A 72089-nucleotide genomic window follows, 5' to 3' on the forward strand; every position below is an offset into this window, starting at 1 on the left:
ATGTACAGTATTAAGTGTTGCAATGGATATGATTGCCAGAAAATTGAGGCTGAGAGGCATTTTAATGTATCACAGTACCTTACATCTTTTTCCTTCCATGTGTTTGTGATAGGATCTGTGGGAGTGGTTTTAGGCAGTCCCTTGTTTAACTAATTTATTACATTTACAGCAGATGCAAGATGCAGTGGAAAAAAAATTTGTGCTGTGTTTCTAGTTACACATTATAATCCCATAGTATTTATCATAATACATTGGTCACTTAATTGTGCATACAATATGATGCTCTCCTATAAGGTTATATCTCACTATAAGGGAGAAGGAGTGGCTCAGTGAGTAAAGACACTGAGATTGTTGCAGGGGAACCTGGTTCAATTCCCGGCGTCAGCTCCCTGTGACAAGTCAACGTATCTCTCTGTGCCTCAGGCACCAAAAACTTAGATTGTAAGCTCCACGGGGCAGGGATTGTGCCTGCAAAAAGTCTCTGTAAAGTGCTACGTAAAAACTTAAAGCGCTATACTGGAACATGCTATTATAATTAGATTAACATTTGCACTTGTTAGCTCCAATTCATTATTTACACCAATTAACTTTTCTCCCTTGTGTGAAAATTTAAGTTAACCCGTTTCAGAGGAAAGGGGTTTCCCAGAGGCAAAGTAAAAGGGTCTTCTAAGAAACAACTGGATTGTTGCTTTGATATAATTTGGTGGGGTTTTTTTTTTCTCTCCACTTTTGCAGCCAGGAGACTTTGTTACATGGGCCACTTCATGTGCACATTTTTTTCCGTTTTGTGTACACAATTCTATTTGCTAGAAGGAAAATAATGTTTCTCTGTACTGTGCAGCACTGATTCCAATCAGCGTAATGACATCTCCACAAAACAGGTCTATTTTTAGAGCTAGAGTAGGATGTGGGGGTTACATTAGTTAATTCCGCAATTTGCATTAGTAGCTTTCTAATTCAAATATTTTCAGCTCCCAGAAAGTTGCAGATATTCTGTAATCCTAGATTGCCAGTGATTTATTGCAAAGAAATTAACTTTCCTTATGAAAACATCAGAAGCATGGGCAAAGGAATAAATGAATGCGAGATTCCCAAAACACTGTTTGACTTCCAATTCCCAATTAAAAAAATGAAAGTATTTTTTTTTTTTTAAATAAAGCTGATCTTAAATGCGATGAGTACAGCATGTGGAAACGCTTAATTCCCAACGTTTTGGAAAATAGTGTCACTGTTCAGTAAAGTTATCCCTCTCCTTTTCATTAAATCCTAAATGATTTATCAGAGGATCCATGGAAAGTGTGTAACTAAGTTTACAGTGACAAATAGTAATCCTACGCACCACACTTAATATGGCACATGGGTAAATATCATATAATTGGTGTAGTGATGGCTGGCCTGAGATATTTTTCATTCAATGAGTGTAATAAGTGACAAGTGCAAATAAATTACTTGTTAAATCAATATAGAGGACCGAATAATACAAGATACTAAATAATATAAATTGTGGTATATACACACATACAATGAAAAGTGACTAAAAAATAAATATTCAAAGCCTCTAATGGAACTGCAGCTCTGAAAAAATAGGTGCACACTTAATATGTTTAATAAGCTTGAAAAAAAAATTGTTTTCAAACCACGCAGAGAAAATGCAGAAGGATGACAACGCGCAAGACCACAGCAGGGTGTGTAATAAAAACAAATATTGCACAACAAAAAAATAGTGATAAACATGAAGTGAAAAAATTAGATCTCCAACTCACATGGCTGTAAGCAGATCCAAATTTAGCCAGGTACCCCCTGGGCTACTAATTCCCTGCCTAACACGTAAGCCCTGGTACCAGCGCAGGCAGTGTTAGAGTTAAATCTACACCCTGCTACAGTAAACAGCTCCATTGCGTGATGGGGGGGGGGAGGGGGTTAGGGTGGTCTAAGGCCTAGGTACTGCCCTCAAATTCGGTTGTTCTATCTTTTTTTTCCCTCTCCCCTCATGGGAGTGGGGTGTGTGTTCTATCCTCTTCACTCAGGGGAAGTGGGATGTTATTCTATCCTGGACCAGGGACCTGGTGTCAAGCCTTCCCTCCCTCAAGGGAGTGGGAGCAGCTACCCCGTACTCCACCAGGGAGTGTGGGAGACAAGGATAAACTCCTGAGGCCTCAAGCCCCTGGGGTTGATTCCAGGGACACAGAGAAGAGAATATGCTGTAAGAAATGCTGTGATGAAGTGTGTCCAATAAATATCAAGTTCTGTTTTTACTCCTGCCTGAGGCTGAAGTCTTTCAGGGGAAGGGAAAGAGGGTTTTCCGCAGGGATTGCACCTATCTGAGATAGGCCCTGTAGGAATGGAGGCGCTGTACTAGAGGAGATGAGAGCTACTGATCCGAAAAGCCTGTCCTGTTCATCCCCAAATAACATCGGCGGAAGCTCAGGCCCTTCTATAAACCTGCAGGTTAGCAGGGAGCAGAATCTCCCTTAGGGTGGGGGAACACCGGTTACACAAATATATATGGGAAAAAGAAGGAGGTAAAAATAGTGCAATACAATTTTATACAGAAAGGAAAGAGAAAAATGCATTTACACAGAGTGGGTGAAACACAGATAGACATGTGTAGAGCTGCAGGGGAACGCTGGATCCTCGTAGTGCTCTGTCAGCCCAGTTTCTTGTCACGTGCCAGCGCAGTCCAGTGACGTCACGGATGTAGATGGAGGTACTATAAGTGAGGAGAGGTCCCCTTTGCCGAGACACAAATACACAGAGAAACTCAGCTGCTGCTCACTCAGAACAACTCTTTAAGTGATTGAAATACCCTACGCGTTTTACTCATTGAAGAGCTTCATCAGGGGTACTGTTTTCCCTCTTTTAGTCAATCTAATGACGTCACGACGCAAACAAGTCCAATCAAAAAATGGAGAGAAATATAGACACTAGTGATAGAATCACTCATGACAAACTGAAGCAGCTGAATATTGCTGCAAAACATATTTAAAGTAATATGCAAGACTAAACAATAAGAGATGTGTTAGTAATCACAATTTAAAAAACAATTTAAAAAAAGGGATAAAAGAATGAGAACACTCATTTTTAATATAGGGCTAATAAAACATGGACATACAATAATAATTCCCCCCCCCAAAAAAAAAAGACATGTCAGTTTTGATTTCAAAAGGACCAGAGCTACCAATTGTGACTGTTAGATCCTGTGTGGGGTGCTACTATCAGTATGGAGGACATAGCAAAGGCCCTGCTACACAGCACCGCTATTCAGCAAGAATTAACCGACGTTCGATTTTGCTCCTGTAGTCTGTAAGAGCTGCACAGAGAGAAGCTGCATCTCCCTGCACTATGACAAGGAAAGATCCAGCGCTCCACGGATTTTGCAAAAAGTTCAAATTTATTGCACCATACACAACGACCGTTTCGACCTTAGTAGGTCTTTTTCAAGTGAAAAGGCTTAATGCCTAAGACAAAAACCAGGATATTTATACCCCCACAATCAATAGTAAAGTGATAGACACCAAACACCTGCTCATTAGCAAACAACACAATGTCCACATTAACAATCTTATCTTTGGCTGTATCTCCTGTTGTTTCTTTTAATCCCAACTGCTGCTCCTGATCATAGCCGGTTCTCGATGCTTCCGGAAGTGCGTCATGCGCATTCATGCGTTCCACACCATCGTTTCCGCATCTCCCTGCACAGCACTTGCAGACGATCTTGCTGTTTTTATTTAAATAACAGTATCTCCTGCAAGTTTAAACGTCCCACATCAAAGCCCACATGACCGAGACATTTAAACGTGCAGAAGATACCGGTACCCCCAATTGATGCTGTACCTTCGGAAGCAGGGGGTCCCTGGACTTGAAATTAATGCGTTTCAGCTACGGAGACCCCCTGCTTCAACACTATGTTATTAAAATGAATATTAAAAAACACCTTCATTACCTCAGTGGCTAACCGCTAAGGTAATGAAGGTGTCAAATAGCTTAACCCGGCTTGTTGGAGAGTGAGTGGGTGAAGCTTGTAGTTGTCCCAGGGTAGGATAACTCCTACATTACCTTATCGGTTACAACCCCAACCCTCTCTCATAGCATACCTGAGATCAGATGCATTGTAAGGAACGCCAACCCTCTCTAATAGCGTGTCTGAGATCAGATATATTGTACGGAACCCCAACCCTCTCTAATAGCGTGTCTGAGATCAGATATATTGTACGGAACCCCAATCCTCTCTAATAGCGCGTCTGAGATAAGATGTATTGCAAATTCTTCTGTAATGGTACAATTTTCAAATGACCTAAAAATTGCACGGAAGCCTTTATAGAGGCCTGCGGAACCCAAGGGTTCCTAGGAACCCCAGTAGAAAAACACTGATCTGTGAGCAGTATGTTAAAGGCTCAAATACATCCTAAGTGATGTACAGTATACAGTGTACAGTACTGGCTGGTTCAATGTGAGTATACAATCAAAATATAACAGTTCCATGCTTCTGGAAGATTGCCTACCATCCAGATAGATAAGTGGTGAAGAGAATTGGGATATTTAGGAACTAGTGTAACTGGGAGGAAGAGGAAGTAACTACCTGCTGAAAAGTCGTGAAGAAGCTAGAACCCAGCCAACAATATACACTATGTCCCTGAGGAACTGAGCAAGGCAGGTAGAGAAAGAGACCATGTGGAAAGCAAACAGTTTCCTACCGCACCGCCGCTGAAATTTCCTCTCTATAGACAGATCACGGGACATCAAATGTCAAAGTGACGCAAGACGTCTGATGACGCACCTATGACATCACACAGCTAGACATCTAAAATATAGAAAGAGGGAGCATATAAGACATATAGAACAGGGGGATATGACTTGCCCTGTGTCAAGACAGTTTTCTACACTACATAATTCAGCTTTGTCATGCTTTCATGGTATAGAGAGGATTATTCCCAGCATAAGAGGTGGAGATACTTTTAATAATCTTTGTAAAAGAGAAGTGTTTTGGATTTCACTCAAGCGAGTGAGGTCATTGGAGGTGGAGACACTGTTGCCATTATCCTCAATGTCACCCAGTTTAATAAATAGTTTTTAACCCATTATTGATGTGCTGTGCCCAACCATTATTGCTCTTGTGCACAGCCTTTTTTCATATTTTGGGATTTTAATCTAAATTAGCATATGTTGGTGCCACCATAATGTCCATGGCAGTTCCTTGTATTTGATGATAAAACGTATTACCAAAAATCGTCATTGGGGATTAAAATAAACCGCAAAAGTTCACACATGAAAGCATTGTGCTTATGGTGTTGTAGACTCCTTGTAGAGAGGGAGTGTGTTATAGGCTGCAAACCAACATTGTGTTCTATGCTGGTGTATCCAGGCTTGCTAACAGAACATCTGTCGAGCACAATGCAGCCCAAACATCTAAGCACATCTGTCCTGGAACAGGATTGTGTTTTTCTGTCTTTCTCTGCTTTGGCAACCCCCCTGCCTTTTTACCATGATGGACTGCTCCCCCTCCCAGGTGGTATTGTCCCAGTTAATTCCCCATCAGCCCAGACCAGCATGCTGTCTTTTAGGTTCAGCAGCTATCTTGAGCAGTCATCTCTCCTATCCTGGTAAAGTTACTGATTTTTACCTATCCCTATATCCTGCATTTATCCCACTGCCCTAATAGCTCTCCTTCCCCTCCATTGCTGTCATGTCCCAGTGTTCCCTCAGTACTTTCCCCTCCTTTTTATTTGTATGTTGTTGCCCCAAATAAACACTTCAGCAAGTAAGAGGGTTACCTTGCTTGATATATGGGATCGAGTTAACCTGTCTGTCCCTGCTCATCTATCAGGGTGTACATGGGCCAAAACAGTAAAAATATCAACTGTACAGGAGACAGGCTGAGACAGCTACACAGAGCAAGCAGCTTTACACAGCTATACAGAGCCTGCAGCTTTAAACAGCTATACAGAGCGAGTTGCTTTACACAACTATACAGAGCCTGCAGCTTTAAAAACAGTTTCACAGACACAGAAGCTGCAGCACTGCTTCACAGATCCGTGCATTAAACACAACACTGTCACGCTCCTATCCTACACAGCTACACAGGGTATGCAGGCCCTCACAGCTTCACAGTGAAGTACAACCATCACACCTACCCCTGCGCTACGTCCCCACGACTAGGGCTACCAAGGACCACGCTAAGGACATCCACATGGACACGGGTCAGAGCCACGGACACCTGTAAGTACAGCTATCACTACGCTGATCAGTGCAGGACACCAACCAGCGCCATCTGAGACAGTCGTCCATCCTGATGCAGGTATCAGACCGCACGCCACATGCACTGGCTCAAGGCCTACATACACCTGCAGCATGGCAGAACCCAGACCCTCACCAGATACCACGCACGAGAGTGACAACTCAGACGCTGAGGCCGCTTCATAACTGCAACAGATGCAAGGTGTCTGGCCTAAGCGGACAGTTACACTTACACAAAAGGCCCACGAAAAGTATGAAACTGACATTGATGCATTAGAGAAGGCCTGGGAATATAATGAACTTGAAATGTGTAATGCCACAAATATAAGCAAGCAAGAAATACAGATTAAGCAAGCTATAGCGCAACTGAGGTCATGCTATAGGCGTTACCAAATGCTATCATGGGCCTTTCTCTCCTACCTGGTAAAAACAAATAGTGAAGATAGCCTGCAAGAACGTGACCTGCAAAGGACATCTGGTCACCCTATATATGAACCATTTAAATCCCAACCAAACGGATATATTCTTATTTTTTGCAACAGACTCATGATGTAGTCAATTGAACTGTAGTTACTGTTCATTTAAAAGTCATACAGAAAAGACCTTCATTCATAAATCTTTAATTAATATACTAGTGAAGACTCAAATTACACAGTACCATTCCCCGGTAACATTTCTTCAAGTTACTGTCACACACTTTTCAGATGTCGTCAGTTCTTTCAATACAGGGCTAGGCCGTCCAGTAATGAATGTGAAACCTTGTACAAACACGTGGATGTTAGAAAAACACATATTTTTCTTAAGATGCATACCGTCTAGGACATGCTGTCGTTTATTTTCTCCGTGCACTTTCCAACTTAAACCGTGCACAATGTAATATAAAGAAACTCTCAGTAAGATTATAAACCTGGATATAGCTAAACAAGACAGAAACAAAACATTATTGGTGTTCTGCCATGGTTTAAGCTGCTGAATGCCAATGTCTCCTTTACAAACACTAATATGGAAAGCACTGTAAAGAAGGACTTTTTTTCTGTCGGTAGGTAAGATGATTATGTGGAAAGAACACAAACATGTGGTGCTGATGGTGTAACTACTTTCAATTATAATTTCTCTAGAGTAGGAGCTAGAAAGTGTTGGAAATATGTAGAAATATCGGGAGTATGATTTTCATTTTCAGGAGTAGAGCAAGTTCCCAAATATGCTTAAAACGTCCTGATTAGTGATGTCGCTCTTATTTGCCATTTTAGTTTAGCAAACGCATTGCCCGACTTCCTTTCTGAAAGATGAGGTACAGTATGCAATTCCCAAATGAATATAAATGTGCAGTTATCGCAGCTGTGAGTATTTGAGGAGAGTCCTTTCACAGTTTCGGTTGACCAACTATTTCTGTAATATGGTTTGCATTTGTCAGCTTCAAATATTATTTACACATGAGATACTTACAGGAAAAAAAACCACAACTACCGGTAGTTGCATTTCCAGATTTTTCTTTAACAAGATGTAGACAGCACTTTAACAAATGTAAGATATGGAATAGAAAACAAAACACTGATGGCAAACATTTTGGATGGCAAATTGACATTTTTCATACCACAAACTTCAAAGATATTTTTGTTAAAATATAAAAAGCATATTGTGTTCACCAGTAAGCTCTCTCTGGGGAATTGTTAGGATACCGAAACAGACGGGTAGTACAAACAGGTTTCGCTCTAGTTTCATGTAGCATTAAAACAATTGTGTGGCAGCTCTAGTAACGGTTGTGACTGATTTTCTAGAATCTCTAGAGCAGGGGTGGCCAACTCCAGCCCTATAGGCCATCAGCAGATCAGGTTTAAAGGATATCCCTGCTTCAGCACAGGTGATACAGTCATTGACTTCGAGCCACTGATTGAGCTACTTGTGCTGAAGCAGGGATATCCTGAAAACCTGACCTGTTGCTGGCACTTGAGGATTGGAGTTGGCCACCCCTGATCTAATGGGTTGCTCTTCAACTGATGTTTTTGCTTGCGAAGAAAGCCATAAAAATGAGGAACCTCAACTGTCCTACAAAGATTCTAGTTTATGAAACCACAGCTATGTTTAACCATATCAATTTCTCCGGTAATATGCAGACGCCAAAATATCCGTAGACAGAAATTTTCTTAATAGTGAAGAAAAAAAAGCTAGGTTATTCTTTAAGGAAAAAAAAAAACACATTTGTAAGGAAAATGGTTAAAAACACACTGGAGATTAAAAGTAATTAAGGCAGCAAAGATACTCTTGTTCAGGGGTGGCCACCTCCACTCCTCAAGGGCCACCAAAAGGTCAGGTATTGGGGATATCCCTGCTTCAGCACAGGTGGCTCAGTCATTCTGACTGTCACCTGTGCTGAAGCAGGGATATCCCTAAAACCTGACCTGCTGGTGGCCCTTGAGAACTGGAGTTGGGCCCACACCATCTCTAGTTACTCTATTTTTAAAAATCACGTACAAATAAGAACATAAATGTACATGTGTGGTAGTAAGGCAGCCAACATGTCCCTCTTCAGTACCCAGTCATTGCTCACCGGTTATTCGTAGCAGAGGAGTAAAGAGGAGCAGCAAATAACAAGAACTCATTCATTGAAACGGAGAAAGTAGTCATTTTGCGATAGTGAATTGACTTTTGTGCGCTTCACTAAAATGCGTTAAAAGCGGATATTTCACGGAAGCCGCTTTGATATTTTAACCCCTTGCATCCTGATGGGACCAGTATAGAAGTGCCCACATATACGGTACATTGCCGCCTACGTTAGCACCAGAAGGGGATAATGGACGACCCTTTCACCCAAGTGAATGGTTTTGATACTGATGAATATTTACAGCAGCAACCAACAATACCTTACTTAAAAGCAATTGAGTATTTAGTGCAGCTGTTGAATTTAGATCGGTACAACTTTCTTTTCACAAATGTTGTGAAAATGACTTGCAAATACTTCCACTGATTAGCAGGAATAAAAGGAATTAGTGAAGTGCTTCGTTAATATTAGTCACTTGCTTTCTTATTTAAGATACAAATGCAGAACAGAATGTTTATCCTTGGAAATATGAATTGCTGTTTTAATTAGGAAATTGTTACAACAAATCACCATGAATTTACTCATTAGGTGAAGCATTACGTTTTGACACAAAAAAATGATCTGTAGCCCTGAGTGAAAAAAAGGACATTTTGATACAGATACAAGACCTGATGACAACAGGAGTTACTGAATCCAGTTCAAAACATAAACCTCTTTAATAGACTCTTTAAAAAAAAAGTTAAAAAAAATACTCCACAGTTTTCCTTTTTCCCGTTCTCATTGCCATCCATTAATAAACCAGAGTTCATTTTGTTTCACAGAAATTCAATAATTTAATCTAATGAAGCCTTTTCGTTCTAAGAAGTCCCACATGTATAAACGTGCCGATCGCTGTGTGCGTACGCGAAGTACACAAACAATAAGACAGGTCATCAAAAGAACTTTTTAGCCGCTGCTTCCTGTTGGCTTCTGAAAAAAAAAAAAAAAAAAAATATTTAGAAAGCGATGAGCGCTCACACAGCATTTCACATCCTCATATTACACTTCTATTTCACAGTGCAGAATGCCATTTTGAAGTGATAATATGCCAATCTGTTTAGTGATATGGTTAGAATTGGGAAACAAATATGATATTCTTTCATCAGTATTATTCAACCTAAGCCAAACCAGGCTAATCCTCTTAAATTAAAGTTGCTCTTTTTGCCGTCTACGTAGAAACAAGACGGTAAAGCGGTTTTATTTTGAGTATAGTTCTAGGAAATCCTCTAGCACTTTGAAATTCAGCCATAAACGTCCTTGAAATGTGTATCTTGGTGATATGAAAAGGAAAATCATAAGACGAACCTGTACATAATATAACCGATGAATAACACTGTCTGTACAGCTACAAATACAAAGAAGTGTGTTGAAGATAAACAGGAGGGATACTGAGGCAAGTCTGGACATTTCGGTTTTTCTTGTGGCTGTGTAAAAAAAAAAAAAAAAAAAAAAAAAAATTATGATATTTTTACATGCAACCTATAAAAAGGGATGACAGTAGATGCCATAATACATTCTTATAATTATAACAATGTTTTTTGACGTCTTGAATAATTAACAAATATTGTAGGTAAAATAATCCTATAAAAAGCATACAGAAAACAGACAAAGCAGCCAACTGACCTAAACGAAAATGTAGGTAGAACAAAGTAACGATATTGCTGCTACCTTGCGTTTAAAGCCCAAGAAAGTTCTATGGCACCAAATGCAGGGTTGCTATACAGCAGCTGGCTAAAAACTTATCGATCCTGAAGAAATTCTGTGCTATTTACAGTAACGCTCCTCAGCCAAGCACTTCCCTGCTTGCATTAAAGCCTGTGACCTAAACTTTGAAATGTTTTTTATAGGGTACATTTAAAAAAAAATTTTTTTAATGCAGATTCTCAATTAGCCCGGGAGAGTCATCAAAGCTTGATGGTCTATTGCGCCCGATCTGCAGATAGCTGCCATCGACTTGAATGGAAGTGATCGCGAGATCTGGCGCAGTATACCGCATCGCGCTATAACTCCCACTATGAGCTTATTGGAGGGACTTGTGTATGTATTACTGCTGATACACTACTAAGCGATAGACAGTAGATTTAAAACGTGGTAAGACTTGAGCTAGTGGTTAAAGAGCTACATTCCTATAATCCATATCTAGCAACTAGTTAGTGATTGTGCAGTTTAGTAGATGCCATCTTTTTAAAATGTACTTAGAAATAACAGGAAAGAAACACGGAAACGTACATTTTGTTCTGAAGTTCATCTTGGGCTATGTCCCTTTAGGTATAACGGTGACAGCAATTGGTTAATCAGAATCAAATCGCCTGACTACTGAATATTATCAACTACAGATCAATAATAATAATGTGAAACTTTACCATATTCCTTTGCACTAAATGCTCGATGTCCCTTTTTACTACGTGAAGATGTTCTTTGATATCATTGAAGTGTTGGGTATTTTCATAGCCTGTAGACCCAAGGTGTTGGTTTCCAGAGACAAGTCGCAAAGTTTCACTCATGGAGCCTCTAAAAAACAGAGAAAGTTGGTTAATGAATCAACAAAAGCAAAAGGGAGAGACCACGATGGACCAATCGACAACTGGCATTTTATGTATATTGAATACAGAATTACAAAACCTGATTTTGGCAGTTTGCTACACCACGGTTTTGTATAAAAATATTTGATCTGATAAATAAGTTTTAGAGCACACACGCTCGCATTAGCGTTTTATTAATGCTAACAGAGGTATTTTCAACCTGCGGCTCTTTGGGACAAAGTTGTACAATTGACTTTCCAGTTACGCAGTCTGTGGCAACTGGCAGCTAAGGAGGAATTATGTGGCATTTCTTCCTGGTTTTTGTAAAGGGATGTAAAAGGTCTGTCCAATAGGAAACCGCAACTGATGACGTTGCTGCTATTGGATTGCAGTATTTGGCAGCCATTTTGATTTCCCTGGAGGCAGCACAGACACCTGTATCTCAGGAACCATACGGTCCCTAGTGATGAAAATAACGCGATTCAGCTCCGGTAGAACACATACTGTACACACACACACACACACACACACACACACACACACACACTTTCTTTTTTTAAATAAATCCATCTGTCTGGAATGCTGCTTTAACATTAAAAAAAACTCTGGGAGAGAAAGTCGTCTGTGTAGCTCCAAGGTAAACAGCCCAGTAGCTGTGAGCCAATAATGTCTTGATGGAGAGTATAGGAGTGGATGAAGGGGAGAGAGAGTTGGTGAGGTACACTGCTAGCAATTGTAGTGCGTAGAAATGCCCAGTTGCAAGAAACACAGTGTGTTGGGATCGGTGTTTGGAGTAGCCTGTTACTCACGATCAGTACCGTCCCTCACGCCTCTCTCTCTCGTGTCCACGAAAGGATGGTGACGTCACTCCCCGGTGCCTGAGAAAGGGCAGTCTATGCCCGAAACGCTGGGGAAGAGGTTTCCCCATTTTCGTTTGTCCCGAGTGCTCCCTTTATGTAGTTTAATAAATATCTCCTGTTTTTAATCCATTCTGGTGAGTGCTAGTCCCTTTTGAGTGGTTACCGCATCGATCTAACCTTTCTTCTATAAAAAAAAAAAAAAAAAACTCTACCTGGTTTGGAGGTAAAGCAGCCAGTACTTGTATCAAATGTATAATATTAAAAAAAACAAAAAACATTGTGTGCCAAAGACCACTTTTCTTTGAATTGCTACATAGAATTAATCAGAGATGTTTCAATCATTTCATGAGCAACACTAATGGGGCAAATTGCACAGTTTTGCGATAACAAAATAAACACACTGACAAAAATAGGCACCAAAAACGCACACGTTTCAGACCAGGTTTTGATTAGACAGGTGCTACAACAACATTATCTTGGTCTAAAATGTTTTTTTTTTAAAGGTATTAAAACAAGCAGCACTGTTTTCTACTGGTAAGATAGGACAACCAGAAATCTACTTCTACATCTACTAACAAATGCTCTTATAAGATATGCTTACGGTTCAAGAGATTGAGAATATGCAATCATTGCCCTAACATAAGCAACACACTTTTATGTTCAAGTGCATCCTAAGTACTAAAAGCTCCAGGTAACTGACAAAACCAAAACCAGGATAACACCGTAGCAAAGGGAGAACACAACAAAACAAACTAAAGTGGCAGATATTTGGGTTCTGGGCATATCAACTTGTATGCTTTGTCCTTCCACAAGCCTTGATTAAAAATGGGCAAGCAACAAAAATGAGGCTTTGATAGTCCATTTTGTTGTTGCTAAATGTTGCACTATTACACCCTTTCTACATTATCAAAACACTTAGAAGATTTTATCATTTGTTTTCTTTGATTCATTTAGAACAAATGTGCTTTTCACATCATATGAAATAAACATGATAAGAGTCAGATCCTTTGAAGAAATGCAAAGCTTCAAAAAGAAATTAATGCAGTTGGGAAAGAAATGAAGAGGCTTAGGGATAAGGAAAGATTTAGGGCTAAGGTCCAAGATTACAATTTACCTTAAGAAAAACTCATTTTCAGTACGCGCTGTTGTGGTGCAGCAATATTTTATCTGCATGTTTTCATTCTATTGTTACAATAAAAATCAAATTAAAATCCGCAGAGTGTTTAGGTGCCTGGCTTTTTACAGAGATCTGTAAAGTGATCAGATAACAGAACAAACATGCTCCTTAATCAATACGCGTGTATCATTTTTCCTCACTGAGATGCTTTTTTTTTTTTTTTTTTATTGCAAAGAGGATTAAAGTCTGTAACTAGAATATTTATCATCATGTGGAATTTAATCCCCCTTCCACTTCTGGCAAGAAAAAGACACAATGGATAATAACCCCGAAAGCATAGTTTTGTTCTGGACAGCTTATTCTTCGTTCTAATAAAGAGAAGCCAGAGCACCTTTTTAAAAGGTGCATTTAATGTTTAGCAGCATACATTAAAACTGCAAAAAAAAAAATAAAGCTACTGGATATGGTTATAATTTAGGACAATGGATAAAGCACGAGAAAGAAAATGATACACACAATATTTTTAACCGGCTGGCACTCTGTGGGCCCTTCTGATGTTCAGTAAACATGAGTCTCGCTAGATTTGCATTCACCGTTACATAGGGACAGTATACGCGATATGAACAGAAGAGAAAGACCCTTGTCTTCTGTTACCGTCACCGAGGTGACTTTAAGGAGGGGCTGTGGGACTCTGGTGCGGCGGGCCCCTTCGCCACGATAAGGGTCAAAGGAGCAATCCATGCCGTGTTTTTATATTGTTTTATTTTTTGAATATAGATTTGAAGCTGGGGGTCTCTGGAGGTGAAACCCTTCCATTTCAGCTCCCGGAACCCCCTACTTCCAGAGATACTAATCTCCGAAGAGGGTGTCGGTAACTCCTGCAGTTTTCTGCCGTTTAAAGCTCCCATGTCACATGGGCCAACAGGAAGCTGCACCAGGTGACATCACAGCTTCCTATTGGCCCGCAGGAGCTTTGAAAAGTGGCCATAACATGAACCCTGGAGTGGCTACTGGCACCAACTACGGAGTTATGCATCTCCGTAAGCAGAGTCCCACAGCCCCTCCTTAAAGTCACCTCTGTCTGGCTTGCCTTTAAAATATATTGTGTTACTCCACAATAAGGTTTTTATACGTTCCATGTTCACAGATTCTGTGCCAATTGTTCATACTGGTGCCGCCAATGTCTGCCTGGGACCGCTCCTGGGCAACGGACCACAGCAAGGGCAATACAAGAGGGAAAGTCTTCTCTGTTTAAAATGTAAGACGCTTCTTAATCTTAATGGAGACTGTTAGCCAGGGAGATACTGTATACCTTAAGCGTAGAGATTTTTGAGGCTAGTAAAGAAGGAAGAAGTAATGCACTGAAGCAAAATTTGTCATAATACATTATAAGAACCTCTAACTCCATATAGCAACTTCCAAACCTGCAAGGACCACATGATGTAAATCTGGAGCACCAATCTCATACACCGACACAAAGGCCAAGGCCTCTATTTAATATGCTGTAAAGCCATCTTCCTCTTACTTTGAGACATTTAAAGCATCATTCATGTTTAAGACTTCCAGAGCAAGCAGATGCGACTGCTTCACAGCACACTGAAAAGGGGCCCAAGATATGCTCTTTTCAGTGCCGGATTACCAAGAGGCACTTGCCTATGGACCCTCAAGGTTAGGGGGCCCCCCATAAGTTGATTGTTATATAGTCAGCATTATTTAAAGAAAAAGAAAAAAGGAGTAAAATAAAGACGTAAACATTTTCAAAACAACTTCTAAATAAAATAGAATAAGCATGTTTTCCATTAAAAGTGTTAAAAATTAACTAATTAATTTAAAAAAAAAAATCTCAGTATGATACCATAGGTTTTTAAAAAAATTTTTTTTTTTAAACATTACAAACTACGAGGAAAGGCCCCCACTATCTTTGTGCCTAGGAGCCCCAGAGGGTCTCAAAGGAGCAGTCCAAGATGGCAAATTATTATTATTTTAATATATAATTGAAGCAGGGGGTCTCCGGAGCTGAACCCCGTTATTTTCAGCTCCGGAGACCCCCTACTTCCAGAGATACTTACCTCCGAAGGAGGCGCCGGTAGCTGCTCAGGCTAAGCAAGCAGGGCTGTCAAATTTTAATCTCCCGCCACACATGGTCCAATAGGAAGCCGCACCAATGACGTCACAGCTTCCTATTGGTCCGCAGGGCATGAAATATCTGAAAGGAGGACATATTGTGAACCCTGCTAGCCGAGGAGAGCAGCTACCAGCACCTAATTCACAGGTAAGCATGTGGGTCCCCAGAGCCGAAATTAACGGGGTTCAGCTCCGGAGACCTATGGGTATATAAACACACGGGAGGGTTTTTCGTCACCTTTTTCACCATAATCAAATCTTTCTCTATATAATCTCTTTCTCTCTATATATATTTTTTTTAAATCTCAAAAAATGTTGCCACCTTGGATTGTATCTTTAAATCAACCACTTGCTCTTTGCCTTAATTTTACCAACAAAACAATGCCTTGATACATTACTCACAAATTTCAAATATCTAGTAAGGTCTATTACCTAATAACACTGCCCAACATCTAATAATGGCAGGCTCTTGTGGATGGAAACACAACCTCTCCCAAGACTTTCTATGTAATCGGTTGAGTCAGGATCCTTTGATTTATTTCTGCTCAAAACCCTGTAATGTTAACAGTTCCTTTTGTACAGGAAACAGGCAGCTATCGGCAAGTTTATTACCAGATTATCTGATAACATACTCCTTAAACTTTTTACCTTGTCAATGGACTTGCTTGTAATAAATAATTAAATGAACGTTACAATAAAAAAAATACAAAGAAAATAAATAGAATACATTCTATATTACGGTCTAATAATATTATCTTAATTCAAGTATTTATCAGATATAGTTCATTCCATTATTCTCGATTTCAGTCAGAGAAATTGTAATGGAATGGGTACAAGGCGAGCAGAAGAATAAACTGCTTTAATATCAATTTTATTATTAGAGTGAATACGCCTTTCAACGCGCCAGCTAGTATGTGTCACTGATCCCTTAATCCAGGGGAGCGCAATCTTTTTTCCCTGCGCCCCCCTGCCGGCTGTCCCTCTCTCTATGCGCTCCCCTCTTACCTCGGCGTCTGGGCGTCATGGCCACGTGACGTCACATGACTTTGCGGTGTCATTTGACGCCGCGTCTCCAGAAGCAGTCTGAGCCAAGGTAAGTGCAGTTTACAAAGGCCTTCGTCGCTTCCCCGGCACTTAATTTAAGTGCCTTCTGGAAGCGTGCGGTGCGCCTGTAAATACCGCGCCCCCCCGCAGACAGACAATCTCATGCCCTCCTGGCTTCTTACTGGACACTGGTCAATCAACAAACAAATCCTAAGAAAGCAGACTAGTGGTTAAGTTTACTCTGCAGCAACACATCAAAACAAATAGACAGTCTATAATCAGATAAGTAGAAAAACCCATAAAATGTGCACATGGAAATTACTTATTCTAAGTAAGGATAAGCAACAATAAAAATGCAAGAGGCTGTTCATTTTTTTTAAAGAATACCCTCAAATGCTTCTTTAATCTATGCAGAACATAATAAGGAGAGTTTAAGTAAATTCACAACAAATATTAAATAGGACTAAAACGCTGCAGACTAACTGGAAAACCTAATTTGCTTCCTTGGAATTAAGATTTGTGAAGAATATTAAAGCAAAGGCTTTCCTGGAAAACAAAACTCCCATAATCTTCAGCCAACAGCTGACCTACTTAGGCACGGTGTTTTCAAGGCAAAATATTCTTATCAAGAGCAAAGGAAATCTTTTTCAATCAAAGATGAAGTTCCATTGTAGCAACACGCACTGAAATTGCAATAAAATAAAAGGCTTGTGTGTGCATATGTGTACACACACACACACACACACACACCTTCTCTATTAGTGGCGGTTTAAAAAACAAACACACACACACACAAACACACAAAAAACACTGTAGTCAATGTATTAGTTTGCAGAATTAGGCCACAAAGCATTACTGCAAATCACAAATGTTAAAGAATATACAATGCAATGCATAATGCTTTTGTTCACTGCTGGTTAGGAGAGGAGGCTATTTAATAATCACTGCATATTAGTGCTTGTGGTATTACTACTTTTACATGACCAGGATGAAACAGGAAAGCAAAAGGTAATGAACAAAAAAATGTCACTTTATTATCAAAAGAGCAGTTCCTCTTAGATAGATGTGTCGAAGTTGCAAAGAGAAGTAAAAGCATCCCTTCACCTTCAATATCATTTTGAATATTTCCCCCCCCCTAATTTTAGATGGTATTATTAGCTTGGCAAATTGAAGCACGAAAGCCTAAACAAGGACAATAGCTAATATTAAGGATTACAGACCGCTTTTGTTATGCGAAAGTTAGATGCTCACATGTAAGAGATAAAATAATGGATCAGATAAACCCAAAATACAGTGATCAGGACAGAGCGAAGAAGCAGTTTAGAAAAATGTAAACAGGAACATGCAATGTTAAATAATAGCTAGATCCTCTTTCTTCTTGGGCGTCATAGGCAGCCATCTTGAAAATTGTTAATGTTATTTCAGACGTGGCTGACAGAAGTGCAATCAATTGCTTTTTCGTATACTTCTCCAGTAATTCAAACTTTTCTATTTCCCTTCTTGACCACCAGATGTTCTACATCAGGGGTGCTCAACTCCCGATCTCAGGCCTCCCCAACAGTTCATGTTTTCAAAATATCCCTGCTTCAGCACAGGTGGTTCAGAGGCTGAGTCAAAGAGTCGACCCTATTCTATATGACATCAGCTACTGTAGGAAGACAAGAACTTTGTGCCGTTGCAGAAATAGAAAAAACCTGAACGATTACTTATTACTTCAAAGCAGCAGATCTCAATGGTTTAATATTTTACCCTCCTTTGGCTAAATTGTGATAGTTTTTTGTTGCTGTTTTTTTTAGCATTTACAGGAGAGGTTTAGAGCAATTGACATAACTTACCTCATTTCACCGACTTGCTTTAAAACGTCCCTTTGAGTAGTGAGAAGAGCGTCAAGTTCCTGCTGGGAAACCTTCAAGAAAAACACATTCATTTAGTGCTAATGAAAAATGACTTCAAATAGAAAGAATTATGATCTCTTCATCCTGCCTCTTGCCTACTAACCTGTTCAAATTGCCCCAGGGCACCACCTCCTCTCTTGGCGATCTCGTCCGTCACTGCAGATACGTATCTCCTTTGCTCGTCGAGAATCATATCCAGCTGCCTGTTGAGCTGCTTGATTTCAAGATGAATGCGATTCTGACCCTCAAAGATCTGCCTCAGTTCCCGGTCATTTACAGTCTCAAACATATCATCTACTGGAGACAGAAATTTTTTACAATAACAATGTGCAGTAAGACCAGAAGATAAAACATCCTTGTAATGGAAAAATATATATATTTGCACACAACCTTTAGGCTAAGAAACCGAGGAAGGTAGGTAAATTGACAATGTCGATGGGGTAAACATGGTAAGCATGGTACAAAGGGTTTTAGTAAATAAAATTAATAATTCTAATTGTCACAACATGACAGTCATTATGTTAAGAATTACTTGTTAATAAATACATTGCGAGTTACATTATTATTATATCACAATAAGTATCTTCCATCCTGCCTGTCCTCAGAGAGGAACTATTCTACGACACTCAGCAGATCACCCTCCCATCTGTCAAAATAGAGCTTTGATATAAAAATGTAAATAGAATTCTCAGTAACGGAGGATGAATGGAGTTTTCACTTAATACAAATATACAGTATATCACGGCCTGGCTATGTCACATAATAAAAGGTTGACAAAACTTGTTAACAAATTTTACAACCACAATGTTCCTCTTACTTGCCTGCAACAATTCAAAACTTACACTGTCAACGCATACTGCTCTCACAAAATTAACACGAGCACCTGGACAGTGAATTCAATTAGCCAATAGTCTTCCATTAAACTTACCATGTTCGAAATAACACAAAGTATGGACTAAAATATAAAGTATGTAATCAATTACATACAGTATACAACAATTTACTTTGAAAGCCTAGTCTTTTTTTGGAATGTTTAACTATATACTACTGAACTACTTTGGGCACTTTCTGCATTAGTACAACCAATTAATACGTCTTTAAATTCAAGGCTACCAGCAAGGAAAGGGAACAGTATATTTATACATGCCTGGGTGTTCCTGCGTTCCTGGGTGGTCCTTTTGGAACTCCTCTTTCCTCTTATCCAGTTCTTGTTGAAAATTCTCAAACTCCTCTTGGTACTTGTCCTTTTCTTCCTTTGGAATTTCTGCATCTGGTGTGGGCTGAAATACACTGATATTACCTTACCATACATAAAAATGTTCAAATGCTAAAATAGATTTTCAAAGGAGAACATTTACCTGCAGCTAGCTCGCTGTCATTTTCTTTTCCTGGAGTCCATTGATGGCAATGGTCACGTACGTGTTAATCCCATCCCCCGGAGTTTTGTAGGACAGAAAACGTTTTCCTGCAGTTAGCACCACCTATATAAGGCTCCTCCTACCTGCAGTTAAGCCTCAGACTCTCTCAATGTTGAAAAACATAACTAAAATAGGTGACCACTGCCTTGAATGAACTCCAGGAAAAGAAAATTCCAGCAAACTGGAGGTACATTTTCTCCTTTCCTGATCGTCTAGCCTGAATCTAGCCTGATTTGGGCATGCGTACTTGTTTAGGTTGCAGAACTGAATAAACCTCAGCGAGGACACATTATGTACTAAAACCAATGTGGCCAACAAAGGGCCTTCATGTTGTTGGTATTTTGTTTTTCTTCGGCAGCTGCAATTGTTAAATCAGACAAGTTAAAATAGCACAATACTTACTGCCTCTTGTCCAGGCTCAGTCAATTGAAAAGTCAAAAAAGACAGAACATCATGGTCATCTGTTACAAACAAACACAACATATATTTTAGATTTATAGTTGTAAATACTATTTGTTATTTTGTCATTTGACTTTAATATCAACTCTCTCAAAAGCCATGATGAAGTAATGGCTGCAGTGCAGTATTGCTATATTCTATAAATCAATAATTGCCAAACTAGAAGCACACCAGGAAGAGAATGTTCTCATCACAGGGAATACAAGTATCTAGAGGCTAGTGCAAGGCAGAGGGCCACAGGCTGAAACCCAATATTCTATCTAATGAATGACTCAAATTCATGAGATTTTAGAGAACGCGTCCTATTGTGAACCTCTGAAGCAGCAGTCATCCTTAAAAATCTTTCCCCCCAAAAAAGCTGAACCACATTACTTAAAAAGGAGATATACTGTACACAATGTATTATTTTCCCCAGGGCTTGAAAGGATAAATAAAGATGGCTGTGCAGTCACCCGATTGGAAGCTGTAATGTCATGGCTTTCTATTGGCTGCCAGAGTGAAAACAGTTGCCATATTGTTTCTCCCGGACAACAAATCTTCTACGGAAATTTAAAAAATTAAGTATTTTAGCAACTGAAAAACAACTTATGGCCCATGTGAGCCGTCTTCTTGCGCCATAATGCGCCTTCTGGTATAGCACCACTTAGTAAATATGAGCCTGATTGTTCTACCCCTTGTTTACCAGTTCAGCCTTGTAGAAAATGTTCTGTGTTACCTTTGTGACTGCATTCCATTTGCTTATCAGCAATATAGGCTACCGTGACTTTGGAAGAAATGTTTCTGGAAAGGCAAATTTATACCGTACGCTCTGTCATCTCTATCAAATAGATCGAAAAATCAATAACCTGCTAAGCCTCCAGTTGCTGCAGAAATTCCAAAGAAACCTTGACGTGGCAGAATCATATTATCCACTTTCCCACAGAACTCATAGTCCTCCTTGTCTGGTGTAAACCCATTGTTAATCATTACCTACAGAAATGATATAGGAGCAAAGCGTTCAAGGAAAAGAGAACAAATGCTAATTATAAGGAAAACAAAAATCAATGATAAAAAAAAAAATTAATGTTATCCAACAAGTGGAAAAAGATCAGGTTATTAGTATGTTACTATATGCACGCGGAAGAATAGTTTGTCAATTGACCTTTTCAGTAATGTGCACAATATTGCACTAGAAGCTGGGCTTGTTTAAATGTAACCAATTAATTTTACATTTCTTTGCACACTTGTTTACAGTTTTCTTATAAGCCGCTTACATTAGTGGTACATATGTAAACCCTTGAATATGCTCACCTAAATTCTATATAGTCTAATTATGTGTTTAGGTGGAAGAGCATGCTTTGTAGAATAGAAGATGTTCCCAAACTTAAAATGAAAAACAAACTATACAACACATCTTAACTGAGAATATTTTGGTGAAGATGCAACAAAAACTGACAACAAAAAAAAAAGTCTTTACTTTAAAAAAATTTTTTTTATATATCATAAGGCAATAAAACAAGGTTGTCTGTTTTGTTTTTTAAATTTAATGTACAAAACACACCGCTTTCATTATGTCACTTGTCTTACATGGGACTGCTCTTTAAAGGCACAGGAAGCGCTATAATAATATATCTCTGAGAGAAGCCTTTCCAAAATATGGCACATTAATAGTTCCAATTTTAGTCTACTACCGAAAGTAATATAGTTGAATAAAGTGCTGTCCATTTAATCATGAAATAGGCCCTTGAAAATTGTTTTATATACAGGAATTGAATATCGGAGGAGCTGAAAATGTACGTTGGTTCATGGCCAAGACAACAATGAGTATGCCTGCCCTGGAGTAAACCATACTTACAGTTAATGTCTTTTTGTAGTATGTAATCTTTGCTCGCACAGGGTATGGTTTGTTACGAAAATCCCTTTGACAAGATGCCAGCGCCTGTGTGGAACCATCGCTACAAACACAAGTACCTATTATTAGGCATTTCTTCTATTTCTTCATTTTCCAAAACTTAAACAATGCTACTGTGGTATTGAATGAAAATGCATTAAAATAAAAAATTCACACACAAATATTACAATTTTCACCAAATACACAACTGTCATTTTATAAACTGCCAGTTGTGTATCTTCATATAATATTAACCTTTAGACTGTGTGAGATAAAAGAACACGTCAATATTTAACTTTGTACCTCTCTTTTTATTCTGATACTGACAGATCCCTGATTTGGCTACCAAACTGCTGTCCTCAGCTGCTGGTAGTGCATTTCTTTTTTTATTGACCGTTTTTTTAACATTGGAAGGGCAATTGTATAGTTTACCTTCAGCTAGTCTCTTTTCCCCTCTAATAGGCTCTAATGACAACACAAAGATATGGACCAGGCTGTGTCACTGCTTTAGAGAGGATATCCTTATTGGAAGCCCTCCCTTCGGTAGTCTAGTAATCCCCAAGCTGAAACAGAACCATAAAATAGCCCCAAATGTAAATCGTCTTAAATAAAATAATACATAAAAGGAAGGGAACCATGTGCTGCCATGGGAGCCAACAGGAAAAGAGAATAAGTACATTTTTAATTTTCCTTGGCATCCTCCCATGGCAGCACATGCTATGGGACTTAAGGCCGCGATTATACCAAAAAAATGCCGGTGGCGCAAAAACAACTAGCATAAATACAATTAAAGTGCTCATACCAATGGCGATGGTTACGCTGCACCGTACTGCAAAGCGGCAGGCTGGGGAAGAGACTTGCAAATTTGTTTTCCTCTGGCAACGGCCGTGTCACGTGAGTGGTTCAGCCAATGAGGGCAAACCACTCACGGCCACGCCTACGCCACCTCTGCTGTCCCCCGGTATAAATCAAGATGCTCGGCGGCAGCGCAGGGCCACGTCACAGGTTAGCGCTGCCGCCCTGCAGCTCTTGGTATAATTGAGGCCTTAACATAGAAGTACCCAAAAAACAAAGAAATGGGAGGCTTAGAACCCCTTTTATGCAGTTACATCACTGCTGCTTCAAGTACTTTTTTTTCTTAATATCCACCTTAAAATATCTCATAAATGAGAGGAGAAGACTATGTAAGCTACCCAGCAAAGCTCTCATTTGTGCAAGAGCTCTTTGATCCCACAAAGACACCAACACTTTCATGGAATGTGCCCTTAGGCTCACGAGCGGTTCTTTGTTTGCTTATTCATACGATCACCTAATGCATAAGGTAGGTTTTGAAGCTGTAGTGTAGACCCTTTCATAGGGCCCCAAAATAAAACAAAGATAGTCCATTTTCCTAAAAAAAATTCTGTCCGGTAAATGTAATGTCTGAGAGCTTTGAGAATGAGTCCAGAGTTAGTAACTCTCATGCTATGGGGATGGGCAAAAAGATGTCAATGTATTTGTGTGACAAATCAGATAACACCTTCAGCAAGAATGGAGGAAACTTTCTCAAAATCACATCATTCTGAAAAAAGCTTAAGTATGGCTCTTTGCATGAAGGAGCTTGCAGCCCCCTACCCTTCTGGCCAATGTCATTGACACCAGAAACAGCACTTTATATGAAAGATCTTCAAGGGAACATAAGACCAAGTGTCCAAGGAGCACATGCATTTTATTTATTAATAAAAGGTTTTACCAGGAAGTAATACATTGGAGAGTTACCTCTCGTTTTCAAGTATGTCCCGGGCACAGAGTTATAAGAATACATGGTTACATTAAATGAACAGTTATACAGTCAATTTACATACGTTTCATGGACAGATAGAGTTGGAAAATTGGGTAGAGAGGATAAAAGGGCTGGTGAGTTTAGATTGAAATAGAGCTGCTTTAACATCACAAAACATCAGTGAAGGGCAGCAAATTGCTCTCACCCTTTAGCTGCCCTTCGGCTGTGCGCCTTTGGGGCGACACAGATGTACACTGAAGGGGTTCAGATTGAATGCTGCTGTGATTTCAAAAAGTCCTTTGCCTCTTGGGTCATTAACATTCCAGAGAGTAGGACTGACTAAATACAGCAGTAAGCAAACGCAGGTATTAACCCTTAGCACACTGGATATGTGCAGAGGGGAGAAGTTCTTGGGGAACCCCATCAGGCGCCCTCCTTTGGGGCAACGCAGATGTAGTTAAGGTTGGCATTATAGTGTTACCATTGTCGTTACGGCCAATGTTTTAGGGATTAACTGTTGACATAATAGTGTTAATGTTGGGGTCCTAGAGTCAGTGTTAGGGTCACAGTGATATAATTAGGGTCAGGATTGATATTATGGTGTCTTGGAAATTGTGAGTGAGATACATGTTCCCACATATATACACACGCGGGAACATGTATCTCACTCACAATTTCCAAGAAAATGTCATTGCATCTGCTTCCAATGGTCCTTTGGAGGGGAATCTGGAGCAAACCTTTCTTGTTATTCTGTTTGTAGCTATAAAGGAAAATTGGATTGGCACTCAAGGCATACATACACATGCAAACATACAAAATGTTGGGAGAGATAGAAAGACCCTTATTATTAAAAATAGAAGAATGAAAAATAACACAACTTTTACTATTAAATATTTAAATGAGAGTCCATGGGTCAAACATAATAAATTGAAGACGCAAAATTAAAAATCACAAAGGGATCTGTAGAGGGAGGGGCTCACGGAAAACAGCGGTTACCGTCACAGATCAAGGGACAGAGCCGGGTGAGTATATCACACAGTATATATTCTAAACAGAGTGAAGGATTCTATTAGGAAAAATTCCTAATACACATCTGATCTGTTTAATTATGTGATCTGGGGCCAGAGAATAATAGTGTGGGGAGATACAATCTCTTTATAGCCCCAATATATATCTTGTCTTAGACATTAAGTATATAGATGATTTGACACTGGGGGGGAGAAGCATCATATAGTTCAGAAACATACTAGCCCATCAGTAAAAGAATAACGTTGTTTCATAGCCTACAGCCCCTTCCTCAAGCTTGGGTCCTCAAAACGTCGCTATTTTTTACTGATAGGTGAATATGTGCCTGAACTATATGATTAACTGCTATTTTTACTTTCTGTAAACACTGAAAAGAATCTACATTAAAGAAGCAACTTTGCTAAATGTATAGACCACAAGGATTCAGTAAGGTCCCCCCCCATGTTTGCATGTGTATACATGTTTGGAGTGCAGATCCAATCTTCCATGAGTATATGCCTATCGATGGGGGCATAGGATCAGAGCACCTACAAGGCATTAAATGAAGAATAGGATCTGGTGAGTGCAAGTTTCTTTCTTGCTGTTTGGGGCTGCCATTAGACACATTTCTAGTGCTGCCATAAGATCAACTTCTAGTGCCCCACAGGATGCATATATGTTTAAAAATAAAACCTGTTTGAGTCAGAAAGAACTTGTCAGTGACTCCAGAAATGGTTTCTAGATTTACTTCTGTCCAAACTAGAAATTTTTATGCCTTTCATGAGTGCCAAACTCTTTGTGCCCCTTATTCTTTTAAATAGGACACCATGGTTTTGTTATCCGATTTTCCATTGCGTTGCCCTTGAAATCTAGGTATTTCTAAAACCACACAGAATTGCTATATTTCCAGGATAGTGATCAGTAGCTGTCTTTCAAAAAAAAATGAACATGTGCTCTGAGTGACAAAACGATTGGAATGAAGACCCGCAACCTACTTGGCTTGCATATGTACCTACTGTAATGTGACCCATGCAAGCCCTGCCCGCTTGGTTGGTCTGTCCATTCTATAAAACAGACGCTGGCGAGCTGTGTGCATTTCTGCTACTCCTGATGGGCCTTTTTGAAAAGTTTCCCTAGCCGCTCAGCTCTCCAATCTCTCTTCAGGTAAGGCTTTCTACTTAAATTTGGCTTTATTTCCGCTTATGTGTAAACAAAATTAATTCTAAAAAAACAGTACTGGGTGTTGACTGTATATACCTGTCTGGATATGTTTACAGGAAAAGAAACATCTCAAAAAATTACCATATAGTTATAGACATAAAGTTGTCAGTATGTAGACTCAAGAAACAACGAGCAGGGTAAAAGTGTTCCTGGCAACCGGTGTTTAGATAATTATCAAACAGTCGTAGTTCTTAATCACCCATTAGTGCTTCAGATTCATACCCCCTCTGGGCTCCCCTTGGCCGTTCCGCCTACCTCCGACGTGGCCGGGAGGTTGCGGCTGCAGCTGTCAGGGCGTGCGCGCATACTCAGCGGGAGGTGGAGAGACACAGAGAACTGTAGAGAGTGCTCCGGTGAACCGGAGGCTCCGCGGCAGCTCGATCACACAGGGCGCCGACATCTTGGATACGATCGCGCATGCGCGAGACCCGGCGTATGCGCAGTAGCATCCCAAGTCCGGGGGCCATTAGGGGAATAGATCCGCAGGGGACTACAGCCCCCAGAAGGCACTGGGGTTGCTAGTCAGGTGCTGGCAAGCAGCTAATCGTGTGGCCGGATTCCCCTGCAACCATATTGTTACATTTCGCGCACCGAGAGTGCCACGCCAGTCGGGGCTGGGACAAGGAGAGGGTAGGGGGTATGCGCAGGGTGTATGTGACCCCTGCACTAGGCCAGAGGCCCCCGATTCCCCCTTTGAGCTTGTGGTTGCTGCAGAGACAGGCCCATTAGATAGGGACACTGCCCCTGTAGTACCAAGCGTGAGGGACACAGAGAGAGTCTATTACGGTAGGACCCTCCAGCTGGATACCACCCCACGTGGAGGCGGACTCATCGCTGACGACGGCATGGGACCGGACGGCGCCCACTTGTCTTCAGTCGGCGCTACCGGTGCTGGAGCCCCGGCAGGTATCATCACCTCACCAAGTGCACCAACAATTCACACTTTAGTTGTGGGCAGCGCTGTTGCACACATTGGGTGGGTTGACTCTTGTGGACACCAGGGTAGTTGGGTGCCCAGGGGCACCTAGGGACTCCGGGTAATATCCCTTCAAGGTGTGGACTCTGTATTAGAGGGTACTGTGGGGTTACGGCCGTGCGTGGCCTATTTGGTGTGGGTGTTATATTGTTGTTCCTTGTTCATATGCATGCAATAAACTGTTATCTATATCAGTGTGTGTATTGTTGCATTGAGTCCTGTGACGGGGTTATCCAAAATAGTAGGATCCCGCACAGGTGGAGGCGCTGTCACCAGACAGATCAGGTGCACCCCAGGCTCCCAGCAGCGGAGGTTCAGGCCTCCTGTGAGCCACAGGTAACACACTACACACACAGTAGCCACCATATCTCCCATAGGGTGGGGGAAACTGCGCTACATATAGGATAATTAAAACCTGAAGCCTATATTACCAGAGTGTGCTCTAGGGTTTTAATCAGGGTACCGTGAATGGGCAGAAATGTTTCTTCCAGCATAGCACCCCTTAGTAAATATGGCTGCAAATACTATAAATAGCAGACATATCAGTAATATAACCATGTTATATTGGGTACCATGATGCAAATGGTACGTTTCCACCATGTTTACTGACTGGAATGTGCAGCAGGATTCATGACTTGGGAATTAATAGAGAGCCCCATTAATAGAGAGCACCTCTAATGATTATGCACATTTTCTTTTACAGGTTGGACAATAAAAAGGAGCGAAGTGTTTCAATAGTTATGGGCCCCCTTATTTTATCCAAATATTTACAGAATAAGTGCCTTTGTGCTGTAATATGTCGTTTAGACTGCAGATTATTAAAACACATCACAACAATATACGAGTGGTATGTGGTGTGATACCCAAAGCAGTAAGGTAAATACAGTCCATAGTATTAAAGTCAAATTCAGTTACACGATAGGGATTTTGTTCTCTTTACTTGTAGAAATCCCCCATTTTTAAACCATTTATTGTAGGCGGTACCTGCCATGCATTGCCTAGAACAAACCAGTTACAATACACATTTTACAATAACAACATGTTCAGAAAACTAATACTTACTTTTGATGATCGTAAAGAAGTTTACCATTGTTGCCCACAACCAAAATGGAGGGGTTGTTTTTCTAGAGATACAAAAACAGCAATTAACATTAAAAGGTAATTTGTTGTTACACAAATTACTTTAAATAAAGTTGTTTGCGATTATCGAAAAATCTATGCGTTAATCAGGCCCCATTTGTTGTACTTCCTTTCCAGAATTAGATATGAGATCCTAACCAATGCTTAACAAAATTATACATATTTCATACACCGGGATATTTATTATGGCGCTTTTGCATTTTAGGCTTTTTATTTGTGATGGTCATACACATTTTTACTTATGGTAGAATTAAAAACGGTGGCAAATGCAGAGGACTTTTCAGTTATTGTAATGTTATATCTGTTGCTAACTGGAACTGTCCCAGTAAATAATCAGCATGCTTATTTATGCCTAATACAGTGAGTGGCTGGCGCTGCATGATTACTTTATTATGGTGGCACAGAACAAAATAAGGCTGGTTACACTGCAGTAGAACATCTATGAAATGGGCAAAGAACACACTTTAACTATTTTTAATGCTATAAACTGCATCTTGTTTCTTTAATGAATACAATAAACTCAACTTTGCACTGAACAATGTTAACCTAATATTGATTTTAGTAAATGGTTTTTCTGTAAACAGAATGTCCTCGATTAGCAACAAGAGAATTACATCGATAATACAATCATTCCGTACACAATAAAAACGCCATGGTTTGTTCAGTTGACATCATGGCCATTGGCAAAAATGAGTTTTTTTTTTTTTTTAGAAAAACATTCCAACTGTTAATGGCACATATAGACCAGACAAAAGCTACTAAATTCCTCACGTAATTGTTTGGTTACATCAGCGTGAAGGTTTTCAGAGCAGGAACATTGATGCTGCTGTGCTTCCGGTTACATTAATGTGGCTGTCTGGGCCCTTCTGTTAAAATGGCAGCATTCAGAGCAGTGCGGCTACAGTAGTTAGCAAAATAATGAGTGTAGCACGCTGGACCACAAGAACAATTACTAAAGTATGGATTGTCTCACCATTTCCAGGTTTAAAACCGACTGCATGATTGTTTGAGCTGTGTTTATACGACCTCTCTCTCCCTCAAAGAAAAGACGGACCCACTTGTTGTGTTGTAGTTTGATGAATTGTTTGAAAACAGAGCGTGTTTGAAGGGCCCTCCTATACTCACTAAATAAAGTGTAGTGTGTATAACCACTAAATAGAATATATCTTCAAAGATTCAAAGTGAACACGTGTTTTAGTAATATTAAAATACAGTGATCTACACCCAAGTTTGGGTTTACAAAATAAATATAAAAACTAAACTAGTTAAGTGACAAATAAATAATTCTACTTCATCAGGTAATAAGTAGTGAAGTACACACAAACAGTGACAAACATGCACTTACAAACAAACAATGTAAAAGTGGAGAACACTTTGAATGAAATAAATGGCAGTAATCAGAATCTGTGTGGATGCAAAAAACAGATTGCTGCTTAAACCCCAAGAACTGTTTCCAAAGTTCTCCCTTGAAACTGATGCATTCATAAACAAGTCTAAAAGTCAAGATGTAGAGCTGTTCCTAGCGCTTTCAAAAGTTTAAATAAACAGACTGCAAAAAAATGCACTCGCTATCATTCCAAAAGTACAAAACACAGTATCATGGTACAAAAGCAAAAGTAAACAAACCTTGCCATCGTTGTCAAAGGAATCAAAGAAAATGCCCACGCCATTCCAGGAATCAGAAGCCCCATAAACGTTACCGTCCAATCCTTGTTCTGAAGTAAACCAAATTGCCTGTATATAAAAACACACCAGCAATTATAGGGAAGCGACACAAAGCAGCACTAGACATTACTGCCTCGTTATTGAATTAACCGATTAAGAAAGTGAGCAGCAGCATACCAATCCATCAGCTCCAATCCTACCACGTCCTGTCACTCGAAATGTCACTTCTGCTTCCCAATTCTCGAAGCTCGGGGCAGATTTTGTCCAAACACAACCTTTTTGACTTTTCAAAGACGGAGTTATCCTAATCTGATCAGCACTGGGAATAGCATCTAAAAGAGAAAACATATTTGTACATTAAAAAAAAATAAAAAAAAGAGAAGAATTAATTTGTCAATTTTATACACGATTCCCGGTTTAATCTAAATGTACAAGTATGAATCTGGATGAAAAAATATTGAAAGAGTGTATTCAAGCGCAAAGTAAGTATCAATACGCAAGCATTACCAAGATTACAACAATATATACTAATGTGGAACCAACACTCTTCCATTAACTGTTGTATGCAGAGTCTTTTCTGAACATTAAGATTTGGGGAGCTTGAGGGATTAGACCAAGGTCCCAGTGTACGCGACGTGGTGCCTGGCGGCGCTCGTTTCCGGCAACAGCGCGACCTGGTGGACTTCAGGCAGTGCGCGATGGGGAGGCTTAGTGGGGCGCGGCCATGGTGCCACACAGCTGGTTTGCCCTCACTGGCTGAACCGCCGCCGTGGCCAGCGCTCCGTCGCCACTAGCAAAGACAAAATCCTTGTCTTTGCTAAATGTGGTCGCGCATCGCGCCGGGGGCGCGCAGATGGCTACTGGGGCTGGCCCCATAAAGGGCCTACCTTGTGTTTGACGCGCACGCCATCGCAGCTACTGGGGACCTCGCCTTAGGTGACTGACGAAGCGTATGCGACGCGAAACACTATGACAACAGACATTTCCCCGCTCCCACGAGGACGCTGCGAGTAGCTCCATAGGGTTAGCCAGGACACTTTTCTGTTCCATGGCTATGGTGCATATTTGGCCAATTTACAACCATCGCTTGGACACTACAGCCTTACCATCAAGTCCTAGGTGTGAGATGATGATTTTTTCCAACATAATGTTCTGCCATTGTTTTATCAATGTAAGTTTTAACTTGTTTATCACACTGATAAAGTGTTTATTTTTTACTGATTCTGTCTATGCGCTTTTTTTTGTATGTTTCTTTACACACATTTCAGCCCAATATTAAGACACAATATCCCTTACATGGAGATTTTTAGTAAAAAATAATCTTTGATTTTTTTGATTTTTTTTTGCAAAGAAACACTACAAAGAAAAAACGCTGAAGTTTTCCATACCACAATGATATAAGTTAAATTGCAATTGATGCCACCGTACCATATTATTACTCAACAATCTGACAGAAACAAGAAACCAGTCCCCGACGCAAAAAACGTAATAATGATACCAATCCCAATGTCCATAAGGAACCAAATCCAACCAGTGGGTGCAGGTCTTAGTACAACTCTTCAAGTAAGTAAATCTCCTACAACTCTTCAAGTAAGTAAATCTCCTATAGATTAGCAGAAAAAAGACCACTGCGCAGTAATCACATTCAGCCAAAAAAACCTCTAGGCGGTTAAATTGCCTACTTAGGCCGCGCATATAGTGCCGGTGACGTGACCGATGAAGTCACCCGTCGCCATTGCAAAAGTTATATTTTAAGTTTAGGCAATGTCGCTGGCTACCAGGCCAGTGACGTCACAAAAGCGGGAGGGCAGAGGGACGGAGAAGCTCCTGATTGGCCGAAAGGGGAGATCGTCGCCTGAAAAAAAAATCAAATATCAGTGACGACCAGATTTTTGGTAGCACTGTCGCGTGCACTATAAGCGCCGCCAACGGCGACAATGCATTTGTTTTGACGCGACAGTCGCGTTGCCGTCACTATAAGCGCAGCCTTACAGGATGCACAATGATCACAGGCATTGGATATAATCTGTTCTTTAACCACCGATCATCTGACTTGATCCACGAATCCCACGCAGTTCCCAGCAAGATCTCCAACCAAGTCCCTCACACCATGTACCAGCAAACGTTTACCACGGTATGTTTGTCTTATTCCATCTTGGGTACAGTGGTGACAGTTTAATAAAAATATGCAAGACCAAAGAAATACACTTACATACAATGTTGCCGTCCGCAGTCCGAGTTCCTGGAGCTCAGTGTCTGGTAGCAGGGGTTGGCGTCTCACACATCTGCTCACGGCCGTGACTCCTCCTCTGATGACATTGCTACCTCGTCAGACTCCGCCTCAGTGCGCACGGACGGAATTAGGCTCCAACTACGCGTTTCGTGACTTGGAGTGTCACTTCCTCAGGGGGATTCACATAGGGTGGAGCCTAATTCCATCTGTGGGCACTGAGGTGGTCTCTGACGAAGTAGCGATGTCATTGGGGGAGGAGTCGCGGCCGCGAGACGCAAACCCCTGCTACCAAACGCCAAGTTCCAGAAACTCAGGCTGCGGATGGTAACTTGGTATGACCCGACACCTTGTAAGTGTATTTCTTTGGTCTTGCGCATTTTTCTTAAACTGTCCCCACTGTACCACACTATTTTTTATTCCATCTTGGGTAAACGTTTGCTGGTGTGAGGGACTTGGTTGGAGATCTTGCCGGGAACTGCGTGGGATTCGTGGATCCAGTCAAATGATCTGTTCTTAAACCACCGATTATATCCACTGCCTGTGATCATTGTGCATCCGGTAAGTAGGCAATTTAACCGCATATAGGTTTTTGGGGCAGAATGTGATTACTGCGCAATGGTCTTTTCTCCCGGTTGTACTAAGACCTGCACCCACTGGTTGGATTTGATTCCTTATGGACATTGGGACTGGTATCATGTTATTACGTTTTTTGTGCCAGGGATTGGTTTCTTGTTTCTGACATCTGTTGTAACAAGTTTTTGGGAAGACGTGTATATTAATTCCCCTTGGCTGCCATTCCACTTGAGTTAATACCGCACAAGGAATTTAAATAATTTGGAATTATTATTCATTATAGTGCGTTAGGCAGTATCACCTCACAGGTATTTTTAGGTCAAGCGCTTTTTTGTATGTTATAAGTTAGTTGTGTTATCAACAAATCTGACGATTTGAAGTAGAACATTTTACACTCCTAATTTCAAAAGATCTACAAAAGATTGCAAAATACTGAAACTGGCAAATTAACAGAAAATAATCCCCCATACTCTACAGTATACTGTAACAGAATACCTTTGTAATGGCCAAAACTGTATTACTTTATGTTACTCAAAACTTTCCATACCACAATGATACAAGTTAAATTGCAACTGATGCCACCGTACCGTTTTAATTATCAACAATCTGACAGAAACAAGAAAACCAATCCCCGGCGCAATGCTTTGCATGACCAGAGAAAAGACTGACATGGTTATAAGTTTATCAAGCATATACTGTAAATATTAGTAGAGGCCACAGCTGCACTAACACATCAGCAAGTGATGAGGCTTATCGGACATAGGGGAAAAAAATTCAAAGCCCTGTTATTACGTGTCCAAAATAGCATGCAGCATGCCAGCAAAGGCCTGCAATCAGACTGGAACCTGGCCTAATCATGCATACTGTAACGAACTAAAAGCACCAAATGCTGACATCACCCAGTCTACATTACAACATTATTTTGTTGATACCATGTTTGTCGTGTGAAAACCGGTACAGTAGTGTCACTTTATTTAATTTTTGCACATTGGCTTTATTTTTTCTTCATCCGGATAATTTATCTCACTCTTAAATCATCCAGATATTTCATATAGTTATAGAAACTCTGTTTTTCTTCTGCTAATAGTTGTCTCTGAGTTTCCTTGATGTGTTTGCTTTCATGCAGTACCATTGGAAGATAGTTGCCTCCATAATTCTGATTGGATAATTTTTATGATGAGGCCATTGAGGTACTTCATTGTGACACATGTACAGTATTGTATGCTGTCCATCATTTTATTTCAATGAAACACAAGAGGTTAATGTACAAGAATATCGCTGGATATTTTGTAAAGTATATTTTTAACAGTACTGCTCTTTTTTGGGGGGCAAATAAGTGCCACGAAGAACTCAGAAAAGGGCCCATTATAATAAATTGGGGAGGTTGGGGGGCGGGGACAAAAAAAGGCCTTTTGCCTTATGTTCTCATTTACTTGCGGCTCTTATCCCCATTTGAACTCCCCTTCGCCTCCCTGTATTGTAATTCTGTAAAGCGCTGTATACACTGGTGGCGCTATATAAAACACAAACATGCGCCTCAAAAGTAACAGACTTTTTTTGCTCAAGAGGTTATTTGATTATCACATGAACCGGGAATCCTCCTCGTGTGCCTGAACTGAACTGAATATGAAGTGCTCATTTTCAGTTTCAGGCCTTGCCAGGGCTCTCCACCAGCCACATTAAACAGAAGGCTCAGTAAGTGACCCAAAACCAAGTCAGATTCGAGCCACTTTCATAAAGGTACTCTAGTGTGATCTTTATTGAATGTCAATACAACAAGCAAAAAATAAATACTGTAAACACTATTCAGAAGCATTTTATTAATTTTTAGCAAGGTTTTAGTCTTTATCACACTGAAATCTGGAGATTTGTGTTTAACTCGGCTTTATTTTGCCAGCAAAAGATGGTTGCGATTTGTTTTCACAGTAGTGAGGTTTGAGACACTGTGCTATAACAGATTAACAAAAAACAAAAATGCCCAAAGCTACTTCCATTGTGACAAAAATACACAGTGCAATACTATGGAAGTAGCTTTGGGCATTTTTGTTGTATACATTTAGCCACGCCCACTAGCACTCCTTTTAACACTTATATGCACATATATTTTATGTGATAATGGTTGGGGTTTCTCAGAGCTTGTTGGGAATCTGTGTATATTTATAACAGATTAACAGTTTCATCAAGTCACAAGAACTGCTTCCCTTAGGCAGCGTCCCCGCTGGCGCCGAGTGTGTGGTGCGCTCGGTGCTTGCCGCTTTTACTTATTGCAGTCTTTATGTGGAAGTCCCGGCTCACGCAGTGCACGCGCGCTCACCCAAGCTTGGCGCTTGAGCAGACAAGCACTGAGCGGCCGGGTGCCTGCGTGTGCTCGGCGCTTAGCTGCTTGCAGAGCAAGCAAATTTGAATATGTCATCCGCAAGCGCGTCACGTGAGCGGTTCACCTAATGAGGACGAACCAGCTCTGTGACTCCATGGCAACATCCCCCGAATCGCCACCCCGCACACGCACCTAGTCGACCACAAATCTCCCCGGCCCAGCAGGGAGCGTGACATCAACCCGCACGAGTGCCCGCGCGCTCGCTCCCTGACTGACTGCAACCTAACGCTGAGTACCCGCTGGCGCTAAGTGCGCCCATGCTTGGAGAGCGCTCCAAGCATGAGCACCGGGTGTCCTGGCATTTACGCGCGCGCGCACAGGAGGGGCATTGAGTGCGCTGGAGGTTTTTTTATTTACATAAGCGCCGAGCGCAGGTGTGTACGAGCGCGCACCGCGTGAGCGGGGATTTACATATATCTATATATGGAAGTAACCGCGGCAAGCGCCGCCCACTCAGCACTAGCGGGGACGCAGTCTAAGGCCTCGGCCATGTTTACTGCTTGCTGGCACTGAGCCCCTACAGCCGCAATTAGAGCGGCTTTAGTAGGGGCTCACCTGCGCTTCCGCGCGCTTGCGGAAGCGCAGGTCTTAGGGGAATTTAAAATTCCCCCGCTTGCCGGCGCGACTGGCCGGTCACGTGAGCGGTTCGCCAAATGAGGGCGACCAGCTCCGTGACGTCACTGGCCCGGCCCGTGACGCGCCCGCCGTAAACAACCGCAAGGCCAGGGAAAGCACCCGCTTTCCCTGGGCCTCAGCGCGCCTCAGCGAGCAAGCAGGGAGCATGGACTCAGCCTAAGGCTGCGGTCCCAGTCATCACTGTGACGCGCGCCCGGCTGGGGGGCGGCGCTAACCGCGATCTGCGGTCTTCAGGAGAGGGAGAGGTTGCGATGGGAGGGGGCGTGGTCGGGTTTTTGCTGGGGCGTGGCCATGACCTCATGCGGTTGGTTTGCCCTCATTGGCTGAACCGCCGGCGGGGGCGTGACCACGGCTCCGTTGCAAGTTCCACACACAATTTTTTGGAGTGTGTGGAATCTTGCAGTACAGCGGGCTGCTGAATGTGCGCCAATGCATGTACTCGGCCCTGAGAGACTGGGGTTCCAGTGCTTGTACGCACAGTGCACGCCGAGGCGTGCGGTGTGGCAGTCACTGGGACTGCAGCCTGAACCCTGTTGGGGTTCCCTGGGGACTGGAGTTCGGAAACATTGCCCTAAACTAAAAGCAAAGAGCTTCCTATGTACACGCAAAGCTTGTAGCACAGTATCTGCAGCAGAACTACAACTCCCAGCATCCCCCAGTTTGCAAAGTAAGAGGGAGAGGGGGGGGGGGAATCAGATGATCCCAGCTACTAATACAAAGCCAACTGATTCACCACATCTGACTGTTCAGCGCCCGATGAGCGGAGGAGGCCGAGATGGGAAGCCGGAAGGCCTGTTATTATAAACAGTGTTTATCTGGAGACCAGCTCATAGAGAAGGGGCGAGTCTCACCGCCTCATACTTACTGCCGCTGTGAGTCCAGAAGGGCACAGAGCCGTCACTCTGCATCAGGTAAGGCCCCTTGAAGCTGTATTTGTACTCGAACCTGCGGTGCGGGGGGGCCTCGGCCTCCTGCCCTCCGCTGGCCCCCGTCAGCCGCCAGGAACAGAAGAGGAGAAGCGTGCAGAGCCCGGCGGCCGCACGGCGCTGCTCCAGCTGCATGGGCACCGCCATCTTGGGCATTTGCTGACGTAGCACTGACCGGGGGGAGAACCTGCAGAGCCAACAGGGCGCTAGCTGATTGGTCGACAGGGGGGAGGCTGGGTCTAAAGGCAGCTCGTCGCCCAGCAACCCCTCCTGGATTGAGGACAGGACCTAACAGCACAGGCCTCTCTGCATTTTTTTACTAGAGGGCACATGATGCCAACCTGTTGGAGTCCCTCCAAGCAGGAATGTTTCTACTGGCATCTAAAGTCACCTGTTATTTCCTTCTTATTTTACACAAGCACTTTTTTATTTCAGCCGCATTTGCCCATTGGTTTAAGTGCTCTAAGGCAGCGGTGCGCAAACTGGGGGGGCGCAAGACTTTCTTTGGGGGGGGGGGGGGGGGCGCACGGCTCACTTACCCGGCTTACATGTCCACTCGTCTCCATGACAACGTGGCGTCAAATGACACCGCAGGGCCATGTGACGTAATGTCACATGACCCCCGCGGCTTCATTTGATGCCCATTGCCATGGAGACGCGGCGTCAAATGACGATGTGGATCACGTGACGTCACATGACCCCGAGGCGTCATTTCATGCTGCAGGGGGGGCGCGCAACACAAGGGGAGAGCAGGCGGGGGGGCCGCAGCGCAGGAAGTTAGCGCACCCCTGATCTAAGGAATGTAGTGGTACGGTGCCCAACTTGAAGTCCTAAAATTGGACCAGAGCTTCTTTAACCTTATTTCAAGAATGCCTATACAATATTTGTGCTCTGTAAACAGAGGAGAACACTTTTTAAAGTAATCCATTTCCTTTAACCCTACGAGTGCCACAGGAAGTAGTCACTACGTCATGCCCATGAAGGTTGTTTTTTTTGGGCCAAAATTTGATGATGGCCGATCGGCCCATTTTTAGCCGAAATTTCACATTGACTTCAATGAGGAATTACGAAGGAAACTGCTTCAGACTCAAGGCCAGCCTTAGGCTTAGTGGGGCTCAAGGTGGCATGCCGGCAGCGGGCCCTCCCACCCTGTAAAAATGTTAAGGGGATTTACCATGACGAAAGGCCCTCTGGTAGCGTCGCGGTATCATGACATCACAGCGGCATATGACGTCACGTTGCCATGACAACGCGTCATTTGACGGTCACTATTGCAACGCATCGCTACATGAGGCGGCCCACTCCGGAAAAAGTAAGACCCCTTTCACTAACGACCAGAGACACACCTCTCTCTAAAAGTCTGGGAGCCCCGCACTTCCTCCTCTCCCTTCTCCTGCCGGTGCCGGGATCGAACTTCTGCCCGATCGGAGGGAAGAGCTGGAGGGGGAGGGGCCCACGGGGGCGCCGGGCCCAAGGCGGCCGCCTTGCTCACCTTGCCATAAGGCCGGCCCTGGGCCCTCAGCGGATACAGAAAAGCCACTAATGCACCTACTCAGTGTGTCTTGAAGGTGTCTTCCCTGTGCCAAAGAGCGCAGGTCCATGGAAATGAATGAGAGTAACATCTTCTCCGGGCTGTGGAATACATCTTTAGAGCATATTAAATAGGAACCCATGAGAGTCTGTATGAAGTAGAAGTAGTAACTGAGTAATGATGTAGGCTGAGATTATAGTAGGCGCACGCGACGGAGCGCATGGTGTCGCGACCGCCTATCGCTCGAGCGATCCCTGCACTGAGGTCTGAGGCGATGGGGAGACGTGGCGGCCGCGTCAAAGGCTGGTTCGCCCTCATTGGCTGAACTGCTCACGTCGCGCGGCCGCGCGCGCAAAAAAACGAATTCATTTGTAGCTTGAAAATTCTGTCACACGGTCGCTCTTCATTGTGCCCGTGCTCGCGCGCACTATGGACGCCCTCATCGACTTCCACAGATTTGTTCGCGCGGCGACGCGGTTACTATAAACACAGCCGTATAAGGCTCAGAGCCACTTGCATCAGGAAGTTTGGGGTGCTGTAACAGGATAATGTAATGAAACAGTTACTGAGCACAATATTATAACTGTGTGTCAAAGTCTGTCCCTAAACTGATGCCCTTTCTTTCTAAGGCTGCGCTTATAAGGTCCGCGACGGCGACGTCACTCAAACAAAACAATTGACTCTGTTGCCAGCGCTTATAGTAAGCGCGACGGAGCGTCTGGAAAATTGGTAGCCGGGTCTATTTGATTTTTTAGAGACAGTCGCCACATGTGACTGTCTCTAAACCAATCAAATTGTGCGGCCTGCCCCCTTTAGTGACGTCACTGGCGACCGTCGCTAAAAAAACAAATTACAACTTTCGCGGGTGACGTCATCGGTCGCGTCGCCGTCGCCAGCACTATAAGCACGGCATAAGGCTGCGCTTATAGTGCCGGCGACGCGACGTCGCTCCAAAACAATTTACTCCGTCGCGAGTGCTTATAGTAAGCACGACGGAGCGACCAAAAATTTGGAAGCAGGTCAATTTGATTTTTCAGAGACTGTCGCCACATGTGACTGTCTCTGAACCAATCAATGACCCTGTTGCTAGCGACGTCGCTGAAAGTTAAATTATAACTTTCGCGGGTGGCGACATCGGTCGCCGTTGCCAGCCCTATAAGCCCGGCCTTAGCTTCAATTCAATCTGTCAGATCTGAGGTGCTGTGAACCTCTGCATTTAGTACTGCATGAAACACAATCAACTGAATCATGCAATTAAACTATGTTTTGTTTTTTTAATGTAATTTAATTGTTGAGATGTATAGTATACCGCCACGTACTCTGGCAGTACTCTTTTCATTCACCACATAACATCATAATACAAAAGTGTCCTTTTTTAATTGTTTGGGAACTTAAGAAAATGCTTGTTTTGCTAAATGTCCCTGTAACAGGGGAGTTATCCCTGTTCAGGTAATGTGCCTCTAATCCAGCAGTGTGGTGGTTAACTGCTGGTAGTCAATTAACAAACACCACCTGCCTGATTAGATTGCTTAGAAAAGCCTGTCTTTTGAGACAGGAAGAGAGACTCCTTAGCTCACGTGTGAGCTGAACAAGGAAACAGAGCAGAGGTTCTTGAGTCTCCCAGGAGAGACTAACCAAGATAACACAGATCTCTGGAGCTGACAAATAAGACTTCAAAACCTGGATGCTGATAATCCGGAGAAAAGGCAGCAACCCTGCAAACAGATAAGACTTTATTTTCCAATGACTGTTGTGTGTATATACAGTATATATATATATATATATATATATATATATATATATATATATATATATGTGTGTATATATAGATAGATAGATAGCTTTGGTAGCCACCCAGTTAAAAGGGGCTGGAATATAAGGATACATATTTCCCAGAATGGTGCAGATTTTTGTTTGCTGATTCATATGTTTTGCTATGTTAAAGGGACAGGCGCAATAAAGCCTACTTTCAATTTCACCTTAAACAGTCTCCATTGCGTACCTCTGAACACGTCTCCTACAGTCCCATTACCTATGATGCAAACAATAAGGTGAAAAGAATCCAGGCGTTCCCTACACAACCAACGTGATGAGTTGGTTATATTTGTGACTTTATATAATACACAGTGAATAAGTGAACATAAGTTGTGCAATGATTAATAATTAAAATATAAAGTTGTAGCCCCCTGCTCTGACCCTCTGGAAGGGACTGTCTTCGGTGGTCCCAAAAGGATGCAAGTATTCTTCAAAATCCAGGGGGAGCATGGGAGGAATTCAACCAAAAAGACAACAGAAAAACATATCTAAGTGTAGATGTAATACATTTGTGAATTAATAGGAATACGTGGCGCCTATGTGTGGCCTACTCACAGTGTGGCAGGTTTATACGGGCACATCCAAAACCTTGGTAATCTGTTATTTTGTGTTGGAATCGAGAAGTTAGTACCTCAGTGTTGAAAAGGGAGAGGAACCATTTTTTTCCCCATTTAATTTCATTGTTGAGATGTACAGTATACCTCCACCTACCCGGGCAGTTCTCTTTTGTTTCACCACATAATGTCATAATGTAAAAGTATCCTTTTTAATTGTGTGGAAACTTAAGAAATTGCTTGTTTTGCTAAATGTCCCATTGCCTATGATGCCAGCATCTGCTATTGCTGCCAATAGGTCTACTGTTTAAATGTAAGAATCTACAGAAGGTATGGAATTACCTACATGGTCAATTGCAGCTTAAAGAACAGTTTCCAAGCAGCGTTTCCATTTCCTACATGTCTTTTACAGTATTGTTTACAAACAGGGATCCTGTTGCTTACATTTGTAACATATTGCATACAAATACTGCATTGGAGGTAAATACAGTAGCATTGTATAAGCTTTATTAACCTCTTAGAACCTGAGCCATATCGCATTTTATAATGCCAACTGATGATCACATGTTGCATACAAACATCAATCTCTGTATTTATAAAAGATTTTAGTGCACTCTAACATGCTTCATGAGTTTCATTATAGGACTCAATCGTTTTTAATATTGGGTGGAGGATGGGTGTTATTGGGCAACAAATATCCATTAGTACTAGCATATTAAAATCAGAACATTGTGTCTTCTAAAAGTAAAGTTTTATTTTTATAAGCAGAGTATAATCACAGTGTTTGCTTTTACTATTGTTGTATGTTAGGTATATTACAGAATGCAGTATGCCCTGCACCATAAAAGCCATAGGTGTGATCACTGGGTGCATGCTTATTAGAAGATTATTGTATCCATAGATAATATAGAATACCAAACTCAACCTTTGTTAATAAAACAATCTTTTTTTAAAAATCGTTTAAATGCTTTAAGGTTATATATCTGTAACGGTGTTTCCCCCACCCAATCACAGATAGGGACCATTACAGGGTGTGTGGTGCATATACCTGCTGGCAACAGGAGGGCTGAGTCCTCTGCTGATGGTAGTGGAGACACAGGAACAGGCTTCTGGGGTTCATACCCCACACATTTCCTTAGCAGTGCAGCGCCTCCATCTGCAGTAGGCTACAGGAACTGAAGGTGATCTCTTACGGTAGAACTTATTACCTCTCCCACCAGTAAGGTCACGCACCAGGCAGGAGCTATATTGCAAACAGCACCGGGTTTATTAAAAAATGTTATACATTAACTTGTTAACAGATTAATCTGATATTATACATCGGATTAGATCACTATATGGAAACATCTACAATCCTTCCTTTCCCCCCCTCGGCTTGTGTGATTTTGTATTCTTTGTCTTCAAGCTCCTCTGGGATTTATTGAGATGTATTAGTTAATATATTTAGACATCTCAAATATACCCCTTGTCCCATTTGTTGGGTGATGATGAGTGCCTTTCCTTGCCCCCCTGTTTCTTAGCTGTTACAATACATCTAATTTTGTTCTTGGCAAAGACCAAGTGTTAGATTTACAGAAATTTTAGATTTCACAGCCCATGAAGATGTCAGTGGCCTAATGTAATGAAGTATTCACCATGTTTAGAGGCACTAGCACGTGTTTGCTACAGTGTAAGTAATTATTCCATCTCACAACTACAGTAGAGACGGGCGAAACTGTGAAAATTCGTTTTGCGGAATTTCACGCGCTTTCCATTCAAAATCCGTTCCGCTGTGTAAAATCTGTCGGCGGATTGTTCAATTTCAATCAGTGCGGATTAATTAAAAAAACTCCATTGGATACTCTTGGTTTCAAATCCACCCACTTAAAATGCACCCGCGGATTACGGAATCCGCTGATTGGATTGTCAATGATAAAAAAAAAAATATGGAAAAGGCAAATCGCCCTTTTTGAGATTGATCCGTGGACCAAAGGAACCGGCCGATCCATATCTGCCAAAAAAAAGTGCCCATCTCTACTCACAACTGAAGATTTAAGGCAGTGGCTTTCAACTTTTTTTGGGGTTAAGGAACCCCAGAATTAGATTGTGAATTTCTGGGGAAACCCAACCCTTGCCCCCATGTCTCTCGTGCCCCTCGCTCCCCCCCTATCCCCCCATCATGCTCCCCCTCTCTCTTCTATACACACACACACTCTCTCACTTACACACACTCACACACACACTCTCCCACTCTCACTTACATACACACCCACACTCTCCCCGTCACTTACACACAAACGCTCTCACTTACACACTCTCACTTAGACACACACTCTCACACACTCTTTAAGGGAGCTGCCGGCGCCCAGCAAATATCCCTGCAGTGAGAGCGTGTGCTCTAACCTGATCCTTCCTCTCCCTCCTGTCAGCCGGAAGTTCAGCGGGACTTCTGATGCCGACAGAAGCAGGCAAGGAGAGGAAGGATAGCAGTGACCGGGAGGTTGCAGACCTCGGGAGGCACTGGGTCACTGCTACGTGGGGTTCCTGCGGCGCCTCCGGGCCTGGGACAGCTGGGAGAGTTGTCCCAGCTCTCCCCCCTGGCGGCCGCGGAACCCCTGATTGTGTGTGAATCCCAGTTGAAGATCATTGCTTTAAACCAGGGGAGCGCAAACTTTTTTGCCTGCGTTCCCCTCTTTTTGCGCCCCCCTCTTACCTCGGCCCCAGCGTCATGACATCATGTTGCCATAGCAACATGACATAACATGACCTCACGTTGCCATGGTGACGCGTCTAAGAAGCCGCCGGAGCCAAGGTAAGTGAGGTTTACAGAGGCCTTCGCCGCTTCCCCGGCACTTAATTTAAGTGCCTTCGGGAAGCGCACGGGGCCTCTAAACCCCGCGCCCCCCGCAGTCAGTCTCGCGCCCCCAGTTTGCGCACCGCTGCTTTAAACGATAGACTCATTATTGTGAATCCGTAAAAATAATAGACTTAGGGAGGCATATGATCAGCCAATTATCAAGTTCGCTCTTGCTATCTGGGATACCTGGGAAAAGAACAGGGGCCTCAGAGTTTGGCCTTCTCTCCTGACCACTTTATGGAGAAATTGAGAATTTCCACTTGGTTGACAGCAGCAATTTTGTACTATAAAGCCGCAGTGGAAGCAAACCTTCGTCTTGACCCCCCATATCAACGTTTTAAAGACAAAGTGAGATGTTTTAGAAAAAACTCACTGCAATATTAAACAATATATGAGCGTATTGCTCCCCTGGATAAACGCCTTTCCTGGTGACTTCCCTTCTAGACAAGACTTGCTTGTATGGTATAGCGACTTCAAAGGTTTAAATATCACCTCTATGCTGACGACACACAAATATACCTTTCAACACCTGACCTTACACCTGCTGTACAGACCAAAGTTTCTGAATGTCTCTCTGCTATATCATCCTGGATGGCCCTCCGTCGCCTTAAACTCAACATGGCTAAAACAGAGCTCCTCATACTTCCTCCCAAACCTGGCCCTACTACCTCCTTCCACATTACTGTTGGAACTACGATCATCCACCCAGTAGCCCAAGCACGCTGCCTAGGGGTCACACTCGACTCCTCTCTCACATTCGCCCCTCACATTCAAAACATTTCTAAAAACTGTCGCTTTTTCCTCCGCAATATAACAAAGATACGCCCTTTCCTCTGTTGCTCGACTGCTAAAACTCTGACTCAGGCCCTCATTCTCTCCCGTCTTGATTACTGTAACCTCCTGCTGTCCGGCCTTCCTGCCTCTCACCTGTCTCCCCTACAATCTATCCTAAATGCTGCTGCCAGAATCACTCTACTCTTTCCTAGATCTGTCTCAGCTTCTCCCCTCCTGAAATCCCTCTCCTGGCTTCCAATCAAATCCCGCATCTCACACTCCATTCTCCTCCTCCCTTTTAAAGCTTTACACTCTTCTGCCCCTCCTTACATCTCAGCCCTAATTTCTCGCTATGCACCACCCCGACTCTTGCGTTCTGCTCAAGGATGTCTTCTTTCTACCCCCTTTTTATCTAAAGCCCTCTCCCGCCTTAAACCTTTTTCACTGACTGCCCCACACCTCTGGAATGCCCTTCCCCTCAGTACCCGACTAGCACCCTCTCTATCCACCTTTAGGACCCACCTTAAGGCACACTTGCTTAAAGAAGCATACGAATAGCACTGTGAACATTCTGAACACATGATACATAAAGCTTGGCCCCCTGCAGACGCACCTACCAGAACTCCCTCCTACTGTCTCTGTACGTTCTCCCTACCTACCAATTAGATTGTAAGCTCCTCGGGGCAGGGACTCCTCTTCCTTAATGTTATGTTTGTCTAAAGCACTTATTCCCATGATCTGTTATTTATATTATCTGTTATTTATTCGATTACCACATGTATTACTACTGTGTAGCGCTATGTACATTAATGGCGCTATATAAATAAAGACATACAATACAATACAAAGGTGCGACATAGTTATCTGGGTGGAAGGAATATCTTGTAATCTGACACATACTAATGACCTTTCTTTCTAGAAGATTTCTATAATGTCTAATTACTTGTAACTTTTCTTGTGTCCCCTCCCCACTCCGCATTATGTTATCCTCATAGCCTTACCTTTTTCTTTCTGTACTCCCACCCATATAACTCTTCACACACAAAGAAATGGTTTAGAAAAAATAAGAAAAATGAATGAACGAACAAGTACATTTTCCACTTTTCCATCTCTATTGAGTAACAAATCTATATCTATCATGTTAGAAAACTATGGGCAGGATCAATATTACCCCTGCCTGTTCTTACACACGTCAGATAGACATTGCAACTACCCCCAATGCTGAGATACCATAGTTCAAAAAACCTTGAACTCTTTGACAAAGGCCCGCTGCGGCTGAAACGCGTCAGAGGATCCGCCAGACTTTTACCATGATGCCTCAATAAACTTTTCCAGTCACCATCTCAGCCTTCCTAGCGACTTTTTTTCTACGGCGGTGCATCCCTTCTACCTCCGGTGGGAGGTGTGTCTATTGTTCCAGCGCGTCATCGATGGCACGCCGGGTTGCGGTGTCAGCTGATCGCTCAGCTACTGCGGGTCAAAGACCAACCACCGATACAGAGGAGCTGCCTGGTGGTTTGCAGTACAGCTGTTTGCGATCCATCCTGATTCATTTATCCGGCTCTACCCGCTCCAGTAACCGTGAGTCTCCATATTCAATGTTATTCATGCTCATGGAGAGCCAATTGTTAGGAGATCTTATGCTCACTGGTTTCATCCTGGAGACTAGCCGTGATTTGATTTCCTAAGCCAGACACAGCTACCACACTGACTGTTTGAGCGCCTGAGGGGTTAACCCCTAGGTTACCCAGTATATACTTGGATAGAAGAAAGTCTGCACCAATGTGGTCATTTAGAAAATAAATTATATTGTTCACAATTAGGGTGGGTCAAGTCAACAATTTAAGATGCATCCATGTTTTCAATATGGCAAGCCTCCATACATAGAATTCTTCCAAAGCTTTATCAACATCGTATTAAAAGATTTAGCATAAGAGATATTCAAGTAGTCACATGTTCATTGCTTCATACTTTTCAAATATCATAGACTAGATTTAGCAGCTTACCTGCCTATCCGAAGCAGCTATAAAACACAGCCACATTTCCCACCATTAAACTGATGACTGATACGGAACATGCCAGTGCCATGTACTGAGGCTAGAGATGGGCGAGCAAGTCCAAATTATGTTACCACAATCCCACAGATTGTTTAGACCAAATCAGTCACCCCCCAACAAATTTCATCTGCGGGTAGGGTACTAAAAATGCAGAGTGGGTGAGGGAGAGATGTGCTCTCTCTCGCCAAAAAAATTGTGCCCATCTAACTGAGAGGGAGAATCTTTCTTTTCCATATTTTTATTTCTTTTAGTCCCTTATCTGCACATGTGGGGTTACCCATTAAGAGATAAGAAATCTATTAATACAGCCATTTAACTCTTGTCTTACTGAATCCATTTCACAGCCACATTTACAACTAACTGCTTTCTTGGTGGGTTTGATTTACTTTTCAGTGATCCACAGTTTTTTTTTTTTTATTTGGTTTCAATTGCAGGTGACGCTTTTCAGCTGTTTTTATATCTTACCTCAGGATAGGTTATGGCTTCCTGGGGCGCCTATACCCACATTTTTGGGGGATCTCTACAAGTGAATGTTCAAGAAAAATGCTAATGCTTGAATTATCCAACTTCTGTTCCTTGTACTCCATACGTGTCTGATTCTCAGGATACTTATGCATTGAAATGGGAGGATTCTGGGTTAAATACCAGTTTTGATGCCTTTTTTGTCTTGCATTTGTCTTGTAAATACCAATTGAGTGTTAATTACATTTGGCAAACCAATCCTAATTAGCCAACCTTGTACTTTCCAGAACGTTAATGAGTGTAACAGCAGTACCTTTTTGGAGCATGTAGGAACTGTAAACATTTGTCTAATTTACTATACCATACTGCCACTTCTGTCCAAATCTATGTATTTGATACAGTATATGTGTACATATACATATATTTATGATATGCTAGTAAACTTTTTTGTTAGTAGTCTGCATGTATGTCTGTCATTTGTAACAAATAATAAAATTGGCACGTCATAATATATATATTTTCCATTTACCATACTTCCTCATAACTCTTTTTCTACATAGTTTTAAAGGGGAAATATATATAAACTAGGTAGAAAAAATAGTTAGGTAGAGGCTTGGTAAATAGTTATAAACAGCTAAATCATGAATATTGCGATTCACTATATATGTATAGTATTGCAATACTCTTACTTCAGCTGTTTATTGTAACAATACTGCTTCATAATGAACCTATCCTTTATAAACCAGTAAATTGTTTGGATGAGATTAGGTAATAGTTGGATAGCTACAACGAGAAAAGTGAGTGACAGCCTCTTTATCGAGGCCCACTGTCTCCTACTGGCATAGTTCGTCTTCCTTCTGAAAAGGACGCCTTCAGGGATCATATAATTTGAATTCCCTGCAAATTCAGTGTCATCTTAGCTTGACCAGTTCTGGAAGAGCATATTAACCTCCTCTTGTGATTTTCAGAAAACCATTCTAATTTAGCAAGTAATTAAGGGTCACATGCAGGATAAAGAGCTAGATAATCTTGGATTACGCACAGGAAGCTTTGTTTCCAAGGCAACCCTGGTGGAGGGGGTGTTAATGCTGAGGTCAATCAGTTAATGAACTGGGAATGGTCAGTGACTCTAAAATCTGTTGGAACTAAGGAAATAGAAATTAGGGGAAATGTTTATTATATGAGCAGTTAATGATTCAGTCGTAGAGAACTGATACTTCAGATACCAAATTCGTATCAACAGAATATATTTCGAGAATTTACAACGTGCACAGAAATATAAAGAATAAGCTGTAATACATCTTCCAGCATAGCACTGCTTACTAAATATGGGCCAGAATTCCTGTGTAAAAAGAGAAATGGATACATTCTCTGTCGGAGATGCATAAACCTGCCCAACTTTTTCCCCATTAGATTCAACGAAAATGATGTTCTGAAATTTAAAAATAGGCTAAACCATTTTGAAATGTAGATCCAACATGCTTACAATGTATATGTTTGCCGGGAGGAGCCATGCACATTTCAAATGTCAATAAGATATTTTGCTATAATGAGAGATTTTCTTTTTTCTGGACACAGGAATTTTTAATGTATACTGTCATTTATGACAATGGGAAACATTGAGAACAGCTTTTTTTTTTCTTCTGAAACTTCCAACCCCTGCCTTACCAATGCCATCTAAAGCATCGGGTGACGAAGAAGGGATGGAATGGACAAAAGTAGAAAGAAAGGAACATGATTAAATATCTGCTATCTAGTTCTATGGTTTTATGTAGAATGATAAGATCCTCAGTGGACATGGGTTGTAACAATCATTTTTATGCAGTAATCACCGGAGGAGACGTTTATAGATTATATGTCTAGGACCCAGCCGTTCCAAACCTGACGAACTTCAGCGAGACCATGACTCTTTGTTTTTATGTGCACCTATATGTGCTCCCCATTTCCAATCTCAACGACAAGTACGGGCAAAACAAGGTGCAGGGCACTTTCTTATATTGCTGCCAAGAGATGATTGTTTAAAATAACTCACATCCATTGATGAGGAATAGTGGGTTTTTTTAAAAGCTAAGGATTTCAGTTTGAGAAGGAGAATGCAGAACAATACTTCACATGTCGTATGAAAGTTCATTTAAATGTTACGTTGAGTACAATTACTGTACCTGATGGGTTTTATTGTGAAACTTTAGTTGAAGAACCTTTGCTGCACTCTTCTTTATGAGGTGTAATCAGTGATAAAATGGCAATACTGGGGTTGTGTTAAAAATGATATGGTGTATATTATATTGGCAGCGTAATGGTAAAGTTCAAGGTTTCAAAAGCGCTGTACACTATTACGGGAGTAATTCTATATTTGGTAAAGCGACCATTATGGGCCATTACGGAAATATTTCTATAGACTTCAATGGGTATTTTGAGCCGAAAACAGCCAAAAAGGCCACTTCAGAGTATATAGAATGTACCCCTAACTCATGTACGACGAACTCTAAGGCCGATCTTACACTTCCCGAGGTACTATGCGCACGACAAGCACTCTCTCACTGTTTGGCATATGTCTTATCCAGCTGCATGCGCGCCTGCAAGCGAAGAGGTGCGTTGACGTGGCAGCATTTTGAGGAGACCATACATTTTGTCTTTTCAGGCGGCCGCCGCGTGACGTCAGCGTCATGTGAGCTGGTTCAGTCAATGAGGGCAAACCAGCTTCGTGACAAGTATGCCACGCCTCCGCCACACCTCCCCAATCTCCTGCAGCCAAGTTCACAGATCGCTGGGGCTACAGGAGTGCACTCTGTTGCGCGCGGCCGCGTAGGTAGTATAAGCTCTGCCTAATGTTGGTCTTCTAAGACAGGGGGGCGCAAACTTTTTTCCCTGCACCTCCCTGCCGGCGGTCACCTCACCCCCTCACCCCCGAGTCCCCCCTCATCCCCCACTTACCTCGGCTCCGGCGTGTGACGTCACATGACCTCGCCGCGTTGCCATGGCGACGCGTGTGGAGCCAAGATAAGTAAAGGTTTACAGAGGCCCTGCAGCTCCCCCGGCACTTTATTTAAGTGCCCTCGGGAAGAGTGTGGGGCCTCTGTAAACCACGCCCCCCCCACCCCGCAGGCAGTCTTGCGCCCCCCAGTTTGCACCGCTGTTCTAAGATATCACAACTTACAGCAAATGTACTGTATCATTATAAAGACTTAAAAACATCTGAAACATGCAACATTCAACTGTAGTGTGCAATTAAGCCAGCACAGTTTTATTTCTGTTCTAAATTACTTTACATTCTTTCCCCTGGTAATCTTGATCATAGTGTGAAATCCTATTGTCGTTTTCTATTTAGATATTTATTTTGATCAATTGATATTAAACACAAAGGTTAAGACATATCTTGTGAGTACTCTTAGAAATGACTTCCATTATGATTTGCTTTAAAGCAGAAGTTCAAGCAATATCCTAGGTGTGGTTTTTTTTTTTTTTAATAAATCAGTTCTGTACTATGAGAAAATACTTGTGGCATTTGTATTTATTTATTTTTTAATTATTTTTAATGTATTCTAATGTAACAACCATTTCTGTTTCTATAGCAACCATTTACAAAGTCACATCCTCTTCTGAAACAGGCTCTTGCACACTCCTTTTGCCTCTCTCTAGCAGTGCACCAATTGTATCTAATGCCTGCTTGGTCATATGATCTACCACACATAACTTTGCATCTTGGGTACTCTTCTGCAGCAGTGACAGTGATTTAGTGAACCCCCAAGCCGAATCTTTGCTGATCGATCACAGGAGAACACATATATCAGCAATTTAGCTAATCACTTATCAGTGTGCAGATTGTATTGAAGCACATATTGAATGGAATTTTCTTTTTCTTTTTTTTAAACGGCAGCTTGAACTGCTGCTTTAAATTGTTACTTAAGTCAACCTTGATCATTGCATTGTTGCTGCATTGTATGTGACCAAAATTGACCCCTAACAAAAGCAGTATGCATTCCATATTCTGTTAAATATATTCTTCTTCTTACCGTTAAGCTTTAATTTCCAAAATGTTCAAAGCTATTAATCATGTCTTCAATTATGATGCCATTTTTATACAGTTGGGTCCGGAAATAATTGGAGACTGACACAATTTTCATAATTTTGGCTCTGTACGCCACCACAATGGATATGAAATGAAACAACCGAGATGCAATAGAAGTGCAGACTTTCAGCTTTAATTCAAGGGTTGAACAAAAATATCGTATGAAACGTTTCGGAATTGCAACCATTTTCATACACAGTCCCCTTATTTCAGGGGCTCAAATGTAATTGGACAAATTAACACAATCATAAATAAAATGTTCATTTGAATGGTTTGCACCTTGTGGTGAACCCTCTGTATTTGCTCTCGTGAAGTCTTCTCTTTATGGTAGACTTGGAAAATGATATGCCTACCTCCTGGAGAGTGTTCTTCACTTGGCTGGATGTTGTGAAGGGGTCTTTCTTTACCATGGAAAGGATCCTACGATCATCCACCACTGTTGTCTTCCGTGGACGTCCAGGCCTTTTTTGTGTTGCAGAGCTCACCAGTGCTTTCTTTTTTTTCTCAGAATGTACCAAACTGTTGATTTGGCCACTCCTAATGTTCCTGCTATCTCTCTGATGGATTTTTTTTTTGCAGCCTAAGGATGCCCTGTTTCACTTGCATTGAGAGCTCCTTTGACCGCATGTTGAGGGTTCACAGCAACAGCTTCCGAATGAGAATGCCACACCTGGAATCAACTCCAGACCTTTTACCTGCTTAATTGATGATGAAATAATGAAGGAATAGCCCACACCTGTCCATAAAACAGCTTTTGAGTCAATTGTCCAATTACTTTTGGTCCCTTGAAAAAGAGGGGGCTACATATTAAAGAGATGTAATTCCTAACCCCTTCCTCCAATTTAGATGTGAATACCCTCAAATTAAAGCTGATAGACTCCATTTCCGGACCTAACTGTATATGATAGAGCTGTTATTTCTTTGTTGAGTATCTTCATATTATTACGAGTTAATGCGTTTTACTAAGCGGGGTTGCATCTTTAACCAGGCTCAGCACACAAATATATTTCTTTTCGTACCTAATCCCTTATGTGCCATTGATCCAATGTGCTATAATTATGCACAGCTTACCAGCTTGCACACAGCTCCTATATATAAAAAGTGAAACAACTATGTGGCTAAAACACTTGATTGTACATTTGTCAAAATGTTAAACCTGTTGTGATTTGCAAAACTAAAAAGAAAGAATTTTAATATTGAGTATACTATAGCCGTATATAACAAGACAGTTAAAATAACATCAAACTCCAGTTTTATATGTTTAACATTGGAGTAGTAATTCAGCGAGAATGTAGAGAGGGAGAAGAGAGTAGATCCCAGAATTTTCTGTTGGATTTAAGTTATTGGGCCTTATTCTTTAAAGTGTGATAGCGCCGATCCAGCGCTACCAGGTTAAAAGCAAGATGTGTGATGAGATGAAAGAGAATGGAAGCAAAGTGGTAAAGTGAGAGTTAGAAAGTCAGATATGCCAGTCTCTGGAACAAATAATGCTGCGGACATGGTGCCGCAGCCCGTGCGGAGGCTGGGGGAAAGCGGGTGCTTTCCTTGGCCATAGTCCTCGGCCGTGGGGGGGTGTTCCTGGGGGCGTTGCTAGTGATGTCACGGAGCTGGTTCGCCCTCATTGGAATTTCTCACGCATCCTCCCCCTCTTGCCTCCGCATGCACCCGCACGCCGCATGTACGCGAACACTGCCTTAAGGCAGTCTGTTCGCTCAGCGTGCGGACGCGTCCGTGCGAACTGAGGTACCATGGACCCAGCCTAAGTAAGATTCAAGAGTGTAAAGGATTGTTTCTGAAGGACTGTAGCAGTCAAAGGTGCAGAGGCTGTTTTGGCACATATAATTCACCCAGGTCTTGAAATAATCCACAACGTTTTGACATGTAGCGGAGGAGGGAATCAGAAAGAACAGATTGCTTGGTGTGTTTAAACGAACAAGCACACAAGTGAAGCAGTTGTGTTTTGTAAGGTTAACCATGGCTTGGAGTTGGAGTGGGACTAAACAGAGAGGGGAATATTGATCTAGTGATAGGGAGATGATATGTTTATAGGGTCAGAGAAAGAATAGAGTAAAGGGGCAATAGGGATACCAAAGTCATCTGAGGGGGGGGTGGTTTCCAAAGTGTGGAAGTAAGACACCCTGGAAGAAAGGTGGAAGGGACGTGTTGAGGTACAGTACATATAGTATATCAAACAGAAGAATTGAAGGATCAAAAACACCAACACAAACGGTATGATTCTAGAAATAAAATGTCAAAGTTGATATTTCGAAATAGTAGGGTAGTAAGATCCCTAGCTACCCAAACCTCACAACCAAGCTGGTGAATTTAAACAACATACAATATATCCTGTCTTCTTATATCAACATTTTCAGACTTGTAGTTCTTTGTTCATCATTGGGCACTTTAAATAATATACAGTAGCATATCTAAAACTGTACTAAAAAAGAATAGTGATATAATGTGCAAATTTGAAGCTTTAAAATTGACTTCTAGCCTATAGTGAATATATCAAAATAAAGAACCATTGATATGATCTGACAATAGCAATGTGTGATCACGAAGCTGCCCAGAAAAACAATACTGACTGATACAAGTCAGAGATACATGACAAACAGAAAAATAGGTGACAGTGCTTCTAGAAAATTAGTCAACAATTAACTGATAATACACAAAGTGAAACAAGGACTGTAATCAGCACCTCAGAGTCCAGAGTCTATGGAATATACTAGATCTACCATACATATGAGTAAGTAGGACTCCAGTTTTTCCCACCCCCCAGAAGATCGTCAGCCAGCAGTTTTTTGTGTCCTTATACATATCGTGTCTTTATGTGGTTTATATTGTTATAACAGACAAGTATTTTTGTATTAAATGAGCTATTATTTAAGCTTCATGGTTTTAGTAGTTTTATGTTGTGTGTCTAGTGTATTTGTGGTTGTTTTGTTTGTCATTTTGTGTTTTTTATGTCCTTCTGCTAACAGTATACACTGATTGTTCCATGTGTTTCTTTTCACATGTTCTGAGACAAGTCTACGTGGGCATCTGAGAACATCCGGACCAGCCAGATCTGACCCATATGTATGGTAGGTCTAGTATATTCCATATTTTTCTTTATATCTAAAACTGTACTTCTGTAAAGAAAAATTTACACTTCAAGTGTACATGAAATTAGAGTAAGCACTTCAGGAAATACATTGGAAGCCATTCAAATCAAATCTAATCCTGGTCTCTTTCTTGTATTTAGTTTTTCATGTTGGGAGCCGTTCACTAATTCTGTTTTACATAAGAATTATTCTCCTTCAGTACTTGCTCAAACACTATACTGTAAAAAGGATTTGCTTTCTTTGTCTCGGATGATAGGAAAAAACCTCTTCCAAAAAAGTTAGATAGTATTTCCCCTTACACTCTATCACATTGTGTGTCTCTTAATTTCTGTTATTCAATCTGCTTTGAACGTCTTTGAAGCTACACTAGAAAAAAACACCTATGTTGCTGAATGGTAAAGATTTACTTTTGCGTAATTATTGTGAAAATTGATCCTGGAGCCAGAACTGTAAATGGTTGGTTTCACGTAAGGGGAAAAAAGAAGTGCTAGATTTGGACTTTGTAGATAAGGGGATTTATTCTTTGTACCGGAAAGTAGTATCTCACATGGTGTAGTCCTGGTAACATCATGCATCCAGAATGACAGCCCTTTACATGCGAACTCATGATTTCAACAGTAATAATTCTGGCACCTTTATTAAAAGGGGTTATTGTACCGAAAATAATGTGAAAGGTAAAAGAAGAAGTTCCTTGCATCCTTCGCTGTAATGTAAAATGTCTGCAGATTTTCACACGTTATCAGATCAGCTTTGTAATAAACAGAACAAAAACGATGTAAAATAATAGAAATCTCTATAGACTTGGCATGATAGCATAGTTAATGTTATGAACATTTTCACTATTGGATGTACAGGTATTCTCGGAAAATTATTGTATTACCAGTAATGGCATTATTAGAATAAAAAAAGATTATATTTCATAATGGTTATAATTACTCCTTATGCACTTGCAGTACAGTACTTACCCCCTAAAATGTGTTCTATTTATAATACTTTGCATACTATCTCCCTGTGTTATCTTGCTAATTCTGTAAAGTGCTGCCTACATTGGTTATGTAAATAAACATATACAGTACATACATTTAGTTAGTGTCATTTTTGAAGGGGAAAGGGTCATTACAATGCATCTGATCTCAGACGTGTTATTAGAGAGGGTTGAGGTTCTGCCGAATTTCACAATATAATTATAGGGTTCCTTAACTAAAAAAAGGTTGGCAACCACTGTTCTATTATATCTATATTTGCATTATCATGATGAACTTTAGCTACATTAAGGTTTGCTATGGATGAGATATATTAATTGTAATTTTGTTTTGCAATGCGTATGGGTACATACGGAGGAAATGTACAGAACAGAGCCACCCCCCTGACAGTGTCGCAATGCTTCAGGTTGTAACGCTGAGGCTTGGTCCCCACTGGCTGTTGCAGCGCTCGCTATGGCGGGTGCTGCGGGGACAAGAGCCGCCTCTCAATAGGGCAGGGCCCACTGCGAGGGGAGGCTGCCGCGCTGCACGCCGAGTTTTTCTTCCAGACCCGAAAATTGAAATGACACGGACGACAGAGCGCTAGGCCACGCCCCCCGGTGGTTCAGCCAATGAGGCAAAGCTGCTGGGTGATATGGCCGCGCCCCCATCACACTCCCCCCCACCACCCCTGTCTTTCCCCCTGCAGCTCTTGCAGACCGGGGAATTCGGCTGCACGCACCGCCAGCCTCGAAGGCAGAGGGCCGTAGCCTGACACATCACATTTCACAATATAATATATATATATATATATATATATATATATATATATATATATATTAATATTCACAATATATATCAATTATCCTATTAATCTTATTATTTATTGCCAGACATAAAAAGTTAATTTGCAGGTCACAACCCTTCATATCCTGCTATTTCTGTAAAAGTCTGGTGAAAATTGGCACAATTGTCTAACATGTGAAGCACTGTCACCTTAGCAAAATAAATGTATGTAGCATATTTGAAGACATTTGCACGTCTCTAATAGTTTCACCAAATGAGGCAAACACTTTTATCTCTTGCAATCTGCTGATTGCCCACTAACATTTGCTCCCTTTTCATAATGCCAAAATGTACAGAATATATCGATGTATTTGGCAACGGCCTGTAATGTTAATGAAATGTAACCCTGTTTCCCCCACCCAATCTCATTTTGGGCCTTTCTAGGGAAATAGCACTATGGTTACATACTGACAGCCTACTCCCCACGGCTCCTGCTTTGGTTTACCCGGTCTGGCACCCGTTACATGTGCGGATAGTTTCCGGAGGACACAAAGAGAAGTGACACGGTACCTGAGTTCCTGCTGGACGGTGGCTCAGAGGGCTTCTGATCGTGTTCAGATCGTGTGCAGTGGAGAGGCGTGTGAGCAGAGCAGCAGAGTTCCTGTGCTTGGTGCATGAGTATAACTCATAACTCGCTCTTTTATTCATGTTGTTTGTGAGTTTTAAATTGTTGGACTCTTTTTTTGTTACATTAAATGACAATATTATACATATTGCACTAGGATCGGGCGCTTTCTTTTTTTTGTCTTCATATATCTACTGGGAGGTCGTTGGTTCCACGTAGAAGACTGCCAGTATCCTGCAAAGTGTGCTATTTTGGATTTGAGTATATTTTTTCATTCATCCACCTATGTTTTTTATTTACATTGATTTTTTCCAACATTTTTTTACCACAGCCATTTTTGTTTATTTTAACTATAGATACTAGCATTTTTTATCGTTTAGGATATAAATATTTTATTACAAAATTGTTCATCATTTTATGCTTTTAGAGATATCTCTTTGCCATGTAATAGAATATAGGCATCTATATAAATTTGTCATATATGTACATTTATAGGGTTATATAGATCCTAACAGGCGCAGTCTTTTTTTTTTTTGTGTGTGTGTGTGTGTCAGAGTATGACTACTATAGAACCTCAATGGTGACTAAAGTGATAAAGCTAAATTGTGTGAATATACTACGTGTAACTAGATCTAAATATATATCAACATAGACAAAAATATATAACACAATAAACTTAACAAAATAACAATGTGTAAGTGCAACAGTGTAAAAAGAAAAGTAAAGAGTCCAACCAGTCCTTGAAATTAGTCCATGAATAAATGATTGATTCTGATATAGGGGTCTCCGGCTGCTCTTGCATTGGATGGACCACATCCAAGGGTGTCTAGAAACGAGAAAGGAAAGAGAGTGCACGCCCCATAGCATAAAACTGTGTATTTAATATTAAAAGGGAAGGGAGGAGGGGGGGGGAAAGAAACGCACTCACGAGTAAAATGACAATAAAACAATTTGTGATAATATCACCACCATCCGGCCTCTGTGCTGCAAAGGTCCGCAAATATAGGCTCCCTCAGGGCTGCGTGAAGAAGTCGTAGCTCGCCGGAGGTGTAGTTTGCTCACTCGAAATCAGTCCATGAGGTCCCAGAAATCACCTCTCCACCTTGAATGGCCGCAATATGAATCTCGCGCTTGATGCAGCCTCGTGCGCGTGTGCAACGTCGTAATGACGTAATTGCGCAATCAGAGTCCCTGACGCGTTTCGTCACCAGAGGGCGACTTTCTCAAAGGGCTGATAATAGAGAGAACAACGTTCCTGGATACTTATAGCCTGTTGGTTACTTAGCAACCCGTATTAAACAACATATATTAACCCTTAGTGTTCTTTTTGAGACTGACAGTCCCGTGTGAGGTGGGTCATGTAATACCTGGCATAAGTAGAGGATATGGATAATAAACTTGTGTGTGTGTGTGTGTGTGTGTGTATATATATATATGTGTGTATATATATATATATATATATATATATATATATATATATATATATATATATATATATATATATATAAAAATTATGACGGGAAGAATTAGAAGCTATGAGTAACCTAGATAATTAATAAATGAATAAAGAATACTGTATAGATTATATGTGAAAGGCTAAAATAAATTCGAGTGACTAATATTGATTATACAAAAACCATCAATAAACATAACAGTGACTCCTAAATTTTCAGGATGAATAATAATCAAGAGATAAGGTGAAAAAATAAAATAACTAAATTGCTTAGCAGTGTTACAATATACACATATAAACCCATCAATACAGATTTACATATTAATAAACAACATCAACACATACAATATATAAAGATATAAAACATAATCAACACTGCTGATACAACCAGAGTGTATAAATATTACCAACAAAAGATCATACACTAATAAAATGAATTAAAAGAAATATGTATTATTTAAATAAAAAATAATAAATAGATAAAATAACAAAAAATTCAAAATATTCACCTAACAGCTAAATGATTCCAAAAACCACATATATATATACACATGTGTACATATGTATACATGTATGTATACAGAATGATAATCATCACAAATGAGGTAAAAACCAACCCTAAATATATAATAGTGAATGCATAAATATACACATGTACACACATACACATGTACCCATAAATATTGTAATCAGAGACTAACTACACATGAGTCCATATACAGGAATGGCCCCAGATTAAGTGCCATTATTCAATTAATAGTATCAAGGGGGCCCATAGGCAGGGAGAAAGAGAAAGAAAAAGCAACCAAGACAAGGACATAACAGTGCATAAAATTAACTGAATGTAGAATAATAAAAAAATATATATAAAATAATGAATGATAAAAACTGACGGAAAATATATTAAATAAATAAAAACTTGGTAATGATAAAAACATGAACTTTATGAGGGAAATCCAGGAACAGTGGCAAGGGAGGGATGGAAGGGAAGGGGGGAATAGTGGGATAGGAGGGAAAGAAGCTTGGAAATGGGAAAAGAAGGGGAGGAAAGGAGGGAAGAAATGGGGGGAGGAAAGGTAGGGGGGGGGGGGAAAGGGAAGGGAAAAGGGGAAGGAGGGATGGGAAATGAAAATGGCAGAAAAATATTCCTCCCTACAAAAGAGCGAGGAGAGTCAAAGAAGGCAAGAGATCAAACTAGTGTACTGACATCCAGACACTCATTGAGTCCACCAGGGGTAAGAGTCCCCAACTGGTGGATCCAATAAGTTTCCTGTCGGCATAGGATCTTAAACCGATCACCCCCTAGAGCACAGGGAGAAATGTGTTCAAGGCCCATAACTGTCATAGATCATGGGTCCTGATTGTGTATAGATTTAAAGTGATGGGAAATACTATTAGAAATAGTTCCCTTTATAACACTTCTCCTATGCTCCAGGAAGCGGGTGCAGAGAGGTCGTGTGGTGCGGCCAATATAACGTTGACCGCAACCACACTGGATGCAATACCCTATGAAGGAACTCTGACAATTGATATAGTTTCTAACCTGGTAGATAATATCTCTGTTGGGAGAACTGAACTCGGACCGGGTCTTCAAATGTCTACAAGTAATGCATCAACCTCGTCCACACCTGTGGTTGCCATTTGGACCACTGGTAGCGGACGTGCCAGACGCATCCCTTGATCTAAGTCTAGTGGGAGCTATAATACTCTTCATACTTCTAGCCTTCCTGTAGACAATCGAAGCCCGGTCCGGAAGAATGCCCTTCAAATGGGGATCACATCTGAGAACTCCCCAATGATTGCTAACAATCCTTTGAATTGCTCTGAAGGATTGATTAAAGGTGGTTACAAATCTTAGACTTGAAATCTCAGTATTCCTAGCAATCACCGGTGAATTATATCCCAGACGAGATCCCTCCTGACTGGTCCTTGACTTATGGATCAATTGGGACCTATATAAGGAATTTACTTTCCTGAAAGACTCCGAGACTAGTGTATCACTATAGCCCTTATTGTGAAATTTGAGACTGAGCTGTTCCGACTGCTGAACAAAGTCAATATCTCTGGAGCAGTTTCTCCTAATACGGTGAAACTGCCCCAGAGGAATATTGTGTAACCATTGTTTATGGTGATTACTGGACGCGTGTATGTAATTATTAACGGAAACTTCTTTGAAGTGGGTGGATGTGACAATATTAAAGTCCACATCAAAGGTAAGCAATAAATCCAAAAAGACTATGTAAACTACATCTATTTTAAATGTGAACTTCAATCCCAAAGGATTATTGTCAAATGATTTCAAAATGTCTAATAAATCAGCCTCCTCTCCATCCCAAATCAAAATAATATCATCTAGGAAACGGCCATAGTACACGAGGCCCGCCCCAAGTTGATCATTTTGCCACACAAAACTCTCCTCCCAAAATCCCATGAATAGATTTGCATAGCTGGGGGCGAACCTCGTTCCCATGGCCGTTCCACAGATCTGTAAATAATAAACATCTTCAAACAAAAAATAATTGTGATTTAAAATAAATCTAACACTATCCAAAATGAAATTTTTATGTCTCCTAGGAATACACAAATCCTATGTGTGTTTGTGTGTGTGTGTGTGTGGGTGTGTGTATGTATGTTTATATTACCAGATTGGAGTCCAGCAAAAAGGACAGCACACTGCATGTAGTCTTCAGAAAAAAAACTGTATTGAATCACAGGGCACTGCAACCAACGTTTCGGTCACCCAGAGGGACCGCACAACCCTGATGAAGGTCCCTCTGGGTGAGCGAAACGTTGGTTGCAGTGCCCTGTGATTCAATACAGTTTTTTTCTGAAGACTACATGCAGTGTGCTGTCTCTTTTTGCTGGACTCCAATCTGGTAATATAAATATACATACACATATATACACTGGCGACACACTTTATTCGAGCTCGGCTAGTCCCACGAATTCGGGTATACTCGGGTGTATTGAGGTTTGTGACTGTTTTCTGCCCGAGTGCATTGCGTTATTTTCCAGGCAGGGATGAAGCATTTTATTCCCGCTGGCTGCAATACTGCACAGTATATATATATATATCCAAACAAAAATGACCTAGGCGCAAGTGAAAACAAGAAGAAGACAAACATAGGGTAATACGTTCAAACAATTGGTCTATTCGATGGTAAGATATGCACTTACAACAGGTAGAATAAAATCAGGCCTTGTATCCACTCTGGGATCAGGAACGATGAATGATGATCCAGGACAGCCAGCAACAGCTCATCTACAGGAACCGTATCCTCGTGTGCAGTGTCACATATGAGAAGAGAAGTGGGACACATACATAGTGTAACACAGTTTATTATAAAATTAATAAAAAGACAATAAAGTAAAATACTCACACTTTGTGAGTTTGGGTAAAAGCATTTGAGAATTTGGAGCTTCTCACACTCATCAGGGGTAAGTATCCGTGGACTTATACACAGCTCCAGTAGACTCTTAACACAATGTCCTTAGAACCACATGTAATGTTACTGTCTAAATTCCAGGGGTATGGAGTCTTTTGTTTAGTCACTTCCAATGTTATCCAGTGCTTCTGAGAGCGGGGTATTATTACAGTTGTAACAAAAAAAAACCGTAATTAAGGGCCTTGTGTCTCTAAGACCGCACTTAATGTGCTGGTTAGTACTCACGCTACTCCGGTGGTTTAATGGAGTGTTTTACCCCTCGATCGCTCTCTCACTGGTTGGTCTGTGATTCTCTCCGCATTCGCTCACTGCTCCTCTCCTCCCTGGCCGTCCGCCTGCACGCGGCTGCGTGGTGACGTCACGTCTCCTCGCGAGATTACGTCTCCAAATCTCCCGGTCGCTGTGTAAGTCTGCGTCCTGTACCAACTGATTGCAGACTTGTACCGAGCAGGTACACCGATAGAAATCACTGCCAGGCAGCTAGAAATTGCTGGCTGATATCCCCAATGTCCTGTGTTCACTCTCACTGTATCAAAAACCACGCCCTACGCGTTTTTCCTTTCGGCTTCGTCAGGGGCTGATCATGAATTTATGCCATCTGGTAGACACGCGAAGCATTGCAGCCTATTAAATCCTAATCATTATCATTTAACAGATCAGCCGCCCGTCAGCCAGGCATGAACCGTGGCTGGGAAGGCAAACGCAACGGGGCTTGTCAGAGGTGAGGAGCGGCGCATTCCAGGTATCTGCCAGGTACATACTGGGTATTTGCTCGAATAAAGTGTGTCGCAGCAGTACATATATATATATTAACCCCATTATAACCCGATTCGTTACAACGCAAATCTGCTTATAACACGATGCAAGCATGGCTCCTAATTTTCGTATTTATTAATACTGTACAACACGATTATTGGTATCTTAAATACTTTATTGTACAATGCATATAATTGTACATTATTTCTAATGCGATCCGCTTATAACACAATGTGATTCTTTGAACCCCAAAAACAGCGTTATAAGGGGGTTCAGCTGTGTATTTGTATGTATGTATGTATATATGTATGTATAGCATAATACTGTTGTAAAAAACACAAATTTATTCAAATTCAAGAGAGGCCGCCAGGACATGCACTCACTTCAAATATATAAAAAAACATTCATGGGAGACAATCTGTAAGCTTCCAGGATGTGGAAAGGGGAAGGTGCAGCCAGGATGTAGTCAAAGCAAAATGCTGAGCTGTGGTATACAAGGCAGATACTTATCAGTAAGATATCATCAAGGCAGATGAGGGGAGGGATGATGTTATCCACTTCAGTGGTGGTGAAGCTGGATCCAGAGGTCTGGTACTCGTGGAGCTTGGATGGGACCCTCAGCATCACAGAGGGAATGTCCACATAGCACAATGTAGGAGCGCCACCCCAGCAGTGTAATGAAAAATGCCTCTCTCCTCTAACTCAATGTCCAACAAAAACGCTGATTTGAAGCCACATGTAGCTGCTGCAGAATCCGCATACACACTTCCTGGTTAGCGGATGACGTCAGTGCGTCATGCGTCACGACGTCCGACGTGTTTCGTCACGTGAGTGACTTCTTCAAGGAATGATTGGCTGATAGCTGACAGCTGACAGCTGACAGGTTTGTTCTCACCCTTATTGAATTCATACTCAATAACAACTATTTCCTGTTTGAAGACACCTTTTATCTCCAGACCTGTGGCATGGCCATGGGTACCAGATTTGCCCCCAGCTATGAGAACCTCTTCATGGGGTTCTGGGAATCCAAGTGCATCTGGCCCAATGCATGGCTGGGGGCACATCTGGTATTCTATGGCTGCTACATAGATGATCTTTTGATCATCTGGGATGGAGATGAGGCTAGCCTCAAACAGGCAATGGACGTTTTCACAGACAATGATCTGGGATTGAAATTCACCTGGGAGAGTCATCCTAATGAAATTGTATTTCTAGATTTGGTCTTATCGGTCGACGCAAGTAACACAATCCAGACAAAAGTTTATTTCAAAGATGTTGCAGTAAATGGATACCTCCATGCGGGTAGTAACCATCATCCCAAATGGATACAACTTATCCCTCTGAGTCAATTTAATAGACTCAGACGGTACTGCTCCACTCTGTCTGCATTTGATGAACAGTCGCGTCGTCTGACATCACAGTTTATCAAAAAAGGAATGTGACTCTGAGATCATCAAAGACTCCTACAATAAGGTGAGAAGGATGGACAGAAACGTCCTCCTCAACAAATCTAAAAATAGATTGCTAGATCAAGCAACCTGCACTGAGAATCAACATCAACTAGCCAAATATGGGGATGTTAAATTCATCACTAAATACAGTGGGTATTCCAGACAAATTACTGAAGTGCTGAACTGACACTGGAATATAGTTATGTGCGATCCACATCTCAATAAACAGTTAACACCTAGGGTACCTGTAATCTTTCGCAAAGCAACCAACATAAAAAAAATCGATTGGCCCCCAGTAGGTTATGGGAACTAGTTCCCACTATGGATCTAGATAAAGGCCATATTGGTAATCAAAAATGCGACAGAACCAGGTGCACTATGTGTAGACACCTTATTGTATCCTCATCTGTCCAGTCCTCCTCCAATGGGTCTATATACCCTATTGACAGTTCCATTCACTGCTTAACCACTCATGTGGTTTATGTCCTGTCTTGCCCTTGCAATGTTCAATATGTTGGACGTAGCAAGCGATCCCTCTGTCTTAGATTCTTAGAACACAGACGTGCGATCAGTAAAAGGGTTCTAAATCATAGCGTTCCACGCCACTTTTTAAGTGTACATTCAAAAGATCCAGCGAGTCTAAGGATCATTAGAATCGAAAGTATCTCCAGCTCGAAACTGGAGGGAGATAGATTCAAACATCTATGCACACATGAATCCTACTGGATTTACCAGTTAGGCATGTTGGGACCTCAGGGGTTAAACGAATGCATAGACACCAGTACTCTGGTGTAGTCTATCTTTTCAGTTCTATCAAGATTAGGATAATCTCCACTTTCTTGCCTTTTCATTTTCTGCCTGCATCTAATAATAGATGGTAGTTTAACCATGTGACATATCCTTCCACAACTTCATAACACTCTCATTCTACCTCTTTTTTGATTGGTGTCTACATGTAATGTTTATTCATTATATGTCTCCTCTGTCACACTCTAGACCATCACATTTAAATTTTCTATTCTTATTGGGATATTTATATTATATTATTATAGGTTTTATTAAAATAGTTTTGTATTATTATTAATTTTCTTAATATTTATAATAATTTTAATTAATAATTTTTATTTTATAATTTAGCAAGACAAACATTACCATACAATACTCTAATTTGGGTTAATAAATAATATCTTTAGTTGTATGGATAGATTATATTTATTTATTGTTTATATTTGTCTGCATTATTAATTATTTATTATTTCTATATTACGTTTTGCATCATTTTGTTTCATATCCCCTTAGATAGACACAGTAGGGTGTTATATGTTTTTACTGTCAATATTGACAATTGTGTTATGTTCAGCTAATGATGTGCATTTTTTACTCTCAATGTGTATTATGTAACCATTGTATTGATTGGCTGAGCATGCTCACGACATAATTGGCTGCAACCTCCCTGTCACAACTAGATTCAATCTGGCATTATCAGTGGTTAGGAATATATGGACAGGCAGGCTGTCAGCCAATCATCCCTTGAAGAAGTCACGTGAGGAAACGCGTCGGACGTCGTGACGCATGACGCACTGACGTCTTCCGCTAACCCGGAAGTATGTATGCGGATTCTGCAGCAGCTACATGTGGTTTCAAATCGGCGTTTTTTGTCTTTTGTCGGACATTGAGTTAGAGGAGAGAGGCATTTTTCATTACACTGCTGGGGTGGCACTCCTACATTGTGCTATGTGGACATTCCCTCTGTGATGCTGAGGGTCCCATTCAAGCTCCACGAGTACCAGACCTCTGGATCCAGCTTCACCACCACTGAAGTGGATAACATCATCCCTCCTCATCTGCCTTGATGATATCTTACTGATAAGTATCTGCCTTGTATACCACAGCTCAGCATATTGCTTTGACTACATCCTGGCTGCACCTTCCCCTTTCCACATCCTGGAAGCTTACAGATTGTCTCCCATGAATGTTTTTTTATATATTTGAAGTGAGTGCATGTCCTGGCGGCCTCTCTTGAATTTGAATAAATTTGTGTTTTTTACAACAGTATTATGCTATGGAGCTGGCGCTTCTTTTTCTCTTGTTCTTGTAGATTTCATTGATCTGGCTAGATCATATAGAAGCCTGCCTCTCCATACAGTGACTGGAACACCTTTCTGGACTTGTTTTCATCCATTTCATGGGACTGGTTTGTTCTATTTTTCACTGGACACTGTTTCATTGATATATTCACATTTTTTTCCTTTTTGTGTTTTTTTTATATATAACTTATTTTTGTTATATATATTATCATATTCATTTTCAAAGTTTATTTTACACCATTATACCATTTTTATAGCACAATTGTCATTGCACCATTTTAGAACACACCAACACCCGCACACTGATAGCGCTACTCTTTTTTCTGTATATATATATATATATATATATATATAGAGGATCCGTCAGTACTACACTTTGTTGTAATTAAGCTTTTTAGTCACTACATCAGCCTTCTTTCGTCTCTCTACTGCGACTGTGCTTCGGTTTTGCCTCCTGTTGGAGGAGTTCCTGCATACTTCCTGTTATCATCGTGAGCACGCCGGGCTGCTGCTTCTGCTATTCCGGATACTACACAGTCCCCTGCCGGTCACGTGACCACCCACCGTGTCGGAGCTTTCACGGGAGGGTTGGCGGTTGGACGGATCACACAAGGATCGCTTGGAAACGACATCACACACTCCTCTTTAACGTGAGTCTTTTTATCTCAACCTTTTATCTCAACCTTGCTAGTGCTCATAGCTGAGCCAGTTGTTGGAAAAGACTGTTGATACTTACACATTTGGAGTTAGCCGTGACTTTTCCTGAAGAACTGTATTAAGCTATATGCAGCAGTCATTGCTATACTTTTGAGCGCCTGGTGGGTTAACTCCTTGTTCACCCGTTTGCATATAGCTCTTGGCTGAAACAGTACAAGAAAGTTGAATTCTAATAATTAAATTTACTTGTGCTACTATGGCAAATATTAACATAGCAAAAATAGTGTAAGCAAAGTATTCTTTCCCTTATACCAACTTATACACTATTCAATCATTTTGTTGCCTATGCATAACTCTTCTCTTTGCTCTTGTCACTAGTTTAATATTTCTCATTTAAACATATTAATATGCATGCCAGATTTTTCTGTCTAGTACCTTTTTCATGTATTCAACTTTCTTGGTCCAATCAATGGGAAGTAACCTATCAATCACATTCTACAGTATGACACTCACGTTATTCCAGTGTTCAGCTTTTGTCGGCATGCCAAATGTATCTATTGAAAGGTTAATAGTGGTTCACGAAAGTGTTATCCTGAATCATTTCATTTCACACTTGGCCACTTCCTCTCATTTAACACCTAATTGTCAGCTCCAATTACGTCTGAAGTGTAAATCTGACGCCCATATTATGGAAATACCGTACCCTATTAAAGGAAGCATTATTGTGCTGTTAATGCTAGGTGTTATAAAGTTCTTTATACTAGCAACTATTACCACATCTGAACAAGACACTTTTGCGGTCTTGAAAAATCATAACGTCTGGGAAGTTGAAAAATGTCATACAGGCGACATCATTTTATATATTATTTACTACTACCGTGTTATTCTTTGGCAATGTCAACCATGTACACATTGCTGTATGATGGTACACATTTATGTAGTTCAATCGGAGAAATTCCAACACACTCATTCATTACATTAAAGTCAAATGGAAGATAAGGTCTATCTTCAGGTGAAACAACAAAGAGGAGAAACACAAAATATTGTGCACTTTTTTTATCTGCAAAATAAAAAAAAGTATGACATGGTACCTCCTGGAGAGTGTTCTTCACTTGGCTGGATGTTGTGAAGGGGTTTCTCTTTACCCTGGAAAGGATCCTACGATCATCCACCACTGTTGTCTTCCGTGGACGTCCAGGCCTTTTTATGTTGCAGAGCTCACCAGTACGTTCTTTTTTTCTCAGAATGTACCAAACTGTTAATTTGGCCACTCCTAATGTTCCTGCTATCTCTCTAAAAGGTTTTCTTTTTTTTTTTTTTGCAGCCTAAGGATGCCCTGTTTCACTTGCATTGAGAGCTCCTTTGACCGCATGTTGTGGGTTCACAGCAACAGCTTCCAAATGCGAATGCCACATCTGGAATCAACTCCAGACCTTTTACCTGCTTAATTGATGATGAAATAACAAAGGAATAGCCCACATCTGTCCATGAAACAGCTTTTGAGTCAATTGTCCAATTACTTTTGGTCCCTTGAAAAAGAGGGGGCTACATATTAAAGAGATGTAATTCCTAAACCCTTCCTCCTATTTGGATGTGAATACCCTCAAATTAAAGCTGATAGACTGCACTTTAAGCCCATATTCATTATTTAACTGTAACTTGAATTTATTTTGGTACACAGCCGAAATAACAAAACTTGTATCAGTGTCCAATTATTTCCGGACCTAACTGTATATGATAGAGCCGTTATTTCTTTGCTGAGTATCTTCTGACAAAGTGTCCAATTATTTCCGTATTTAACTGTACAGTATATGTATATATATATATATGTATATATATATATATATATATGTATATATATATATATATACATATATATATGTATATATATACATATATACATATATATATATATATACATATATATATATACATATATACATATATACATATATATATACATATATATATATATATATATATATATATATATATGAGAGAGAGAGATCTCAAAACTAAAATGCCATTGAAGTGTCCACCATAAATAAAATAAAAAAGTGGCAGAGATGGGTTTCATAAGAGGGATTTAAGGAAGAAAGAAGAAAAATGTCAGAGAGTTAGGTATTAGTAGCAGCAGTTTTGTAATACAGGAGTAATAGTAAGTATAAATGGCACACCACTGTTTGTAAAAAGTATATAAATATTATTTTACTTCTGGTGCTTACCTTCCAATGGTCCCGGCGTCTCAAAGCTGGACCTGATAATAGGCACAAAATAGAGGAAAAGAAGGAGCACACAGGAGACTTGTTTTGAGTTTGAAAAAACTTCAATAAAGTATTCACAGCATCAGAGCTAATAAAGGTAACGTTTCAGGACTAATGCATCCCTTCCTCAGACCCAGACGCATTAGTCCTGACAAGGAAAAGACTAGCCAGGGCTTCCGAAGCTACGCCGCTGGGTAAAAAAAAGAAGGCAACAACCGAGACTCCAAGTAGGCGAATGGGCTGGGGATATTGGTATCCCAGCGGGCAATGTATGTAATAATAAGGGCATACCAGTGGCCAATTGTAGTGGGAATAGAGCAGGGTCCCCAAAATCAATACCGGCATGGAAGAAAAATGTAGATAACCTCCTAATAGTCATGATAAAATTGGTTGATATATTGGGTGACAAAGGCACACATGTTTTTCATTGCTGAGAGCACACTTGTAGGGTCAATATTAAATTGATAAATACCACCTAATTGGCAGGCGTGCATAGGAAAATGGCCTGCAAAGTGGCAAGTTAAAAGATGATGCAGCAAGTTCCCCATAGTTGCAAAAATACAAATATGGGAGGTGTAATAGGGCAAAGAGCATTCTCTTATGGTGTGACGCTGAGAGTGTGGTCAATGCAATCAATAACATACTCCTTCCAATTTGGGCATTTTCTCCTTGTATTTCCACATAACATCCTCTGTAAGGCCCATCATGTACCCACGGTGATAAATAAAACATTGCTGATCTATTACGTTCACTGTGACCCCACTCAGGTCGCTAACTCCCAACACAACAGGGAGTGGAATGTCCCTCACACCTGTGTACAATCATGGCGACAGGGAAATGGGACTGATCAGGCTGTCCTTGGCACCGGGTCTAAGGGCCAGATACAAGCATGCCTATAGCAGCAGGTTAAAATGCAGAGAAGTGAATCTAGCTACACAAGACAAGGTGGAGGGCCTATAAAAAATGTTTTAATTGACTAGGGCAAGGCCTACACTTGTGCTGTGTGAAGCAAGGGCAATCCTAACAGAAGGTATATGGTTTGCAGTATCATACAGCATCTGGGCATGATTTGCTACCCACCAAACAACGGTGGTCACAACAGCTTTCGCGTTAGCATCCAAAGGGCCCCTTAAGCAAACTCGTAACGGTTAACGCTGCTGAGAAGGTGTAGCTAATGGAGATGTAGTGTGAAAGGGGGATATCTTGAGTATCAGGCTAAAAAGATCAAGAAGGGAGGGGAAAATGGGTCATGCGTATACCCAATGGCCATATATGCTGCGTAGTGATGGTGAAAACACCAGGCCACAAAGGGGAGAACAATATCTCATTCATGAGAACAGGTTCCCCTTACCACAATGCCAATTTAAAAATATTCTGAAATAAGCTATACAAGAATAAGGCAGAGAGTAAAGAAATGTCGGAACTTCACACCAGAAGCCGCTATGAATGGCTTACCTGAAAAAGCAATACAAACAATACAGTAAGTAGCTGGAAAGCGTCAAAGTTTGAAAGATATATTAAAATTGTTCCTTGGCAAACATATAAGATAAATATGTGCAAATACAGAAAAAATAAATAAGAGAGATGGGCTGCTTTACTAAAACATGATAACAAGACATTGCAGAAACACCATGTCTCTGCTCTATTGTCTACGGTCATCCCATCTAGATGATGACAACACGTGACAACCTCTGCAAGTCCGGATAGTGGGTCAATCTTATTTGTAGTGGGCCAGCAGAAGACTATTGAACGGACCATATGTGATTAATGTAGGATACGGGGACAGCAGAGGGCAGATAAGATGGCATTGAATGGATAGACCTACTGCAAGAACTTCACAGGCTCACAACACGGTTTAGTCAACCACACATAGTGCTTATATAGCTAACCAAGAATGATCTAGGACAGGAGTGCATAAACTGGGGGGCGGGCGCGAGATTTTCTGGAGGGGGAGCGGCAGTTAGAGAGGTCCAGCGATCTCCACCAAGGCATTTAAATTAAATAACGGGGGACTGCGCGAGGCCTCTGTAACAAACTTACCTTGGCTTCCCGCGACGTGTCGTCATGGTAACCCGGCATCAAATGACGCAGCGGAGTCATGGATCGTCACGTTGCCAACAAAGGAGCCGAGCAAGTAGGGGGGCACGAGCAGGGGAGGAGAGCAGGCAGGGGGGCACAGGGGGAAAAGATTGTGCACCCCTGATCTAGGAAACACAAGATCGTCTCACCAAATCGGACACATAAAAAGGTTAAAGGCAACTCAAACCCCAGAAGAAAAAGCTGTGTGTGCTGTGCACGTGCATAGTAAGTGAAACTTCTTTGACTTTTGTCACAGAAATTGACTTATAACGCGCGTGCTCGGCACACATGTGTCAGTCAGTGTATGTGTCAGTCAGTGAGTATGTATGTGTGTCAGTCAAAGAGTATGTATGTGTGTTTGTTTGTGTGTGTGTCGGTCAGTGTGTGCATGTGTGTCAGTCAGTGTGTGCATGTGTGTCAGTCAGTGTGTGCATGTGTGTCAGTCAGTGTGTGCATGTGTGTCAGTCAGTGTGTGTGCATTTGTGTCAGTCAGTGTGTGTGCATGTGTGTCTGTCAGTGTGTGTGCGTGTGTGTGAGTCAGTGTGTGTGCGTGTGTGTCAGTCAGTGTGCGTGCGTGTGTGTCAGTCAGTGTGTGTGCGTGTCAGTCAGTGTGTGTGCGTGTCAGTCAGTGTGTGTGCGTGTGTGTCAGTCAGTGTGTGTGCGTGTGTGTGTCAGTCAGTGTGTCAGTCAGTGTGTGAGTGTGAGTCAGTCAGTGTGTGAGTGTGAGTGTGAGTCAGTGTGAGAGTGTGAGTGTGAGTCAGTGTGAGAGTGTGAGTCAGTCAGTGTGAGAGTGTGAGTCAGTCAGTGTGAGTGTGAGTCAGTCAGTGTGTGAGTCAGTGTGTGTGTGTGTGTCAGTCAGTGTATGTCTCTCTCTCTGTGTTGTGTGAATGTCTCTCTGTGTTGTGTGCCCCCCCCCCTCCTCCTCCTCCCCCGTCCTCCCGACTCCCACTACCCCCGGCGGAGCTGCGGATACGGCTGTGTGTCCTGCTGCAGCCAGCCCCCCGGCAACACGGTGGTCCCGTTACCCCCCTCCTCCCGTTACCCCCCTCCTCCCGTTACCGAAGCAGGAGCGAAAGGGCAAGGGGTGCAGCCTCGGCCTCAGATAGCTACCCCACCACGGAGCAGCGTACTCCACGACGGGCAGCACCGCAGAGCCCGTGCCGGCTGATGGGGATGAAGGGACCCCTTAACCGACTGACAGCCCCTCAACCAATCGTCAGCGGCGGGACACGACAGCCAATCACCGGTTGCCTCGCAGCAGCGCCCTCTGCCAATCACACCCCCACGAAACCTGCCATCCGCAACATGGCTATGGACAGAGCCTTTGCGCATGCGTTGAGGGGGACGGCTGCCGGTGTGGAGGAGCGTTAAGGTGTTGAGCGGGTGGGGGGAGGGGAGCGGCACCGCGGCGCATGTCAGCGGCTGTGTGGGGGGAGCAGCGGCAGATGTCAGCGGGTAGCGGGCGGGGAACGGCGGCGGACGTGTGGGGGGAATGGTTATGGCTATTGCCGCTGCCGCATATGTAATCGGCCGTGTGGGGGGACCGGCGCCTGTTAGGAGCGGCGCCGGTGGCTATCGCCACCGCTGCATGTGATTTGCCAGAACACAGCCCAGCCTCATCTGCCAGCACTGTGACGTCAGCACTTTGACGTCACATCCGTTTGATTTTCTGTCCCCACAATCCAT

At 41.6% G+C, this 72089-nt stretch overlaps 1 protein-coding gene and 1 long non-coding RNA gene across 3 annotated transcripts; one reads left to right on the forward strand and one right to left on the reverse strand.

Annotated features, from left to right (window-relative positions):
* Positions 1–7707: 7707 nt before the first annotated feature.
* Positions 7708–36816, reverse strand: LMAN1 (lectin, mannose binding 1). 2 transcript variants are annotated; one of them, XM_075587413.1, is made up of 13 exons: positions 36575–36816; positions 30068–30222; positions 29852–29959; positions 28148–28209; positions 22086–22185; positions 21097–21220; positions 20195–20253; positions 19522–19654; positions 18478–18668; positions 18315–18385; positions 11176–11323; positions 10118–10236; positions 7708–9742 (listed from the first exon to the last, which is right to left on the reverse strand). In XM_075587413.1, the coding sequence occupies exons 1-13, from the start codon at positions 36789–36791 to the stop codon at positions 9706–9708; spliced, it is 1524 nt and encodes a 507-aa protein (XP_075443528.1). In that variant the 5' UTR covers positions 36792–36816; the 3' UTR covers positions 7708–9705. The 2 variants fall into 2 exon arrangements, with proteins under 2 accessions (XP_075443528.1, XP_075443519.1); XM_075587404.1 differs by having other exon boundaries at positions 18478–18671.
* Positions 36817–51421: 14605 nt separating this feature from the next.
* Positions 51422–56361, forward strand: LOC142468977 (uncharacterized). The gene is made up of 2 exons (XR_012788926.1): positions 51422–53816; positions 56030–56361. It is a non-coding gene; the product is annotated as an uncharacterized LOC142468977 (long non-coding RNA).
* The last annotated feature ends 15728 nt before the right edge of the window (positions 56362–72089 follow it).

The sequence above is a fragment of the Ascaphus truei genome, chromosome 1 (genome assembly GCF_040206685.1).
Source record: "Ascaphus truei isolate aAscTru1 chromosome 1, aAscTru1.hap1, whole genome shotgun sequence".
NCBI lineage: Eukaryota > Metazoa > Chordata > Amphibia > Anura > Ascaphidae > Ascaphus > Ascaphus truei.

Bases quoted from the DNA above. Each gene is read 5' to 3' on its own strand.
- LMAN1 (XM_075587404.1), bottom strand. From the start codon at position 36,791: ATGCCCAAGATGGCGGTGCCCATGCAGCTGGAGCAGCGCCGTGCGGCC. The intron at 29,960-30,067 runs GTATGCTGCTGC...TTTTATATACAG, and splicing joins GGATTGGAGCTGATGGATTG to GCAATTTGGTTTACTTCAGA. The intron at 18,386-18,477 runs GTTAGTAGGCAA...TTTTTCTTGAAG, and splicing joins CCCTGGGGCAATTTGAACAG to GTTTCCCAGCAGGAACTTGA.